Source organism: Acartia tonsa, chromosome 9 (assembly GCF_053477335.1).
Source record: "Acartia tonsa isolate MP-2025a chromosome 9, ASM5347733v1, whole genome shotgun sequence".
Lineage (NCBI taxonomy): Eukaryota > Metazoa > Arthropoda > Copepoda > Calanoida > Acartiidae > Acartia > Acartia tonsa.
This window is the reverse complement of record NC_137268.1, coordinates 6947921-7020009: the sequence shown is the minus strand read 5'-3', so window position 1 is coordinate 7020009 and position 72089 is coordinate 6947921. Positions and strand designations below refer to the sequence as shown.

General features: G+C 31.6%; 4 protein-coding genes and 2 long non-coding RNA genes across 8 annotated transcripts; 3 read left to right on the top strand and 3 right to left on the bottom strand.

Moving 5' to 3' along the window:
- The first annotated feature begins 7491 nt into the window (after positions 1-7491).
- Positions 7492-14335, top strand: LOC145328100 (ral GTPase-activating protein subunit alpha-1-like). Of its 2 annotated transcripts, XM_080171671.1 has the most exons (8): positions 9798-9880; positions 10791-10847; positions 11185-11369; positions 11617-11736; positions 12184-12444; positions 12822-12932; positions 13494-13608; positions 14193-14335. In XM_080171671.1, exons 3-7 carry the CDS (start codon positions 11188-11190, stop codon positions 13549-13551), a joined length of 732 nt encoding a protein of 243 aa, XP_080027797.1. In that variant the 5' UTR covers positions 9798-9880; positions 10791-10847; positions 11185-11187; the 3' UTR covers positions 13552-13608; positions 14193-14335. The 2 variants fall into 2 exon arrangements, with proteins under 2 accessions (XP_080027798.1, XP_080027797.1); XM_080171672.1 differs by lacking the exons at positions 11617-11736; positions 12184-12444; positions 12822-12932; positions 13494-13608; positions 14193-14335 and adding exons at positions 7492-7769; positions 8411-8518; positions 9063-9180 and having other exon boundaries at positions 9794-9880.
- Positions 14336-30828: 16493 nt separating this feature from the next.
- LOC145327710 (uncharacterized) lies at positions 30829-32110 on the bottom strand. Its single transcript, XR_013882229.1, has 4 exons — positions 32009-32110; positions 31535-31607; positions 31223-31359; positions 30829-31011 (listed from the first exon to the last, which is right to left on the bottom strand). It is a non-coding gene; the product is annotated as an uncharacterized LOC145327710 (long non-coding RNA).
- A 1232-nt stretch (positions 32111-33342) lies between these two features.
- On the top strand, positions 33343-43404 carry LOC145328482 (cytochrome P450 6B4-like). The gene is made up of 11 exons (XM_080172185.1): positions 33343-33496; positions 34583-34644; positions 36093-36202; positions 36892-36993; positions 37303-37432; positions 37658-37729; positions 38940-38956; positions 40460-40583; positions 40984-41083; positions 41277-41413; positions 42714-43404. The coding sequence occupies exons 1-11, from the start codon at positions 33361-33363 to the stop codon at positions 43122-43124; spliced, it is 1401 nt and encodes a 466-aa protein (XP_080028311.1). The 5' UTR covers positions 33343-33360; the 3' UTR covers positions 43125-43404.
- A 1909-nt stretch (positions 43405-45313) lies between these two features.
- LOC145327709 (uncharacterized) lies at positions 45314-50871 on the top strand. 2 transcript variants are annotated; one of them, XM_080171264.1, is made up of 5 exons: positions 45353-45480; positions 46164-46211; positions 46552-46637; positions 49020-49244; positions 50725-50871. In XM_080171264.1, the coding sequence occupies exons 3-5, from the start codon at positions 46594-46596 to the stop codon at positions 50774-50776; spliced, it is 321 nt and encodes a 106-aa protein (XP_080027390.1). In that variant the 5' UTR covers positions 45353-45480; positions 46164-46211; positions 46552-46593; the 3' UTR covers positions 50777-50871. The 2 variants fall into 2 exon arrangements, with proteins under 2 accessions (XP_080027389.1, XP_080027390.1); XM_080171263.1 differs by lacking the exon at positions 46164-46211 and having other exon boundaries at positions 45314-45480.
- Positions 50872-53608: 2737 nt separating this feature from the next.
- Positions 53609-55596, bottom strand: LOC145327707 (uncharacterized). Its single transcript, XR_013882228.1, has 2 exons — positions 55460-55596; positions 53609-54701 (listed from the first exon to the last, which is right to left on the bottom strand). It is a non-coding gene; the product is annotated as an uncharacterized LOC145327707 (long non-coding RNA).
- Positions 55597-56894: 1298 nt separating this feature from the next.
- LOC145328099 (innexin inx2-like) lies at positions 56895-70750 on the bottom strand. Its single transcript, XM_080171670.1, has 15 exons — positions 70638-70750; positions 70076-70177; positions 68623-68703; positions 68259-68351; positions 67620-67673; positions 67451-67550; positions 67189-67262; positions 67054-67124; positions 66924-66969; positions 66653-66700; positions 65582-65720; positions 65104-65173; positions 59969-60033; positions 57732-57798; positions 56895-57122 (listed from the first exon to the last, which is right to left on the bottom strand). The coding sequence occupies exons 1-15, from the start codon at positions 70743-70745 to the stop codon at positions 57050-57052; spliced, it is 1191 nt and encodes a 396-aa protein (XP_080027796.1). The 5' UTR covers positions 70746-70750; the 3' UTR covers positions 56895-57049.
- Positions 70751-72089: the final 1339 nt, after the last annotated feature.

Genomic DNA, 72089 nt, shown 5'->3' with positions numbered 1-72089 from the left:
AAGCAAACTATAAGCTTATTTTTGGCAGAAACTTAGGATACCAGTAACTGATAACGTTTATCCAATAAAAACACTCTTCTTTATAGTCAAAATCATTCAAAAAAATTCAGTTTATATTGCATTGTATTGAGAGTACTGTAGCGTGAGAATGCCAGCCTCTGGGATTTCCAGCCAATCAGAAGCCTGAGTGTACGCTAACTCTGCTGAACAACCAATCACAGCTGAGCATCTGTATTACTTACATTAGTTTAATTTTTTCCCGCTATGATTTTACGCTTTCAAACGCAATTCAAACCAAATTTTTAAAAGACATTTTGACTATAAAATGGGGCGTTTTATTGCAATAATGTTATCAGTTACTGGCAGTCTAAAATTATGACAAAGATAAGTTTTTAATTTTGCTTCCAGACGGCGTAATTTAATATTGAAATTTTCTTTTAGTACATTGAAAATCTTTCAAAATTTCCATTGTACTAAAAGAATCATTTTGAAATGTCTGTAACTTTTTTGTTATTGAAGCTGGAGGCTTCAAATTTTGGGTATTGGGTCTACTCGTGGCAGGCTTTAAGCAGTTAAAGCGCGGTATTTCTTGCAGGGTTCCTTTAACATGAAAAAGTTTCATGTCTGTTACACATTAAAACACATAAAAGTCGGCTGTAGAGGGCTAAATCTTTAAAAACACAAATTAATGTTTATGCAATACAACAAATTTATCTTTATCACATTTATAAATATGGTTATTCAAATTTATTTTTTAAACTATTTTTAAAGAGTATGTATCTTTAATGTGTATAGTTTTCATTCTTTTCATTTTAATTAAATAAAAGTTATTCTATTATATTGGAAATAAGTCACTTTGTGATAACACTATATTTAAAATCTAAAAATTACTAGCTTTGTCATTGGTTAATGCTGATTCCTCATAGTTTTTATGTTAATTCAAAGATATAATCCTAATAAAAATTGATGTGGGCTATTATTCTCATTTTAAGCTCTGCAGTTTGATTCTACAGGTGTCGGAGTATATTTTTGATATACCTTTCAACAGTTGAGGTTTGATTTAAAAAATTTATTTTCTTGAAAATAACAACTTAAAATGGCTATTAAAATATTCTACCAATTACACTAAAAATTTCATTTAAAATTCCTTCATTTAAAACAAATAACCAATTTTTTACCTTAAAAATTGCTCATGTTTTCAATTCTCACCCCTCATTTATTTCTATGGACAGATGGACAGATTAAGATATAAACTCATAATCTTTCTATAATTTGTAGGTAATTAAATGTTTTTATAAATAAAATTCAAATTTATTTGTCTTTATAGTTTTTGTTGTCAAATAAAAAGGTTTTTTTTTTCTTTGTACTTTAAGCTACATCATTAAAAAATATTCTTTTACTGCAAAAGCATTTTAATCATGAACTGTGAAAAAATGACAAATTGCAGCATCTTAAAAATGCTTTTGTGGGGAGCTAAAAAGCATTTCACCTTTAAAACTCATTAAAGTACTTTTCTTAGACCTTTTTCTAAATTAACCCATTCATGACGAGCGCCACATTTATGGTCGTATTGAGCTGAAAATTTTAGGGAAGCTTTATTATGGTAAAAACAGAATTCCATTTTTTTTTTGCTCTAGTGGCGTCCACAGGAAAGTTACAAATAAACCTGGTTCAGCGCGAGTAAAGAAACCTGCCAGGCATAGGTACTCATTTTTGGCGGTTTCCCCTGGTATTAAAACCCGGTTTCTTGGCCAAAAAAAAATAAAAATGTAATTTTTGAACGTCCAAAGTGAGTTGTAGAGTAGCTAATACTTTGATACGATCCGTAATTAAAAAATACATAACCTCATGTAATGTATAGAGCTACAAGTAAGATATGAAACAATTTATATCACATTTAGTGTTTTGGCTATAAGTGCCACCCTTTTCGGTTAAAAAAGCCCATTTGCTAGGAGTATTAAAACGTTGATATCTATATGTTGACGGGTATCTTTACTTGCGCTGACCTGAACGATAAAACTTGCATGTATCTTTACTCGCACTTAGGCGGACCTATATAGCACGTAAAAAGATGATACAAAAATCATACAGTATGACCCACAAAAAAGTATTTTTTTAGGGTGTATAGCCCTTATTTTTTTATGTATCATTAAAAGTAGCATATGTCTGTGTTCTCTGTACATTTCCACACAAGCATATATAAAAATTTTAATTTTTTGCTTCATAAACACGGGAGATTTTTAGAGCTAAAGTTTTTAAAAATGACTTAGCAAAAAGTAACTTTTAACATTAAACAACTTTTTTACCAAAATTAAGGTAGAAATCCTTTTATTTTTGTTACTAGCAGAAACTTTGTACAAAAATGAAATAAAAAATTTAGGGTTTAAGTTATAAGCATTTTTTAATACATATTTTTTGAGTCTTTTTGGCTTAATGATATTTTGAATAACAAACCTATATGGAAAAATTGTTTTAGATTGAAAAACCAAATAAATCTTTATGAATTTAACAGGAAAATTGTTTTTGTTTCATAATCCTAACTTTAATAACAAAAAAGTTATAAAGAAAATAAAATTACAACATAATGATTTTTTAGTCTAAAAAGCTTAATTAAACCCCTATTAAGGGATTGAGATGTCAGAAAAGGGGGTGGAGCAACTGTCATAATTAATCCTTTTCATAAATAAGGGTAAGTAAATAGCTTGAAATTTGCAAATAATCAATTCATTTACTAGTATTTTTTGTCATTAAAAATTGATATTTTTTCATGGAATAAAAAAGAAATAATTAGTTAACTTGTTTTTCTTTGTATATCATTCTTCAGTTACAAGAAAGACATAATATAACCATTCCAAAATTCTAAGAAACTAAAACAAATATTTTTCTCAATCACTTTTTCAAAACTTTAGCACTAAAAATCTCTGGTGTAAATGAAGATAAAATAAAATATTTTTATATATGCTTGTGTGAAAATTTACAGAGAACAAGGACAATTGCTACTTTTAATGATACATTAAGAAATAAGGGCTCTACACCCTAAAAAATACTTTTTCATGAGTCATACTGTATAAAAAATAATGATTTGAATAAAAACAATTCACAAATGGATGTAGTTGCCAATAAACTTTAAATTTCACGAAAAAAATCAGCAACTTTACTACATAAACAAAAAAGTTAGGAGGGGTATTTTGAAATCATCTTGTTTTTCTTGGTTTTCAAATTTTGTTGAGCTATACCGGCAAACGGAAGTAAGCAAAATTGCCTGCTCCAGGGGGAAATGAAATCAGGGTAGTAGAGGGGGGATTCATACTGAGAATGATGCAATTAAGAAACTGGGAACTGGATTTTTTTGGTTTTTGGTAACCGGGCGATAAAAACTGGTTTGTCAATTATGGGTTAATATTGAAATTTTAAGATTTTTTTATACAATATGAAATAGTTATCTTGATTTTTCACATTTTTCACATAAAGCATTTTTTAAAACTATTTAAACTACTAACTCTACTCTAAAATTTTGTTTTTTGGTATAAAAGCAGAAAATCATAACTTTATTGTTTTATTTTAAGCCACAATAATGGCAAACCTATCATAATGCTTGTAAATTTAACCACAAATGTGAATATCTAGAAAAATACTAAATCTAAAACGATACATTGCAACATTTTTTTTCTTTAACTATATAGATTTTTGTTTTTCTTTTAAAACTTAAACTTTACTATCTAACAATTTAAGTTACCGCAATTGTGGCTCAACACACAGCAAATCTGCTTGTCGCCAAGGAGGTGCAAGGTTCAAATTTCACGCCGATCCAGCAGCATAACTATAGACATTAAAAATGGTTCCTAATTCTGCTCTGTCAGGTGCTTTACATGAATAGTAAGAGCAGGGGGAATGCCTTGGCCCATAAACAGGTGCTACAACTTACTATCATGCACAGATAGGACTTCTCATACAAAGGTCATACAATTAAAGGGTTGGTTGTCTGATGGATATTACTTAACCTAATATCCTTGGTTGTTAGAGTATTGCATCCCATTATACATGGATGATGCTCTATATTCTCTAAAGGATCCCTTAAATCGAAGAGGAATCCCCCCTTACGAGGTAATGGTAATGGTAATCTATCTATATATTGTAGTAACAATTCATATATTTGTTTCTTCGTATATAAAAGTAACAGGATGTCTATATGAGAGTGTCAGTTTGTCTTTCAACACAATAGGATCTCTCTAACCTCTTATCCAGTATGGTTCTCCTATACAATGTAGCATCTCATAGGTCCCGGGAAGATGCTTTTTACCTTTTCTTTTAAGACCAAAAATTGAAAGTTAAAGTTGATTCACCCTTCCCCCCTCCCCTATGAGAGGCTTCTAGTAGAGTAACCTCTAGCAAAAAACAAAATACGGGAGGGAAAGGAACCATGGGCTTTTTAATACACTACTCCCGAAAGTTTTATAATAACATTTTCTTGTTCGTTAGCTTGCCAACTTTGGAAACATTTATTGTGTTATTATTGGTTGATTCATAAAGTTAAGTGTTCAAACATTTTAACCACTTATTATTCTACAGATGCATTAATTTTGTGCATCATCATTAGGGATATACAACAACAATTTATCGGCCCTTGTCTTATCCCTTTAGATTCCTGAACAAAATAGCATTAAATGAAATGATGAAGGGATACAAAAGGGATAAGACAATGAATGATGAATATATGTACATAACCAATGATGGCACAAAAAATTACTCCTTCTGTAGATTAAATTTAGTGGTTAAAATGTTTGAACACTCAACTAATCATACTTTAATTAAAAGTCCCAAAAGTTAATTGTTAAACCAACGAATGAGAAAATGTCATTATAAAACTTTGGGGACCAGTGTAATTAACAGCCAAATGTCTGCTCCCTCCCTGATAAAATTAAATGATACTGTCCTGCAAGATTCTTGGTTGAGTCATTTGCTGTCAGGGTTATCATTGTTTTAGCCTTCGATGCCAGCCTCGCTAATTAGATGAGGATAAGTACCCAAAGTAGGGAATGAGTACCTAAAGTCTATAACTACACTGTCCTAAGATAGAGGAGACAATGGGCTAATTATTACACTGGTCCTCAAAGTTTTATAATATCATTATCTCATTCGTTGGTTTAATGACTTTGGGGACTTTTTATAGGAATATTACTTATAAGCAATCTTTATAAATTATTGCTTGTTTGGCTTATATATCAAATGATACTTTTTCTTCAATTCTTCTGAAATGAGCAACTTTTACTATAAATGTCTGAGGATAGGTCAGACAATATTGTTGTAGAATGCTGACACAAGTAAGCATTTTATATTTATATGGCTGATCAGTAATTTACCTAAAAATGGCACAATTGGGTGAACAATTTACTTTTTCATGTGTAAAATGGGGGGGAGAGATTACTAGGGAAAGATTTTACATAGATCAATTAAAGCGCAAAAATAATTTGGTTGCCTTTTTTTGCAATATCTGATCATACATGTATATATAAATATTTGTAAACGTTTAATGGTATGAGAGGGTGTGCAGCAAATAGATTAGAGGCGGGACAGTACGTTTCGGTCAGATTATAGTCAGCCAGCGCTGTTTAGTTTGGTTTTCGGTCAGCGCGGTACAGTACATTATGGACAGCCAGCGCTTGGTTTAGTTTGGTTTTGTTTGTGGAGGTAGAAAGTTTGTTGAAAGTGTGAATTGAATACAATGTTAATTAATTAATGTGAGATATCAAATAATAATCAATATATATAATCCCAGGTTCTACGAAATACCAGAAAAAAAAATCGTTTTACCAGAAAAGTGGTAAAGCTGGTCAACCTGGTAAAATATACCAGTTTCGTGGTAAATTTTACCAGCAAAAATTTTAGCCAAAAAATTAGTCAAATTTTACCATTTTTTTTGTAAAATTTGACGAAACAAAAAAACCCGTTTTTTGTGTTTTAAATTAAAAACAGCTCTTCATAATCAGTTGTAGTACTTTAAAATAATGACTTCTATACAATGAAGCCTAAATTTAAATTTTTTTTTTTTTTTTTAATTTTACCACTTTTGGAAGTTTTACCAAAAATGTGGTCAATTTTACAACTCTATTTTTCAGGTTAAGTCCGAATTTTCGGACTTAGACAAAAAAACGCAATTTGGTCAATTTTTACCAAAAAGTTAGTAAAATTTGACAAGGTATTTTTTTAGGCTAAGTCCAGATTTTTGGACTCTGACAAAAAAAATGAACTTGGTAAAATTTGACCAACTTTTTGGTAAAAATTGACAAGGTAAATTTTTAGGCTAAGTCCAGATTTTTGGACTTTGCCAAAAAAAAAAAATTGGTAAAATTTGACCAACTTTTTGGTAAAAATTGACAAGGTAAATTTTTAGGCTAAGTCCAGATTTTTGGACTTTAACAAAAAAAAAAACTTGGTAAAATTTGACCAACTTTTTGGTAAAAATTTTTACTTTTTATTGAATTTTTTCGCATAAAAGAAGCTAACTTTTTTTTAAAACCTTGAAAATTATTTCATCATTTCTTTTAAAACATCCTCCCGCATCGTCAAAAATATATCAAATTTAATATTTACTTATTTGAGCTAGCTTCATACGAATTAAAATTAAAAGAAAAAAAATCCAGGGTGTGTTTACGCAGATGTGCCGTGTGCATTTGAATTTATCGATTTTTCATCTTTAATATAAATATAAGCTTTCGTATATTCCTCTGAATGTTTCTAAAAGAAAGACAGAGATTTCGAATTATAGAGTAATTTCGCTACAAAACTTATATTTTTAAGTTTTGAAATTTATGGCACCTCTGTGCGCGCATGCGCACTATTGATAAGCTTATGATTATTTGAATATAGAGTGCCAAAAATAATTATTAGTTTTGATTCAATTTAATCAAATTTTTTGAATCAAGAAGTAAATTACTCCTCAATTTTCTCTAAATATTTAAATTTGTAGAATTTACAAGGAAGATTTTTTTTAAGCAAGATGTTTAAAAATGTGGCAAAATTGTGGAACAACAATGTTTCATGATTTCTATATTTATGTTGTCTTTGCCAACCGGAAATACCACCGAGATGGGTTTTTAAAAGATGAATGCCACATTTTTTCGGCGTTTTTTAGACATTGATTGATTGAACGTTGACGATAGAATTTCAAACAGAGTATATAACATAAAAATACTGAATTTTAAATTATTTTTTTAGCAATTTTTCTAATGTCTAACACAGCTCTAAAAAGATGCATTAATTAATATGCAGCAAAAATGGATTGAAGATAATCTTTTTTTTTCTATGAAGGCCGTACCATCAAAAGCGAAATAATTAAATAAATCATTGTATACTCTTTTAGATTTCGCGAATGTCGCGCTTGTTATTCATAGCGTAAAAAATGTCGAAAAAACGCGGCAATATCTTTTAAGAACCCGGCCGGAAATAGATTCATTATATGTTCATATATGGTTAACAACTATATATATATTTAAATATTTTTTTTTAATATTGAATGCACTATATTTTTTTATATTCTATCGAATATATATTTTATATGTCATTACAAAACTATATTACATTTAATATTAACATTAAAAAAAAACATCAATTTAAACTTTCGTAACCCTGTATTGGCTTCAGAAGTACAGTTCTACAGAAACCACGGTACACGCTTGAGCTAGCATCACCAGCATGGCTCTGCCTAGGCTTATAATTAGAAAGGCCAGGGTATTATTAGTGGTTGAAAAGTTTGTACATTATTATTACAGGTATTGTGTCTTTAAAGGGACTGTGAACGCAAATTTTTCTCATCTTAATATCAAATCTTAACATTATCTTATTCATAATATCTCACAGATAGAGCAAAACGCGCTTTTGTTTGCTTAAAAAACGGCTTTTTCCGACGATTTTTATAAGGTACAGGGAAAGGAAGAAATTTTCCGTATTATATAAAATGTCCATTAAATTGATTTTTTGGTATTATCCTCTTAGAAATTTTTTTTTCAATATTGAAAATTTGAGTACCCCCCCCCCCCCCCCCCTGACAGCGAACTATGAACTCTGGCCGCAGCGCTCGGCTCCCTAGCCTGCCTAGCCGCAGCGCTCTGCCCCCTTGCCTGCCTAGCCGCAGCGCTCGGCCCACTTGCCTGCCTAGCCGCAGCGCTCGGCTCCCTAGCCTAAAACCTAACCTAACCTAAAATAGTTGTTCGTCGGTAGTCGGGGGGGGGGGGGGGGGGGGGGGGGTACAAAATTGAAAAAAATTGAAAAAAAAATTTCTAAGAGGATAACGCCGATTTTTTCTCCCATTATAGCTAAAATTAAACTTTTTCACATGGTACAGAAAGACATCCTGTTAATTTTATTTAAGAAATAGATATTCCTAATCTAACAATAATTTTATTTTGGTCAGGTTTATGGTAATGAATGTAAAGATGGACGGGCGAACATGGGAGCAGTTACTCTTTATCTTGCTGCAGATAACTCAACTCACCCTCACAGAAACACCACCAAGACGCAGGCACATAGATAATTATTATAGAGAAGTTACGATTTTCTTTAAGTATTTAAGAACAAATTCACTAGCATTTTGCTTGTAAAGAAGAAGTAATGAAATTAGTTTGTTTAGTCAGCACACTAAATCTAAAATAAAGAAAAATTGATATTAATGTAGTTTTGACCTAAACAAAGAGTTTCCAGTATGGCTTTGAAACCGATAAATATCCCCTGGATTAAAAATGGTTCTGGGCCATACTGAAAAATTACGTATTACAGGCAATTTTCTATGAACAATAGTCTAGAAATTATATTATCAATACCAGCTTTGTTAGGCCAGTCCTTTGGCCCCTCGGGGCTAACAAAATTGCTATTGATCTGAAAATTTCTCATTTTACCAGTCGCGGAAAGCTGTCTATAATACGACGCGATAAATAAAATCAGAGACAAAAATACCATTTTTAGATAAAAAGTATACTTTATACCTACCTACACACTTAAATAAAAATAGCCTATTTATATTTAATTTGTTCTTGGATCTTTAGTTAATAGTTATCTATGCTTATCAGGGAGGACACCCTTGGAGGAAGGTTGACCCAGGCCATCTTCCAGACCCTCATTGTCACATGGATCAAGGCTAATCTCTATGTTGTTGTGTCCTGTGAACTTTGGGATCAGTTTCTAGAGGTAATGTTAGCTATACTATAATTAAGATAACCTGCAGAAATAGATATTTTATTACTTGGATGTTACACTAGATTTTTATTTTCTCTAATAAAGTAAAACTCCCAGTGGGCTAAAATGACGATAACCCTAATTCGCCCCCTTTACTCCATTCCGTCCCGTCCTACTGGATAAACAAACTGACCATTGAATGAGTTTCATGTTAGCAACCTAAATTGACTTCAATTTTTCCACTGTCATCAATATCCACGTATATTCTATATCCATTCCATAATGTTTTATTTGTTCTACAGTACAGGAATCAGATCTATTTGCCAATCGTCCTAAAGACAACCAATGGTTGATTGTACGTCAAGCTTTTAATTTTAAGAGGGATAAAATGAGGGATTTCAAAGGTTTGAGGTTGGTAATCTAATATATTTTTTTTTTAATTTTGAAGGGAAACAAATAAGGGGTTTTACGGGTTGAGTGGAGTTAACACCCTTTAAGCCCCACCCTTTAAAATCTGTATCAAGAATTAAAAATGAAGTTTGGGACGAATTTTTGCTTCATTAATTTAGATGAATTATTTTTCCACCAACTTTTCTACTTGTCAAAATAAGTTCGTTTGTTTTAGGTTTTGAGTGGACTAACTTTATGGGAAGAATTAATCCGGGAGTGGTTTAAGACTATGGAAACCCTTACCAGAGTGTTAGCTAGACAGGTATATTATTTTTTTAATGTTTTTTCCATTAAAGTTTATAAAAATAATCTATATATTATTACTGGGATGTTGTACCACATTTTCATTTACTCTGATAAGGAGATGCTCACAGCTGGCTAAAATAAAGATACCCCCCTTCTTTAAGCCCAATCCTTACCCTACTACTGGTTGAACAAACTGACCAATAAACGAATTTCATGTTAGCAAGCTAAAATGACGACAATTTTTTCCCCCTGTCGTAATATCCACGTATATTCTACATTCATTAGAGTAGGTGGTATTATCCTTTTAGAAATGTAGCGCTCGGCTCCCTAGCCTGCCTAGCCGCAGCGCTCGGCCCCCTTGCCTGCCTAGCCGCAGCGCTCGGCCCACTTGCCTGCCTAGCCGCAGCGCTCGGCTCCCTAGCCTAAAACCTAACCTAACCTAAAATAGTTGTTCGTCGGTAGTCGGGGGGGGGGGGGGGGGGGTACAAAATTGAAAAAAATTGAAAAAAAAATTATAATTATAAAGATGTAATTTTGTTAATAATCATTAATGATGTGGATCAATTTATCGGGGATTGCCTTATTTCTTTAAATCCTTGAAGTTTTACCAACAAAATTCCGTTTGTCCCACTGTCTTATTTGAGAGCTTTACTCTCATAAACGTTATCATTGTTATTTTGTGGAAGGGAATTATGTTTTTTGTAAACGCGAAGCTTTTCTATAATTAGTGTTGGATGGCCGGTCTGTATGGACGAAACTCATAGCTATTATCATTAATTCAAGCATGTAGGAATTGTCCTATCTATTTCAAACTTGTTACCTACTGATTATTTTGGTCTAGCTAAAAAGTATAAGGTTTCTACTTTTGTCGTATTTTTTTAGTTTCATACCTATAGTTTTTGATTATAACAAATTCTTTTATTTAGATTGTAAAGAAACAAGACCTCAGATCAGCATTTGAAACATAGGGGGCAGTTGAAGAAGTAAGTTACAGAAAAGTTTCGCAGCTTATATTTATCTTTGTAGATCTGTATAATAATACAAACAATATTTTGGTTTCTTTACAACAAAATGGCTGGGTGTTGCCACCCCCTTAAAAGTCAAGGCTTGCCTTCACCTTTTCATTACTTGAATTTTTTGTTTGAAACTTTCACTACTGCTTTTAGTTAGGTTTAGGGAGATCAAGAAGGGTTTAGAATATTCCACAAGGGTAGGAGGTATTTTTAAGTTATAGGGAATTGTTTTGATTTATTTTTACCTTATTGTTATTAAACAAACTTCAGGTCTTGAAGTTATTTTTACTTCACTTTATTTTTTAAGGAAATGAACGGTACATTATATGCCGGTGAACGGCTGAGAGTGGAAATATCCCGGGGACGAGGCAGGGGACGTGGAGGCGGTGATAGAGGACGCGGAGGTGATAGGGGGCGCAGTTCTTACAGAGGTAGAGGCCGGGGTGGGGGCGGGGATAGGTATGAAAGACGCAGCCCCCCACATTACTCTAGGAAAGTTTTTGTTTTAAAAAGTAAAAGTTAGAAAATCTTTAGGTAGGCTTATTTATTAAATGTAACGTTTAAAAGCAATGCATTTTTTGTAATTTCGCCATGGACTGACGTACAGTTTTGTTATAAAGTTGCTGCGCTAATAAAACAGCAGTACCTAAGATAAAAAAATTTAAAATTAATCTTCCAAAATACTTACTAAAAATCATCGAATTTTTTTTTTCAAAATGAAAACATTTAAAAATAACAGAGGTGGCTCTAGAGGAAGGGGAGGTGATAAGGGTGGCTTTAGAGGCAGAGGCCGTGGAGGGGACAGGGGTGGTTTCAGAGGACGTGGTGGCAGAGGGGGTGGTAGATCCCCTCCACCAAGGTAAAATTTTAAATTTTAAGATTAGTTTAGATATTGCTAGCGGCTGCGGCCCTAGCATTTAGGGGCTCTGTATTAAAAAGGATAGATAGGGGACAGAAATATAGTCTAAAACCATTCCGTGTCATATGAGAAGCTTTCCTACCTATAAAGGAGAACTCAATCGGTTTAGTAGTTATCGAAATCTTAAGCTAAAGACAAAGAACCTTTTTACTTTAAACAATTTAGTATATAAACAAAATATATTAGTGTAATTTCCAAATTTGCTAACTTTAAATGCCTACCATCTCTTTTATTGCTTTATTAAAGATTTTCTAAAATTACAATAACTTTCCTACCTAGATATGCTCTTTTTTATTAGTTCTTCCCTTTTCTACCAATCAAAAAATTTTAAAAACCTTTTTTTTAATGAATTTTAACTTTTTAAGTAAATTATTTTTATTTTTTCAGGTATGAGAGGAGAGATGGCTACGGACCCCCCTCACATTACTTCACAAGGGAGGCACACCCCAGGGGCGACTACTCCCCTCCACAACAACGTTACAGAGGCCCCCCACCGCCAATGAGGGATATGTCGCCACGAGGACCCCCCCGCGGACCTCCTCCCCCCCACCACAGAGAATATTCCCCGTCACCCAGGAGGGGACCTCCCGGTAGGGGCCCACCACCCAGGGATTACTCACCTAAACTAAGAGGTCGGCCACCCCCAAGGTAAAATCAAATTTATATCAGGGATGTAAAGGGATAAGTCAATGGCCGATAAACTGATGAACATCAACATCGATGATACATAAAATTAGTGGTTAAAAAACGTTTGAACACTCAACTTATTGAAACAATAAATCAAAATTTAATTAACTCCCCAAAGTAGTTACCTAAGCCAATGAATAAGAAAACGTTATAATAAAACTTTTGGGACTGATGAAATTAACAGTTCATTGTCTCCTCTCAATAATGACATAAAGTACCTAGTTTTTTTACCTAATTTGATTTTTAATAGGTATTTTTTAGAATTTTGATGATATATGTTATTTTTAATAGATAACGACATAACATTTACTTATTATAAACTAATCTGAATATTCAAGGTACATGTCACCACCCCCATCCAAAGGGCCACCAGGTGACTATTCTCCAGGACGCAGGGGACCTCCACCCTCCCCGGGTAGACGTGGACCAGGGACCAAGGCTATTCAGGAATGGGTTATTAAATGATTTAAGACGAAGTAAAATATTGTTTAAGTTTAAAAAAAGATTGTACTAAAATAATTTACGTTTCTGTAGACACAACGGGAAACATGGTTCTTATGGGATAGGACAAAAGACGAAGTATTGAAATTAAATCAAGATTTACCTAATAAAAATTAGGTACTCAAAGTTTTTGAGTTGACGAATAAGTAAACTTGTTTCTGAAACTTTGGATACCATTATGATATTTACACCATATTTTACCCTCCCTGCCTGGGGTTTAGGTCTAAATTTATCTAATATTAGTACTTGTTTGGGACAGGGATCTAAAGGGACAAGACAATGGCGGATAAATTGATGTACATCAGCAATGATGATACACAAAATTACCCCTTCTGTGGAGTATAATTAGTTGTTGAAAGCTTTAGACACTTAACTTGATTAATCAACCATTCAAAATTCAATAAAAGTCCCTAGAGTTGTTAAAGCAACGAAGAAGAAAATAAAGCTTTGGGGACTAGTGTAATAAACAGTCCACTTCCTTCCTTCATTTAATCCTCCATAACTTAGGACCCCGCGTTCCACGACTCCATACGCCACGTGAAGCATATAATCAGTAATGCCGAGTAGTATGGACACAGCATGTTCTTGTTAGCCAGGGATGTTGTTACTGCTTATGTTTTCCAGGTAAGCTTTCCCTTTATTTTTTCTCGTTCTGCGTTTTCAAAGATGTTTAGTTAGATAAGTTTGCTGATTTTTTTGCCACGTGTCAAGATGCCTGTAGGAAATGAATGAGGGGGGAGAGGGGGAGTCGAACCTACACACTTTTATTTTTGCTTTCAAAAGAAAAAATTTAGGTGTGAGAGTAAGGGGGGGGGGGAAGTTCTGACACATTTGCGTAAACAGCGAGTATAGGCTTTATCTTTGGGACGGACGGACGGACGGACGGACAGACATCGTTCTACTTTGTATTATAGATTAGATATTTAGTAGGGAGGGATGGGACATTGGGCTGTAAATTACACTAGCCCCCAAAGTTTTCAAATAACATTTTCTTATTCTTTGGCCTAACAACCTTGGGTACTTTTATTGATTTTTTATTGGTTGGTTCATTAAGTTGAGTGTCCTAACATTTCAATCACTTATTGTAATCTACAGAAGGGGTAACGATGTGTATCATCATTAGAGATGAACATCAATTTATCAGCCATTGTCTTATCCCTTTATATCCCTGTAATTATCTAATTAACTAATGAGCAATTTTATTCCAGGTTGAATATCAGTGATACGAGGTCGAATGGGGCCGGTGCCCAGCAAATCCAGGAGGTTGCGCAACAGTTTTCGCGGCCAGAGCAGTAGAATCAAGAAAAATATGTTTAAGTGTTGTTTCAATCAATAAAGATAAAAATGAAAACAATTTTTTTTTATTTTTGCGATTTATACCTACAAGCGATATTTTTCTATAATTAAGGTCGTTTTTTACCACTTTCTCGTGATTTTTACCACCCGTTTTTACCACAATTTTTGGTAAATTTTTACCATATTTACCCTATTTCTGGTAAAATTTTACCAATTTAGGGCAAAAATATTACCAGGTGTTGAACAGTTTTACCACTTTTTCGGTAAAATCTTACAGAAATTTGCGGTAAGATTTTACCAAAAAAGTGGTAAAAATTGGTCAAAATCTGGTATAAATTTGCGTCCTAAAATGGTAATATTTTACCGGAAATCTGGTAAAATTTTACCGATAATTGTGGTAAAAATCGCTGGTAAAAAGCGTTAGAGAGTACCACAAAAAGTGTTTTTACCACGGTTACGGTAAAATTTTACCACCTTTTAAATCGTATAGGCTGGTAAAATTTTACCATAAAAGTGGTAAAACCTAGGTGTTTTTATGGTATTAATTAGAACCTGGGATCTTTATGTAAACTGTGCATTATATTAAAGATAAATAATCAATGAAATAAAAATTATTTATTTATCTTTTTTTATGTAAAGTTTATAAATGCGCACTTATTTCAAACAAAAGTAAATTCTTAGTGAGATACAAAATAGAATCCAGAAATTTCGGCCCTCTCTGGGAATTGTCTTTCATCATAGCTGAAATAAATTTTTGTAAAGGTAATTCTTATATTATGTATCATGTATTTACAGCTATTATCTATATATATTGTTTATCTAAAGGAAAAATTGTCTGTAATGCGATTCTATACATAATTCAGTATGACTAAAAACCGGTTCTAATCCAGCGGACATTAATCGGTTTCAAAGCGTCTCTAGTCCTAAAAGTGTAGTTATGTCTTTAAACAGTATCATGCTTATTTAGTTCTGACACTCTACGCGTTGATTTTATGAATGTTTTCATCCTTGTTTTTCTGATATTTATCATTGATAATACACCAAATTAAAACTTACAACTAGATTATAATTAGAGGTTAACACGTTTGGACACTTAACTTAATCAACCAACTAATCAAAATTCATTAAAGTCCCCAAAGTTGTTAAGCCAATGAATAAGATAACTTTATTATAAAACTTTGGGGACAAGTGAAATAAACAGCCCAATGACCCCTCCCTCCTTGGATATTTCTACTCTCATTTTCTTTCTGTTCAATTTTATTATTGGCAGAATTAAGTTCATAACATTTTTCGTCAATTGTTCCATCCCTGTTTGTTTATATATACCAAGGGAGGGAGGGAACATTGCAATATGTATCCTTATACTAAAGTAACAGGATGTCTGTGTGTCTGTCTGTGTGTCTGTACCGAAAGGATCTCGCTAACCGCTGAACCGATCGGGTTCTCCTTAACAGGGTAGCTTCTCATAAGTCCCGGGAAGGTTTATAACTATTTTGGGGGAGGGTACCACCACCCTCCCAAGAGAAATGACAAAAAAATCAAAAAAATTTCAAATTTAGAGGAGACTTCAACGTCAAATAAGGTGGTATCGTACATAAAAAATTAACTTTAACAAACAACAACATTTAAAGTGCCTAAAGAGGCCTCTAGGGGCGTAGCCGCTAGTAAATAAGATAGGGGTATAGTATGACTAGTAAAATACTGTTCAGTATGGCTTCGAAACCGATTAATATTCGCTGGATTTAAACCAGTTCTAAGTCATACTGAAAAATCATTTATTGTATCGCATATTTTAATTTTTTCCATGCATTATTTTTAAAATATTTTTACTCTTACAATTGTACATTTTTAATTCCACGGGAAGCTGTTTAGTGTTTATAATACGATACTTTAAATAACTATTTCAGTGTGTCGACGTATCAAATTTTTTTCTTGATTTAATAGGTTTTGAGTCATACTGAAAAGAAAAATTATTATATTGTAGACATTTATCAAAAACAGAAATTTACTTGGGCGATAATTGTTTACAATATGAGATATTAATAGAACAATGAAAGATTGATTATACTGCCCCTAGATTGGATTAATTATTTATTGAATCCTATTATAGACAGCTTTCCACGGAAATTTAAAAAAAATATAAGAATAAAAATAATACTGGTAGTAATACGATGAAATACACGGTTCAGTATGGCTGAGAAACGGTTCTAATCCAGCGGATATTAATAGGTTTCCATTCTGTAATAGTAATTTATCCCATCGTATTAGAGTCAGCTTTCCGCGGAAATCAAAATGAAAAATGAAAGGATTAAAACCAGTTTTTTAGTCCTAATTGGACCCAAAGATCCAGGCTAAGAAAATTTGTTTTAATTTAATGATTTTTATTTTAATATTTGAGGAAAATTGTCTGTAATACGATGCTTTACATAATTTTTCAGTATGGCAGAAAACCGGTTCTAATCCAGAGGATGTTAATCGGTTTCAAAGCCATACTGAGAAATGGATTATCAATTGACAAAAGCATAGCTTTTATAGGTCGGTCCGTCCGTTCGTGGAAAATTGTCTCTAATACGATGCTTAACATAATACTTTAGTATGGCGGAGAACCAGTTTTAATCCAGCGGATATTAATCGGTTTGGAAGCCATACTGGAAAATGGATTATCAATTGATAAAAGCAAAGCTTTTATAATTGGGATCGGTCCGTCCGTTCGTACGTCCATTGGTTAATATTTCAGTATGGCAGAAACGGGTTCTAATCTAGCGGATTGTCTGTAATACAATTCTTTAATATTTTTTCAGTATGACGGAGAACCGGTTCTAATCCAGCGGATATTAATCGGTTTCAAAGCCATACTGAAAAATGGATTATTCATTGATAAAAAAATAGCTTTTATAATTGAGGTCGGTCCGTCCGTTCGTGGAAAATTGTCTCTAATACGATGCTTTACATAATTTTTCAGCATGGAGGAGAACCAGTTTTAATCCAGCGGATATTAATCGTCATTAAGCGCTATCCTATAAATTCTCACCAAGTTAAACTGGTTATAAAACTTTGAATTAAAGTGTGATTTACCCTCCAATGGCACCTCCCTCCTTTGCTCAAATATATGCATCATGAAACGTTTTAAGTAATAAAGCCAATAATCGACCCATTTAAATATAATCCAACTATGTAATCCCCAAAGTTTTATTATAATGTTTTCTTATTCTTTGGGTGAACAACTTCAGGAGAGGTAATTTTGTATACATCAATTTATTGGTCATTGTCTTATCCCATTAAATCAATTCTGAATTAACCAACTCTAATGCATACTGAAAACTAATGTATTATAATTATGTAGACAATTTCCTGGGTATAGTCCCTTTCGTGGCAACGATCTTTAAGGGTCGTATTTTTAAAATGGCTTTTGATAGGTTATTTTAGGTTAGGTTAGGTTATATTGGGTTAGGTGATTGCCCCGTAGGGTTAGACAATTGGTCCCGCAGGGTTAGAGCCCCTCACAGGGGATAGCAGTAGGAGAATAGCTAATGTGAAAATACGAAGAAACGCCCCTTAAGGGGCGTTGCTATGAGAGGGACTATACCCAATTTCCGAGTTAAAACGAAATTTCCAGTATGGCTTCAAAACCGATTAATATTCGCTGGATTAGAACCAGTTCTAAGCCATACTGAAAAATTATGTATAGCATCGTATTACAGAGAGTTTTCCACTTTTATTGAAATAATACTCATAAACCTAAAACCAATTTTCTTAGCCCGGGCCATGCGGGGTTAAGAAATCCGCGGAAAGCTGACTATAATACGATGCAATAAATAATTACATTCTTTTTTTTTCACATATAAATTTCCTGTATGGCAACAAAACCGATTAACATCCGCTGGATTAGAACTGGTTTTAAGCCATACTGAAAAAGCAAGTATCATTTCGTATTATACCCAGTTTTCTACTATTATAAAATGCAAAATCATAATTTAAAAATAATTTTGTTTTTATTTCCGTTGTGTTAGAATAGTATTTCAACCTTACATGTTGAATTATAGACAATTTTACACAAAAAAATCATCAAGGAATTAAATCCATTAAACTTTAATTATAAACTTAGTGTATAGTTTTTTTTTATCCGTGGAAATCTATCTATAATACTGAAATAATGTATCATTTAAAATAACCTTTTTTAGTAGCGAAGCTACTCTATAATTCACTTTGTCCGTCAGTCTGTCAGTCAGTCCGTAACGGGGGAAATGGGATTTACTCAGCTCCTATAAAAGATAGAAAGCTGAAACGTTTTTGACAACATTCCCATCATTAAGGAGCACAAATAACTATCAAACATACAAGGCGATCGGACCGTTATTTAGTTGTAGATATCAAAATTAAATTAAACAGTGTCTATTAAAAAATCTAAAAGATTATTACATTTCTTTTTTACCTCATTTGAGCATTTACTTTATTTCATTATAAATACATGCATGTATACATAACAGTGCGTCTGTTATATATTTATTTTTAAAAACTATTTTGACGCAAACCTTTTCACATTTTTTGAGCTATGCATTTTGTTATTTACATTTACTTGTTTTAACTTAACAAATATAAGAAATGCGCGGGGTTTTCACTAAAAATATTTGGATTGCAAACTTGGTTAATAAAAGAAATAGGTTAATGTTAGGTATTATCACGTTTTGATGTATATTTATGAGCAAACAAAGAAGGGAGGTGTCATTGGACTGTAAACTGTACACTGGTACCCTAAGTTTTATTACAACTTTATCTCATTCTTTTACTCAAAACTCTAGCAGGTTCCAAACTATTAGTTATTTTGTGGTTCGTTTTTTTTAGGGGGGGGGGGGGCGATTTTTCTTGGGAGGGTGGTGGTATCCTCCCTTAAACAGACAGAGACACACATAGATCCTGTTACTTTTTAAAAACAGTTTATTATTCAAATAATAATAATTATTTATCGCCTCGTATTATAGTTAGCTTTCCGCGGATATTAGATTGAAAAAAATAAAATATTAAAACCAGTTTTGTTAGCTCTGAATGGTTGAAGGACCTGGCTAAGTAAACGGATTTTAATTTCATGATTTTATGTTTTAATACTCGTGGAAAATTGTCTGTAATAAGTTGCTATACATGATTTTTTTCAGTATGGATTAGAACTGGTTATAATTTAGCGGATTTTAATTGGTTTTGAAGCCATACTGGAAAAAATATTTTCGGTACTAGGCCATACTGAAAAATGTACAATCATAAGGTTATAACCAGTTTTATTAGCCTTAGGCAGGGTTCGGAAGCCGCGCCTCAGCCGCGCATAAGCCTCAGTTTTAAACCTGCTTGTGAGCAGAAAATGAAATTTCAGAAAGAAGGATTGTCTGCTAAAGAGCAGTTTTATACATCCAGCTGAATTTTATAGTGATAAATTGAAGATTTCAATGAGGCTTACACGCGGCTTACGCGCGGCTTCCGATCCCTGGCCTTAGGAATCTCGCGGCTTACAAAACTTATTATTGTACATTTTTAAATTCGGGAAAATTGTTTATAATACGATACAACAAATAACTATTCCAGTATGGCACAGAATTTAATTCATTTCCGCGGTTTAAAACAGTTTCTGAGCAACTCTGAATAAAACAACAAATCTGGAATTAATTTTGTAATAAAATTTTGTATCTTTGAAAATGCTTTTAAAACGATGTGATATATAATCCTTCACCAGGGAGGTGGGGGGCATTGGACTGTTAATTACAATGGTGAGTTTTATAAACACATTATTTTATTTGTTGTATGAGTAAATTTTCAACCAATAACTTAAATCTTGAAGGAGTAATCTTGTTTATTATCATAATTTATCATGCATTGTCATATCCATTAAGATCCCTGTCCCTTACAGCTTAAAAATTATTATCTTTACGCTGCGATGGATACAAGTTGTTGGTGAAATTCGTAAAATCTTAGTTATATGAAAATGAATAAAATTAAACTCCCTTCCAATAATTAATCATAAAAATTTTGACCAAGGGCTGTATATTTACTAACCTCTAAGTGTCCTATTCCTCCTCGTAACATTGTAGCATGGTTAATAAAATTATCACGATTGAAATTATATTTTAACTAATGTTAATGCATTATTTATCTGCTATTGACCTCTCCCTCTACATTATATTTTATTGTTATCCAATACTATCAGATATCTGAAGGGATACAACAATGGACTAAAAATGCAGTTAGGTCTCGAGACAAAATTCGTGCAATCAAAGATTTGGTTGTCTATTGGGTGTTACCTTACTTAATACACTGGGCGATTGAGCGCTTTACACTGCAATTTAAAACACAGAGTAGGTTCAAGGTGGCGTGGATAGGAATTGCACCCGAAGTGTCACCGAGCCCCTAGAGGTAATACTGGTATAAGGACAAGTATGTTCATAAGAAGAACAGCATTATTTTACTATACTGATTTTAACATGGACAAGTATAAATATAAGTAGAGCAGCAATGTTATACAATACTGATGTTTAAGTAATGTTGAAGTATATTTATAAATAGCGCAGCAAAATTATATTATGCTGTCCCTAGTAATCCCTCCTCGTGGAGTAAGCATGAAAAAAAAGTAAATTGCTTACTTAATTGTGCCATTTTTGTGGTAAATTACTGATTTTAACATGTGCTTTATTTCCACAAGTTTGTCAGCAACATTATAATAATCTAGATTTAACAAGGACATAAGTAACGCAGCAACATTATTCCTTCTAATGTTAACAAGGACAGTAATATACATATTTAGCACAGCAACATTATACTATACTAATTTGAAACAAGGATAAGTATTAAGTGCAGTCAATATTGTCTAAAATGACTATAACATTTGGAAAAATAGTGCAGCTATTACCTTTTATGATACAAATAAGGATTTTAATTGCCAATTATCTGAAAAGTTTATATCCTTGATATGAATTTTTTTTGAAATTTTATAACCCTGCAAACTCAAAATCTTCATGCAGTTTTTAATATCTTTGGTATGATTCAATCTACGCATATAAGGATTGCTTTAATCGTTTTCCAGGTCCCATAACTGTGCTGCTAGAACTTTATTTTTTTAAAATTGGTTAAGAAATAAGGATTTTAGAAGCTATAATATTAGAATACTAGTTGTTTGATCCTTATCCTATTGGGGAGTCTGATGGAGGTCAGGAACAAAGCCTAAAACAAACCCTAAGACATGTATAAACCTTTCCTTAAAAGTGTAACCAAATTGGAACAGTATTAGCAAGCTGTTTTTGTTATCGGCCAGCCGGAAATCGTCCGATTTCGGCTGGATTTGGCCGTTTAAAATACTCAGCCCATATTTTTTTCATGTTAAGTTTATAAATATCGTAGTCGGCTATTCTTTGGCCGATTTAGTCGTCCAAGGTGGCAAAAAAATACTCCTGGTCGTAATAAATTCAAATCCGTTGACCAATCAAAAATCAGTCTGGTGGTTGTCGCGCAACGATGATTTTAAAGTTGTAGACATGATAATAATTGCATAAAATAGAAGTACAGTTTAAAAATACTGTATTTGGCTATTCCTTAGCCGATTTAGTCGTCCAAGGTGGCCAAAAAAATAGTCCTGGTTGTAATAAATTCAAATCCGTTAACCAATCTAAAATCTGTCCAGTGGTTGTCACGTAACAATGATTTTAAAGTTGTAGACATGATAATAATTGCATAAAATGGAAGTAAAGTTTAATAATACCGTATTCGGCTATTCCTTGGCCAATTTAGTCGTCCAAGGTGGCAAAAAAATAGTCCTGGTTGTAATAAATTCAAATCCGTTGACCAATCTAAAATCGGTCCAGTGGTTGTCTCATAACAATGATTTTAAAGTTGTTTTAAATGCTGCGCATATTATAAATATAATAATGTCGTCTTCGAAACGAAAATTTTACGCTAGCAAATTTTTGAACTTCTTTTGTGATTAATATGGATCTTTTACCATAAAATTACTTTTTTATAAACTAATTATTATTTAACTACCTTTTTTAAAGTAGCTGCACTAATTTTCCACCAAAAAAAAATTATTGACTGCACTTAATAAGTATATTCATAAGTAGGGCAGCAACATTAAACTATTTAACAAAGTATCCTTATTCCTCTCCCCTTCTATGGCATTGGGGTACCCAAAAATGTAGGTACCCAAAAGTTTTTCTATGTGTGTGTGTTTTAGTTATGCAGCAAATGATACAAGAATATTTATAATTCAGTACCAAATTTTGCCCTGGATAGTTGGGCTTGTTTTTATAGCTTGTAAGCTCATTTATATGATTGGATCTACCTGTAAAATATAAAAATTGAATTTTGGGACTTTACTTATAGGGGCTAGGGGAACAAAAGAACCCCCAAAACGCTAAAAATATAAGTTCTGAGCTTATTTTTAAAGATATCAATCTGATTTTTTTAAAGAAAACTTTTTTAACATAACTTAACCAAGTAACTATTACAGATTTCATTTCAGGACTTCCTTTCTAGAGGCTAGTGGAGCAAAAGACCCCCCTTAAACTATAAATATGAGTTCTGAGCTTATTTTTAGTAGCAAAGCGCTACTCTATAATTAGTAGTGAAGCTACTCTATTATTTGAAATGTCTATCTGTCTGTCCGTCCATCTGAGACAGAAAGGGGGAAACATGATTTTTTCAACTCCTAAACCCTGAACCACTTCATTATGCATTTTACATTTTCTGTATATTTTGTCTATGGTAGTCCATAAGTGTACAGATTTACTGTACATTGTTTCTATTTGTTAAAGCAACACATATGACAAAAGAAAAAGATTCTGTTTAAAGTAAAATGCTTATGTGTCAATGAAAAACTTTATTTTTTTTAAATTTTTTTACTGGTCTACTTCATTATGCAAATCTAAAGAAAATCAATGGAGAAACATTTATTATGCACTTTTCTCCTCTTTTAATGATTGAATCTGATAAAAAAAATTTTTTAAAGGGATTTGTGCATTGATTATTATGAAAAACAGTATAAGGTAGAAATTAATGAATTTTCTAAATAAGAAATATTAGAAAAAAAATTCAACCTTTTATCACTTTAGAGGACAACTGCTGACCTTCAGTCTAATGGATGTAGCTTAATACATGTTAAAGATAAAAATTACCCTTAAAAGTATACTAAAATGTTTTTTAATGTATTAAAAAAATCAACTTTAAAATTTTGATTTTAAGGATGATGTCCTTTGAGATACTCCAGGTGATGGTGATGGTGAGCCAAATGTTTTCTAAGTACATGCCCATTACAACAACTTGTCTATTAACCTATGTACCATTTATTGTAGTCATAGCAGCCTCCAATGGAGCCTCCCAACACAAAATATAACCATTATCTAAAAACTACAATATTTACCTTATGAATTAGAGTAATTTAAATTGCAATTTTTTTCTATTTTAATACTGCATGGCTTGAGGCTGCTATGACTACAAAAGTTGGACCATAGTGCAATGTATAAGTTGTCATCATGGCCATGCACTCTGATAACTTTGGCTCACCATCACCACTAGTAAGAGCACCTTAAAGGCCACCATCCTCAAAATCAAGATTTTAAAATGGATTTTTTAAACACATGAAAAAACATTTTTGTATACTTTTGAGGGTAATTTATATCTTTAACAAGTATTTAGCTTCATCCATAAAACTGGGGTTCAGCAGCTGTCCTCTAAAGTGATAAGGGTCGAATTTCTTCTTTTCAAATATTTCTTATTTATAAAAATCATTAATTTCTACCTTATACTGTTTTTCATAATAATTAATGCATAAATTCCTTTAAAAAATGTTATTTTATGAGTTTCAATCTTGAAAAGAGGAGAAAATTGCAAAATAAACCTTTTCCCATTGATTTTCTTTGGATTTGCATAATGAAGTGGATCAGTAAAAAATCAAAAAAATTATTTTTTGATCAATACATAAGCATTTTACTTTAAACAGAATCTTTTTCTTTTATGTTGTATTAACAAATAGAAACAATATACAGTAAATCTGTACACTTATGGACTATACTAAATATCCAGAAAAATGTAAATTGCATAATGAAGTGGTTAAGGGTTTATAAAAGATAAAGAGCTGAAATTTTTAGGGATAATTATGCTAACAATCTTCATATTTTCACCAAGTTTCATTAAGTTTTGCCAATTGTTTGGGGTGCTAGATCGATTCTTACATTTTTAAGGACTTTCAAGGACTTCCAAGTTTTTTTTTTGAAAGGAATGGTAATTTCCATTTCAGGTTGTAAATCTTTTTTATTCCCAAAACTTTTAACCTTGGAACTAAAATTTGTGGGTATAAATAATCCCAATAATAGAAAAATGCTTTTAACTTTAAAAACTTAATTTTTTCATCACAATGTGTATAATAAAGGATGAATTCGGATATTTATTTGGCCACCTTTTCGACATATCTCTTTAGATCTCTGGTAAATTATGCTTTTGAAAATCAAAACTCATTTTGATGAAATTTTATTTTGTTGATATCTTTTTTGTTAATAAAGTTAGGATCATGAAAATATCATGCTGTATTACATAGAAGCTCCACAATGATGTCTTAGTTCCTAAATGCCAAATTTCATTGGGGGTGGGGGTTATCATACCTGTACATCCCTCCCCCCTTAGACATCAGTGCACTTCATTGCTTGTTTTTATATATAATAGCTTTAAATTTTTTTTTGAATAAAAGTCTAATCCCAAATGACAAATACTATATTAGATATTTTACTATTATTTATTTATTCTAAATGTTAATAATAATTCATGAATATTTTTTGTAAATATTAAAGAAACATATGATAGAAAGAGTAGTTTTGTGTATTTCATATCAATATTAAATATATTTTATTTTTAGTAATTTTTTCTCAGGAGTTTACTTCATTGGAGAACAGAGTTGATAAATCAATCAAAATATCATTAGAGTACATTAGAATCACTTCAAAGACAGATTGTCTCAGTCTGTGGTTAGAGTGGTTTTGCTGGAACTTTATAAGACAACTTTAAATCAGAAACAGAAGATTGATTTATGCAGAAAACTAGTGAATTTGATTTAAACATCTAATTTGTATAAATTTAAAACAAACTTTCATCAGTCATTTTTTAAACATGAAAAAGATATAAAATTTTTGAATGTATTGTAATACTGTATAATATCATGTAGTTTAATATAATTTGACTTATAAAGGTTTTTTTTACATTAATTATAGGTTCAATTTTGCCAATTTTCATCATGAAAGTAGGAAATAAATCACAAAAAATGGCTTGTTTAAGTAAGGATTTTGTAGCAAAAATGGAAGATTTAAGTAAGAAATTAATCTCAAAAATGGCTTGTTTAAGTAAGAATTTTGTAACAAAAATGGAATATATAAGTGGGAGATTAGTCACAAAAATGGCTTCTTTGAGTAAGAATTTTGTAGCCAAAATGGAAGATATAAGTAAGAATTTAATCACAAAAATGGCTTGTTTAGGTAAGGATTTTAAAACAAAAATGGATGATATAAGTAGGAAGTTAATCACAAAAATAGCTTATTTAAGTAAGGATTTTGCAACCAAAATGGATGATTTAAGTAAGTAATCAACCTCAAAAATGGCTTATTTAAGTAAGGGTTTTGCAACAAAAATGGATGATTTAAGTAAGCAATCAACTCCAAAAATGGCTTAATTAAGTAAGGATTTTGCAACAAAAATGGATGATTTAAGTAAGTACTCAACCCCAAAAATGGCTTATATAAGTAAGGATTTTGTAGCAAAAATGGATGATTTAAGTAAGCAATCAACCACAAAAATGGCTTATTTAAGTAAGGATTTTGCAACAAAAATGGATGATTTAAGTAAGTAATCAACCCCAAAAATGGCTTATTTAAGTAAGGGTTTTGCAACAACAATGGATGATTTAAGTAAGCAATCAACCCCAAAAATGGCTTAATTAAGTAAGGATTTTGCAACAAAAATGGATGATTTAAGTAAGTACTCAACCCCAAAAATGGCTTATTTAAGTAAGGGTTTTGTAGCAAAAATGGATGATTTAAGTAAGCAATCAACCCCAAAAATGGCTTTTTTAAGTAAGGATTTTGCAACAAAAATGGATGATTTAAGTAAGTAATCAACCCCAAAAATGGCTTATTTAAGTAAGGGTTTTGCAACAAAAATGGATGATTTAAGTAAGTAATCAACCCCAAAAATGGCTTATTTAAGTAAGGATTTTGTAGCAAAAATGGATGATTTAAGTAAGCAATCAACCCCAAAAATGGCTTATTTAAGTAAGGATTTTGCAACAAAAATGGATGGTTTAAGTAAGTAATCAACCCCAAAAATGGCTTATTTAAGTAAGGGTTTTGCAGCAAAAATGGAGGATTTAAGTAAGCAATCAACCCCAAAAATGGCTTGTTTAAGTAAGGATTTTGTAGCAAAAATGGAAGATATAAGTAGGACATTTATCACAAAAATGGCTTGTTTAAGTAAGGATTTTGTAGCAAAAATGGAAGATATAAGTAGGACATTAATCACAAAAATGGCTTGTTTAAGTAAGGATTTTGTAGCAAAAATGGAAGATGTAAGTAAGCAATCAACTACAAATATAGCCTAAATGGCTGAGAAGGGATTAAATTTTGAGGAAAAATAATCCGGATTAAAATCTTAATCTGTAAGACATTTACGTCAAAAGCGTCCGATTTGGCTGATTCTTGTCAGCCACCCTTATTTTTGGGGATTTTTAGGGGTTTATAGGGCAATAATAGTTCTTCAAGTAAGCAATTAACCTACGAAAATGGCTCGTTAGTCCGACATGTCCGATTTAAGTAAGCCACTTTTGTTGTAAAGTGCGGACTTTCCCGATGTGAGCACGTCCTACTTAAATCTGACAAAAATGCTTATATAAGCACAAAAAAAGGTAAATTGCTGAGATAGAGATTACTAGGGTAATATTAATATAAAAAGCACTGCATAAAAATTTCAATCAATTATTTTAATTAAATCAATCACAAATTTCATTGTAACCTGGCTAGAAAATAAAAGATAATAAAATTGTCAATTCAAAATATATGCAGACTATTTAGACAACGCACTCTTTAAATTTTCTGTGAAGGGGGAAGAGAGAGGGATCTAAAAACCCTAATCCAAGAAACTGTGAAACAAAAAATCCAATACCTGTCCGTCCTTTGATCTTTGATATCTTTATTCAAAGTGATATCACTTCCGAATATGTTTCTCATTATCACGACCCGCGACATTATAGAGTAAAACACTAGAGGGGGAAAGGGTTAAATAACCGTATTTCCCCATCACAATAACCTGGTGCTGATTTTCAATTGGATCTTTGAAATTCAACCAATGCAATGGTGATGGGAATATTAACACAGTCAAGTACCAGAAAACAATTTGATTGCAGCCGAAAAGGCTTTATATTATAGATCTGTTCCCGCAACTTTCAATAGCTAGTTTAACCATACATCCAAATTATATACAACACACAAAAATAAAAATAAAATATTTTATGATGTTGAATTATTTAAATTTTTTGTTGAAAATTTGAAAGTAGTAAAAATGTAAAAATACTTTTCTATTTTCCATAAAATGCGTATAAAACCAACTAGTTCTCTATAAAAAAAGTGAATAGTTGCTTTAGTAATATTCCATAAAATTGTCGGCAAGCTTCAAGTCAAATAAGCTGTTCTAACTGTTCTTAATGTTGACCAAATGCTTAGTAAAATTAAACACATATTTAAAAACAGTTTGAACTAATAAGCACATTTGACTGGAATCTTACTCACAAGTTTACGGAATTTTGCGAAAGCTAATGAAAAAATGAAATACAAGGTGATGAAATGCAGAAATTAATGTACACCCTTTTTTCTCATACCCGGGGGGGATTTGATCATTCCACAAATTTACATAATATTCACAATCACGTGGATAGATAAATAGATAGATAGATACAGAGGGGTGCAGAAGGGGGTGTGGATAGTGGATACAACCCCCATAGGGTCTACCCCTACACCGATCTAACCTAGGAAAAACCATACCCTTCTTTAAATAACGGTATTAGTGTCTGAGTAAATCAATCACATGTATTTTAGAAATTTACATCCTAAGTCTCACACCCCCCTAAACCTCCCTAACTATAAAATAACATCTCTTTTGTTGTCTCTAATACACCCTTTTTGTTTTGGGTTTACGGATGGTGTGTGTAATTTTTTGGGTCTGCTTCGCGCCCTCTCCTGCAAAACTCTGGATAGATAGATAAATACTTTTTCAGGCATTATTTACATGCCATAACCGTTGTAAGTGTATTTAACTTCGCTCCGTAGGGATGTTGATAATTTTGTTTAAATAACAAATGACATTTAATTGAACAAGAATGGCAATATCCATAAAAGCGAAGCTCTGAAATTATAGGACAAATGAGCATTTATACTTTCAGAACTGAATAATCAGGATGTAAAACAGTCGAAACAAAATTGTAAATATAGTTGTTAAGAAAATGCTGAAATACAGGATAATATATACTTACATGTTTAGTATTTGATTATAGAGATGCTTCTCTTATAACAACGTACTGTGTTGTCCTTGGAATTAGTATTCCAAAAATCTGATTAATCGGATCGTTATATCACATAAAAATTTGTTGTTGTAAAAGTTAAAAATCAACATGTTTAAAATGGACGTTTGGACATTCTGGTAACGATTATAGAGTTGCTACGCTTTCCTAACTACCACAGGAATCACCATGCAAAGTTTGAAATCGATAGGAGAATTCTAACATGTCTGAATTAACAAAAAAAAGCTCTCCGTTCCGGACGGACGGACTGACCGACCCTAATTATAGAAACGCTTCGGTTTTAAAAAGAGAGTAGCCACAATGTCTAAAAGAAAAGAAATAAATATATCAAAACAAGGATATTTTTATTACATTTTAGTTTGAAATTACTAAATTTGAGGATAACTTTTGAAATAAGTTATTTTTTTATCATGAACACGTAGAGCCAACAAATCGCTGAATAAGCCAATTTCTTTGAAACCTTATCAAAATTCTACTAAAAGACCATTAATGAAAAAAAGAATCTTAAGATTATAAATTGACGGATACAGGTAGGCGTGAGATTCTTCCCTAATTATAGAGAAGCCAAGCTGTTGTGATTTTTGAATGACATTAAAATATTCTCATAATATTGTGCAATAATACTTGTAGTTTTTTGTAGCAAAGCTGCTCTATAATTCACTATGGCTGTCCGTCCGTCAGCCTGTAACGCTTTAGGGGAGAATGATATTTACTTAGATGCTTCTTAAGCTAGACCTCCAATTATTTTACCATATTATTATTCCTATCATTATGGGGCTTATTTGAGAAAATAACATCGATAGCTGTTTAGCCTTTTTACATATTTTTGATTTCCCATTGTTCTAAGAGATTTTTGTATTTCAGATGAAACGACAAGTAGCTTTGTGATATTTTTTTTTACATATTTATGATTTTCTCTTATGCTAAACTCTGTGAAGATACCTCGTTCCCAAGAGAATCAAGTACACAACTTACTTTGTCTGTCGGGCCGGCAGGCATGATACAAAATACTGAAGTAAAAACGGAAATAAATGACCACTAAACATTCAATTGATAATTCACTTGATTTTTTGATGGTTTTTGAAGCTCGATACTTATGGATGTTGTCATCCTTGTTTGTTTCTTTTTTAAAAGCGTTGCTTTTCTTTAAATATGGTAGGTCCTCCATAACGGTTAGCTCTTTTCGTTATTTTATACATGTTAGAATTTTCCTATCAATTACAAACCTTGCATGATGATTCTTATAACAGTAAGGTACGATTTAAAAACCGTATCAACTCTATAACCGTTACCAGAATTTCCGTACGTCCATTTAAATCATGTTGATTTTTAACCTTTTTGACAACAGTTTTTTTTATGTGATGTAATAATTATATACATCTTATTTTATAATAGTGTTTCCTATTACAACAAGAAACAATGTTATAAGCGAAGCATCTCCATAACCAAGTCCTAAAAACGTGAGTATGCCCTTAAAAAGTATCCTTTATTTCAGCAGATTTGCAAAAAAATCACGCATAATTTTGTTTAGATTTATACTTTCAAATTCTGCTTATTCAGTTCTGACACTACACTCTTCAAGTGTTAATAATCGTTTGTCCTATTGTTCCAGAGCTTCGATTTTATGGATGTTGTCATCCTTGTTTTTAAAGATAAGCAAATTCATAACATTGTGCAATAATATTTGTAGTGTTAAATTTATTTTTGTGGGACAAGCAGTTATAATATTGTAATAGTTATCATAAGTTATCAAAATTATATGTTGATTATTGGCAGGGATAAGGGATGGGAAACGTAGGAAAATATTATTTCAGGCCTATTTCAAGCCAAGGCCTAAAAAAACAGTTATGGGATGGTGCATTAGTGTAATTTCTAGGCGCTTTTACGTGGTATCAATCAACCAATAGCGTCCGAAATCATTTCTTTAATGGCAAAATCTCATCGAAAATAAATAAAACACAGTTAGCAATTCTTAAAACTTTATTTACATATAAAATTTAAATAGATAAAATTACTACTGTGGCTCTTATAGCCTAAAACTGATAAAACACTTCAAAAAGGTACTATTTTAATCTTGATAGGGCTTGGTCTTGCTTTTTATTGTCCTTGACTTGAAATACTCATTCTTGATAGTTCAGAACGGTTAAAACCTAAATAAATAAAATTAGAACTTTTGCATGTTTAGATCATTCAACTTCAAGGTACAGAAATATTTAAACAAATCTTTTAAAGAATATAAAATACTACAACAAGGATGACAACATCCATAAGAGCAAAGTACAAATAACATTGTAAAAAGCTATAAAATAAGTCAAGTATCAAGATTACCCTTGCCCTCCCCATTTATTGATAAGTATTCACTTTGTCAGGTATTACTCTTGTGAAGAATAGTTGGACAGACAGGGATTCTCTTGGATAATTTGTTGAGGTAAGGCATCACATCCTGCAGCTAATAGGCAGGCGGAAATCTGGCAGAGTTTATGAGACCAACAGGCTTCCTGTAATGGCAACATCGGGTTATATGTAGTCCACTACATCCTACAGGTAAGTCTTTCCGTCGGTTTGTCTCTCATCAAGGCTACAGTACTCCTCTCTCTTTAACATCAATTGGTATAGTCCAGATCTCTTTATCCCTCAAGTCTGTCTGTCAGTATATTATTCCTATCATTATACCTGAAAGTTCCATTTTCTTTTAGGCTTGTTAGAACCAATCGAATGATGTACAGGGAAGGGAAAGATCTTGACACTAAATATATTACAATTTTAATTATACATAAAGATACATATTTAAGTCCCAACAGCAGGGATTACAAGGGATAAGGCACGTGTATTTTAAGCGTGCTTATATACAGGGATTGCATAGGTTAAGACAATTGCAATCAAATAATTATGAAACCTTGTGTCCATAGCAGGGATCACAAGGGATAAGACAATCGAATAATTATAACATTTACCTTGTGTCCATAGCAGGGATCACAAGGGATAAGACAACAAATAATCGAATATTTTATAAAGAAGGCAAGTAATTCAATATACTGAATTACTTCCTTATATTTAAATCAATCTTAGCTAAAACATGAGACGGTTTTAAGCTATTCTTTAATCATAAAATGCACAATATTACAAATAAGAATTAAATAAACTTACATAATAAATAACTACTATGTTCACTAAAACTCTTGTTTGGAGCAAAGCAAGGACAACACAAACAGAAGCACCTTCTTGTACGACTACTAATATAAAACTGATAGATTCTATCAAGTTCTTATCCCTTTTATAACATTTTATTTTAGAGGGAATTTTATTTTGTACAGCAAACAGGTTTTTTCATCCCTTCCAAATGTTCAACAGGGAACAAAGGAAAGGTAAATTTATGCTTATTTGTATACATACATTTTTATATGAACATAATGAACATATAGATTTTACAATTAGTTCGTTATCAACGCTAATTGAAATAGCTGTGTGTGTGTGTAGATAAAGTATAGAAAAAAATCCAGGTAGCTAGTCTAAAGTAAAAATTGAACTTTTTATAACCAATATATTAATGGCTTTTGTTAAATTCACGTTATGATGTTTTTTTTTATTACAAAATTATTTTTATCTTTTACTTTGGTAATTTGAATTTTCATTGGGTTTCCCTCAGACAGATTTTAGGTTGTATTATTTGAATTTTATTAATGAGTAAAAATTTTATTTGAAAATATCATTGCTAATTAAAATTCAAAATAAATAAATTAATATGCACCTGGGTAACATTCTATCAAGTTCTTTGGATACTATTATGTAATAATAGATTTGTACTGTATATAGTTAAGTACAAATATTAAGGTTAAGGTGTTGTATCAATTCCGTATAAATTTTTTAAAATTCAAAATACAACATTTAATTTTTAAACTACCAAATGAAAATTTGTAGCTACCCACTTTCCAAAAAATAATTCCTCTATTTTTGTTTTTCCTATATGGTCCTTTTTTAATGTTTAACTCTAAGCAGATTTAATAATTAAGCTAATGTGATCAAACACCATTTCTATTTATTTTTTAGTAGCAGACAAATCATTATTTTTTCTAGAATTGTCTGCTTCCAAAATTGCCGCGGTTTTTATATAGTCTGCCTCCAGTTGTCTATTGGTTGATACAAAACAAGCTGATCCTTATTGGTTTAGAGCAATAGCTAATTTGGAGCTGCCTCCAGTAACATTATTTACTTAGGAAATGGTAAAAGTTTCAATATCCCATTCAAAACTAGGCCGGGACCTAATTTATGGCCAGATTTCCTATCCCTTATCCCTGATCCCTTGAGGCTACGCCAAATAGAGGCCTTGTTTGGGAGTATAAAGGCACCCTTCCCACAATAATTTTAAAGCTAAAAAAGCTTCACTGAAAAGAAAACCCATTCCTGTTCAGCAATTAGCAAGATTCTTTGTTACAGAGATTTTTCATGTATCTCAAAAAATTCTTACGACATTTACAAATAGATTTCAGATATTTATAAGTATGTTGATAGAAATATTGTTAATTATCGTAGCCTTATTTCTTTGGTTGTATTGGTATATTTCCAAGAATTTTGGAAAATGGGAGAGCCTTGGTATTCCTTGCGTCAGCGGAACTTTTCCTTGGGGGTCGCACAAAGGTAACTATTATTCAGGGATCTAAGGGCATGAGACAATTGCCGATAAATTAGTTTACATCCCCAATTATTATATACAAAACAACCCCTTGTGTAGATTACAATTAGTAGTTGAAACGTTTAGACACTCAAACTAATGAACCAACCAATCAAAAATTTATTAAAAGTCCCCAAAGTTGTTAAGACCACAAATAAGAAAACGTTTTTTATAAAACTTTGGGGACTAGAGCAAAAAAACAGCCCAATGTTATCTCCCTCACTGAGGCTCTGGCCCTGAATCTTGCAGCATTAGCATTATTCGTCAGAATGGTTTCAGGTTTGAGTTTAAAGGTACCTATTGCTGCTCTGTCAGTCGCGTTATATCAATATTATGAGTGTAAAGAGCACCTTAGCCCATAAAACTACACAACTTATTACCATGAATCTAAGGGTTGATTGTCTGTTAGGTGTTACTTTACCCTGTAACCTGAATATTATTACTGAAAAGGATATTCTGCTCCCTTTAATTATTTTTGGTTACCAGACCTGACGTTAAAGTGTCACATGAGTTTGTTCCTTAGCCCTGTGGGGACCTTATTTATGATGACTCTTTGCTTGAAAAAAATGTGTAAAATTTTATTAAAAAAATAAATTGGAGGTTGGAAAACAGAAGGATAGATTGTTCTGTTTAATGATATTACATAAAAAAAGTGTTGAATGTATTGGGCCTACTATAAATAATACATAATTACATAATAAAACCTAGCCCTTAAATTTCCTCGTATGGGCCTGGTCCAACAAATAAGGGGAGCCAATCTTTTTCTGTCCAAATATACAGAGTATTTTTGTTAAGTAACACCCATCCGACTATTTGATTGCAATCCCTTTTACTGGAACTCCTTTTTGTAGTATTCCTGCGCGCGTTTCAAATCTTTAATGTCAGCAGTAGAAATCATTATAATGTCTTTAGTTATGACACTGTGAAAAGGAGATTCAAACCCATTTCCTTAAGCATATGCACAATGTGTTAAGCCATTGTCGCAGTTTTTATGTAAGGGCATAAAATTAAGAAATTAAGAATTATTTTAACCAAAAAATATTTATTTTTAGAATTGTTAACACAGGAAAAACACATAAATGAATTAGTATTGGGGGATTATCAAAAGTTTAAGGTAATTATATTGTTTATGACTATTTTGACTTTTATTCTTACTCTAATCTGTGCCAAAATTAAAGGCCTGTATGAAAACAATGTGCGAATACACTTTACTGTATTCTTCCTGCATTTAGGAAATTGCTATTTTGGGAAAAAAAACTTCCATATCAATAATATTTGACTGTCTATATAATATCCATTTAATTAAATTATTATTGTTGTTCTATTTATGTATGTATACCCAAGAATAAAACATTATAATCTAAAAAAAGCCATTTATCTTTTGACAAGGATGACAACATCCATAAGCAGCGAAGCACAAAAAATCGTAGATGGGAATACGTACAGGTAGATTTAAAAGGTTCTTACTAAAATCAAGAATAGATTTATTGGATAAAATAAATATGAAACCTTGTTTTATTTTGTATGATGACGATGGTCAAAGTAAATTATATTAAAGATGCTCATAACAATGGGAAAAATTATTTTGATACTGATATCCCATAAAAGTTTGAAAATTGGATCAAAATAAACAAAGATCTTGGGAAATATGTAAAACATATAAAAATAGCCAAAAACCTGATAAAAGGCAGTCTGGCCGCCATGGTTGTTTACTTAAAACGACAAAAAATTTAATTTTTAAATCCTTAAAAACTTTAAAAAATTGGAAAATCGGACCATATACACTGAAGATATGGAAAAAAGTGTTAAATATATTTATAAATAGCCTAAAACCTGCCAAAAACGCAGTCTTGCCATCATGGTTATTTCCTTTAAAGCCGGGAAATTTAATTTGGTAACCTACAACTGAAAAAAATTTTGAAAATCGGACTATAAACACTGAAGTTATGGAGAAAAATGTTAAAAATATAAAAAAAAACAGCCTAAAACCTGCTGAAAAGGCAGTCTGGCCATCATGGTTGTCTTCTTTAAAAGACGGGAAATTTAATTTTGATATCTATAACTGAAAAAATTTTGAAAATCGGACCATACACTGAAGATATGGAGAAAAATGTGAAAAATATAAAATAGCCTAAAACCTGCTAAAAAGGCAGTCTGGCCTTCATGATTGTTTCTTTTAACGACAGGAAATTTAATTTTGATATCTGTAACTGAAAAAATTTTTAAAATCGAACCATAAACACTGAAGATATGGAGAAAAATGTGAAAAATATAAAAATAGCCTAAAACCTGCTAAAAATCGGTCCGACTGCAAATGATGTTTTATAGTCAATTGTGCTCCTTAATAATGGGAATGTTGTCAAAAAATTTCAGCATTCTATCTTTTATAGGAGCTGACTAAATCCCATTTCCCCCATAGCATTACGGGCGGACTGACTGACTGACTGACGGACGGACAAAGTGAATTATAGAGTAGCTATGTTTTATAACACTGTTATAACACTGAATCAACCATTGCCAACTATAGATGCAAGTATAAAAATCATCATCTTTTATTTTTAGGACAAAGACTTCTATGGAGTTTACCTGTTTGGCAAACCTGTGTTGGCCATCAACTCTCTTGATCTCATCAGGGATATCACTGTCAAGCATTTCAACAACTTTGTCAACAGGTTTTTAGTCTATATAGTAAAAAAGCTAGTCAATAATTCACTTTGTCTGTATGTTCGTCTGTGAGTCTGATACAATTCATCTGTATTTTCATCCGATTTATTTTTTACCTCATGCAATGGATTTTCTCATCCTTGTTAGCAGGTTTAAATAGTGAAACTCCAACAGACTACAAAAAGATCACCAGTAACTTAATTGTCATTGTTGTTATGCCAAACTGTTTCAAAAATCAATCAACTACTCTATAGCTTGTTCTTTTTTAAAAGAATGCAGTTATAAAAGTCTGTATAAATTTTATGTCACTAAAATGATTCATTCATGAAATATTAGTGACAATTTGACATATATGTTTATTGTGTACGGTGTTCTACTTTAAAATGGGCTTAGTCAGGGCATTAACCTAATTTTAACAATCTTTCCAGTATGACTTCAAAACCAATTAATATCGACTGAATTATAATAGGTTCCCAGCTATATTGAAAAACATGTATAACATTGTATTACAGACAATTTTACAGGATTATTAAAACAAACATCATAAAATCAATACCAGTTTTGTTATCCCTGGCCTTCGGCCTCTGAAGCTAAGTGTTTTTTATCTTATAATTTTCATTTTAATATCTGTGATAGACTGTCTTTAAAGTTGAACATTCTTCTACCTAGATCCATATAAAATCAATTGTTGATATAGGAATGATTCAAATGTAAGCAGTCTTATGGAGGGTGGAGACCTGGATAAGTTATGGAAGAATCAGCTTGGCAGCCTGGCTGATGATGAGTGGAAGGATGTCAGGTAAAAATTTATAATATGATTATTACAGCAGGGCATCCACTATTTACTGAATTGTGATGAAAGATAAAATCTACTGCTACATTTTTAGATAAATGATATTGATTTAAGAATAAGGGAAATATTTTCCCCCAAAACGGGTGAAGCCCAAACATTTAAGACAACTTATGCTTCAAAATCTTCAGAATGTTACCATTAATAAAAGTTTTAAGGAAAACAATTATATGATATTTTTTTTAAAAAGTATTTAATGTTTTATATTACATATATTTTTTTATTAATTATTTAATAAAGGATATTTATATTTAATAGGTCAACTTTCAGCCCCATATTTACAAGTGGTAAGATGAGAGTGATGTTCAAGTTTATCAAGGAGATAGGATTCAAACTTACTACAGAACTTGAAGCAAAAGCCCAATCTAAAACTGACTTTGAATTGAAGGTTTTGCTTTTGATAAAAAAAACTCTCTAGAATTGAAAGTCTGAAATAATTGCTGCCTATGTTCTTGATGTCTGGAATTGATAAAGGAATATTTTCCCATTGCAGATTATTGAATTTTAGAATTTCTAATTAAATTAAGCATTTGACCTAATTGAGTTTGAATTATCAAGGAATATAGATGCTAATGCTATTGGCAATATGAAAACTAATGATTCATATTTGTAGGTAGTGTTTGGAAAATTTAGTCTGGACACTTTGGCTACCTGTGCATTTGGAATTGATCCTGACAGCTTCAAAGTAAGTTTTAGATATCTAAACCTTACATAATAAATGGTTTTTAAAGTAGCATTTAGTTAGAAAGAGAACTTGTCTACAATTGATTTATAAATTAAAAATTGTTAATACACAATAAACATTCAATATTTGACTGTCTATATAATATCCATTTAATTAAATTATTATTGTTGTTCTATTTATGTATGTATACCCAAGAATAACTAGGACTGTGAACGTAAATTTTTCTCATCTTTATATCAAATCTTAACATTATCTCATTCATAATATCTCACAGATAGAGCAAAAGGCGCTTTTGTTTGCTTACAAAACGGCTTTTTCCGACGATTTTTATAAGGTAAAGGAAAAGGAAGAAATTTTCCGTATTATATAAAAATGTGCTTTAAATTGCTTTTTCCTTCCATTATAGCTAAAATTAAACTTTTTCACATAGTTCATGATTTTTCCTATTGGTTAAGCTGACTTTTAACATAATCCTTGCTTTAAACCAATGCAATGTATAGTTACTTAGAAATTGATAAAATAAGCAATATTTTTTATTGAAAACCAAATACAATAACAAAGCTGGAAACAGGTTTTTTTATTAGTATCCAATTAACTTAAGATGGCCCATCTCTCGGCCACCTTTAATTACAAATTTGTAAATAATAAAGACGCAATATTTCTTTATAAACAGTCTAATAAAAGTGTAAACTAATTCTCCAAAGTGGGTTATTTATTGTCCAACACAATAAAAAAGGATATTATTATTTTAAATAACCTATGAGATTCAACCCTTTGTAGACAGTGAGGTATTTTTTTGTCAATAATACGAATTTAAAATAGGTGTTTATTACCTAATTACTACGTTATAAAAAAAATAATTGGCAATTTTATATCATAAAATAAATCCTTAACAGTAAGTAAATTGTTTCAACTATATATGACAAGTTCAATATCCCTACAAACATTATAAGAAACAAAAACGTTCAGATTTTCCCTTTTTTTTCCTTTTTCCCTCCCAAAATACCATAAAATCAAGGCATTATTCCTGGATATTTTTGTTAATAGGACGTTTTTGGTTGATCAGTGTAGTGAAATGTGCTTAGAAAATGTTAAGATTTGATAATCAGATTAGAAATTTTTACTTTCACACTCCCTTTAACATAAGATTCACTAACCTAGTAACCATTAAAAAGAGACAATTTATACTGTTTTTTTTTTTTAAATATAGAACATGGAGAGCACATTTCATTAATACATTTACAGATAATATAAAAACATACTCCAGGTAAATCAAGACATCTATTCTTTATGTTCATAAGACCTGCAGATGTGGCTCGGTGGTTTAACGTCCGCTTATTTGTTGGGGAGGTGTCGGGTTCGAGTCCCCAGACCGCATCAATACTAAAGATGTAAAAATTAGTACCTACTGCTGCTCTTTCAGGCGTTAGAGATTTGGAGTAAGAGTAGGGGGGGAAGCCTTAGCCCTAAATTAGGTATGCATGGGTGGTCCTTGGCAGTGTACACTAGTGATCAAAAAACTTTGCTCAGTCATAGGTTGACTGAAAAGTCCCTGTAGACTAGCATTGTGTAGTAGCTAGCTAGTGTTTTAGTGGCGTTTGTTAGTTCATCTACTGGGAGTCAACCTTGAATACTAGGTTGACTGAAAAGTCCCTAGGATTTGATGTGACTTCATTGTGTCGTTGTCAAAACAGCGCCACATCCTGTGCCTTGGTTGCATTAAATCATCGCAATAATATCATGACAAAAATCATGAAACATCAACTCACCATCCATAAGGTTGAAGTGTAAATTACCCACAAGCCCTAATTAAAATGTCAAGGGAAATGGTGGGAAGGATGCAAACTCGAATCCGCGTCATACCAAAAGATGTTAAAAATGGTACCTACCTGCTCTGTTCGGCACAGGACATCAAAGAGTTTGAGTAGGGGGAATGCCTTGGCCCCAAACAGGCGCAACTCACTACCATGCACAGTTAGAATCTCCAGACAAAGATCGTGCAATCAAAGGGTTGTTTGTCTGTAATGTACTGTACCACGGGTATGAGGTGAAGGACCAAGAGTCTGGCCTTGAGTTGACAAGTTGACTGTTCAGTCCAGGTGCAACTCACCCACACGACATTAACATTATGTTCATAAACTTTCATCACTAGCAAATATATTAAAGTATTTAAATTCTTTGAGAAGTAGGGTTAAAGTTTACAACATGTTACTCCTTACAAGAATTATATGAAACAGATAAATGTCATGTAAGTTACATGAACCAAATGCTAAGATTGGCTTTACTCATAATCAAGTGCATCACTTTAGTGTAGTGTTAGAACAGGACATCCATAAATAAAAATGTACAGTCAATATGATCAAGACCATAATCCATTAACAATATTTTAGGTTAATTCCAGGAGTAAAACAATTACATAAACTTTTCAACTACAGTGTTTTCAAACCAAAAGACACTAAATTCTTGACTCAAATCATAAAACAGACAATTAAACACAGGGAGGCAATTTAGATTTAAATATTTAGCTTAGTTTTACATCTTTAATTATTATTTAGTCTTTTTAAACCAAAATGTTTTGATTGGAAGTATCAGTTTTTGTACCTCTTCAGAAAAAAAAAAAATATGGAAATAGTCAAACTTTGAAAGTTAATTATGTCCTTATATCTTTAGAATCAGCTACTTTGTTTTGAGCTTTGAAGAGTCATATCTCTAATCTAAATCCTATTAAAGGCGTAAAACTGGTATAAGAAAGAATGATCTTATTGATATGATGATTGATTGTATCAAGGATGAAGGAGCTAGTTCAAATCTAGATGCAAATGTTAGTGATGATATGCATGATCAATATGATAAGGTAAAGAGTGGCATATAATTGCAAAGATTCTTACTAACTGTATCAATTAACCCGCAACCCTGGCTCAATACGTAGCACATCTGAAGAGGTGATATGTTTGAAAGTTTAAAAATGATTCTGACTGCTGCTATGTCAGATGCACAACATAAATAGTTAGAGTAGGGGAAATGTCTTAGACCAAAACAGGCGCCCTTCATTAACGTGCACAGTTAGGACTTCTCAGACAAAGGTAATGCAATCAAAGGGTGGGTCTGATGGGTGTTTGTTACCCTGGGCAGTTGAGCGAGATACACTGAAGTTCAAAATTCAGAGTATTTTTAAAGGTTAAGTGGAGAGGCCCAAGATTGTTTATAATTAATTTGAATTTATACAATCACAACAAAATACTTAATTATTTTAGGATATGCAGTTTAGTCATCATGTTCAACAGAAGCAGTTTGATGAGGATATCATTTTGGCAACATCACTAGGTTTCCTTATAGCTGGGTATGATACTACAGGTAAAATCTTTATAATTAGAAAAATTTCCATAAACCATTACAGCTGAAAAACACAATTGTGGATTAGATAATAGTTATTTCTTGCATTGTATTATAAACAGCTTTCCACAGATATAAAAATGTACATGGCCCTGAGAGGCACAGGCTAAAAAAACTAGTTTTAATCTTATGATTGTACATTTTTATAATTTAGGCATGACCTTATCATTTCTGGCTTATGATCTTGGTAAAAATCCAGAAATACAACAAAGATTGCAAGATGAGATTGACCAAGCTTTTGATGAAAATGGAGGAGAAATGCCTGATTATAACTCTATTCAAGGAAGGGTTGCCAAATAACTATAAAGATCTTACCAAACATTCTTTAAAGAAACAAATCCTAAACTTCTAAAGGAACTAACTGTTACTAGATTTTTTTTAAATTTGGCAATCCTAAAATACAAGGTCTACCCTATCTCGACAGCTGTATTCATGAAACATTAAGACTGCATTCACCCACTGGAAATCTATTTAGGAACGTGCAATATTATTTTATTACTTAAGATTTGACTCGGTATATTAGGAAATTTGTCTTACAAGAAAGAAGAAGCTCATAGTACTTACCTATGAAAAAAAACGTCTTGCATCTAAATTGACCAATATTAAAATGTTTACTGGCCTATTATTGGTCATTTGTATTGTTTGACATTATTTATTACATGCACTATAAATTGATTCCACAAGAAAAAATATTTTTTGAATAAAAAAATCATTGATATGGTTGAAGTTTAAAACTTATTACCATTAATAAACCATCTTTGCTTTATATTATTGAAAAAAATGTGGCTTATATGGTGTTAGCAAATTATTTTGAAAACTGTTTTGTGTAAAGGGAATCAAAATATATAGTCATAAGTTGATCCTACTGCTTATATGTGAGATGGGCAGCATAAGAGTAGGGGATATGCTTTGTACTAAAACAGGCACTATCAATACAGTACATAAGGGGGGGGGGGAAGGGGGTTTAATGCAACAATCTCGTAATCAGTGAGCAAATTGCACTTAGAATTTGAATTTTGATCTGGAATTTTGCATGAGTAATCCTTGGTAGGTCTATTTTCCCTAAATTGAACAAAAAGTTGGAAAAGTAACGGCTAACGGCTGGCGGCTCATCAGTTTAGCCATTTTTAAAACTATTTTCAAGGGAAGTCATCACGAAACCTATCTTCACATAATACTCTATGCTGCTCCAAAACGTTTTCAAACGGTTCTAGCCGCTAGTTGCTGGTACTAGAAATCTAAAAAAAGTTTTTTTTTTGTATCATTTAACATGATTTAAAGCAAAAATATGTTTCAAAAAGTTGATTCCTACATAATTTATAGCAGATTTGCCCTAAAAATTGTCAAAAAACGGCTAAATGGCTGAGCCGTTAGCCGTTACTTTTTCAACTTTTTGTTCGATTTAGGGAAAATAGACCTACCAAAGATTACTCATGCAAAATTTCATATCTAAATTCGAATTGTAAGTGCCATTTGCTCACTGATTACGAGATGGTTGCATTAAACCCCCCCCCCCCTTATAGAAATATTTAGTTGTTTGTTGGGTGTTAAAATAATTGCTACCTTACACTTGCAAAGTTAGACAACTTAGCCAAATTGTAGCATATTGCATTACTTCTCCAGAGCCTGTACATCTGACTTCAAGTTGCCAGGAACTGAATACTGGGTCAGAAAAAATGATTTCCTTATGATGTCATCCCTTGGAATTCACCAAGATGAGAGGTACTATCCCAACCCTCACCAGTTTAACCCAGACAATTTCTCGAAGGAAGCACGTCAATCTAGAAGCCCATATACATTTTTGGGCTTTGGTCAGGGTCCAAGAGCTTGTATAGGCATGAGATTTGCCTTGCTTGAGGCAAAGGTGGCCATTGCAATGGTCATGCACAAGTTCAACTTTTTGCCTAGTAGAAAGAATCCAGAAAAGCTGAAATTAGATCCGACATATTTCTTTGGTTATATCAAGAATGGTTTATATGCAAATATTGAATTGAGAAATTAATGTCACAAAAAAATATAAAATATAAGCATTTTTCTTTTAGTTGTTATTATTTTCATCTCAAAAGTTTCTTATGGTGATTAATGTTATGCTTTTAAAGTAAATGTTAATCTAATATGTTATATTTGTTATTTTTATATAAAAAAAAGAAAATATGATTTAGCGGTTCCTATCTTTTAGTAAGTACATAAATCTATAATTTTGTTTTTCCCAAATGTCTTGATATTTGGTAAACCTAATCATTTACTGGAAATGTTTTCATATCTTGTTATTTTCTATCTAAAAGTGAGTATTATTAAAATATTAAACTATCTTATTTTTACCATATTTTATTATAATTGTATTAGGATTAAATCCTTATTAAATTGTACTTTATTTTTTTATTTAGTAGAAATATTTTTATCCTTGCTTATTATAAAAGAAAGAGTCTACTAAAAATGAAAAAAAAATATAAAAGAAACAAAAATACATTATTAAGCAAAAAGCGTTTATAATCATAGTATAAAGTATATACAGGAATAATTCAAATTAACAGTTAGGACTTCAAGACAAGTGTGGTTCAATGTCATTTCTTTATAGGTTAGATGACTTTAAGATTAGTAATTATACGTCGGCAAGAGTTGATTTTATCTGGTCTGTGTTGGTCGTGGTGTCTGGTCAAAGTCGGTTAGGTGGCATGAAAATTAGGACAAATTCTAAATTATGACTTTTGTGTATGATAGAAACCTAAATTTTTTTGGTGAATACTTAGATATCAATGAACATCTGAAAAAAGTGGTTTTATGACCGTTTGACGGCTCCGTGGCCGATTTTTTGTCCAGCTTTTACTATAGACATATATCATGAATACCGTGGCTTCTATTACAGCCAGATACATAATTTTTTTGGTGAATCCTTGAGCAATAAGGAACTTCCGTGATTAGAAGGGTTTGAATGACCGTTTGAATGCTCCTTGACCGGTTTTCTATTTCATACCTGAAGTTCTATCTATAATACAAAGTAGCTTGATGTCTGTCTGTCCGTCTGTCCCTTAAGATCTCGGTAACCACTGAACCGATCGGATTTTTCTCTTCAGGGTATATACTTATTGGTCCTGTGGTGGTTTTAAGCTATTTTCCTGGGGAGGTATTATCTTTAATTTGCTGAAGATTTTCCTGGTCCTTTTACGAATTTCGACATGATTTTTTTAAAACCACGTTTTGGGGCAAAGCCCCTAGAATCTAGGTGCGAAGCCGCTACTATTTACATATAAGACTATAGACACATATCATGAATATCGTGGATTCTATTGTCCGCTAAAAACGGCTAGGTAGCAGTTTGACATCCACGACTTGAAAAAGTAATTTTCTCTAAAAATGCACATGAACCACCAGAATTTTTTTTTTTATGTAATAAGTAACATTAGATAGGTTTTTAAGCAAATCATTTGTCTTATTATTCCTTTTTTCTTCATTTCATAACTGTTTAAGTAACAGAGGCTCTATATGTTCTTTATAATAACTTCTATTTGTCTATGTTGTTGCAAAATATAATTATTTATTACTATGCTTTTTTATTACTATGTAACTATTTCAAGTATATTTGTTTATTAAGTGAGGTTAGGCTAGGTTATATTGGGTACTGGCTAGGTCACGCAGGATTAGGGCCACCGCAGGGATTTGGCATAGAGAAATTCGACGTAAAATTATATGGATTCATTAGTTCTAAATCTGTACTAATTCTGTTTTACATTTTAATTTTCTTTTCTTATCAAAATATTATATTCTTTTTTTGATGTGCTAACTATGTATATAATTAGCCTTGTTTTATACAAGCTGCGCAACAAAATAGGGAAAAAATATTGATAATGAATATTTATTTTTATAGACAAAACAGTTTTTAATGTGTATATACGTAACTTCTTTTAGCAGGGATCTAAAGGGATAAGTAATGGCTATTAAATTGTTTATATTCCAAATAATGATACACAAAATTACCCCTTCTGTAGATTATCATTGGTGGTTGAAACGTTTGGACACTCAACCTAATTAACCAAGAAATCAAAATTCAACAAAAGTTGTGAAGCCAACGAATAAGAAAACATTATTTTAAGTCTTCGAGGACAGCCAAATATCCCCTCCCTTCCTGATTTTTTAGAGTTACAAAGACAAGAAATTCACAAGAATAGAATTTTAATATTTAATGTTCAATTGAAAATTGTCAGTGAAAGCAAGCACATGTGTTTCTCTTAATATATTCTTTATTCTCATAAAGATTTCAATTATTCATTTATTCATATTACACTGAACTGATTTAACTACTGATTCAATTAATGAGTTATCAAATTGAGAGTTTAAGTGTATTTTTCAATTAAAGCAAGGTAAATTTGTCAGTAGCGAACCTACTCTAGCATTTACGTCTGTATGTCTAAAAGATTTGGGGATTTTCTTGAATTCCATTTAAGATAGAAGGTTTAAATTTTTGTGGAGATTTCTTAGAGCAATGATCATCCTTTCAGTATATGATTTACTTGGTCCGTTGGTATGCCGGTAATGCTGTCAAAGACATAATTATACATTTAGGTATAAAAGTTTCATGACTTTCTTTTTGTATAATGTACTTTACTCTTTTTCTTCCTCTCTTTATTTACGGCAAATGAACATTTACTCAATAATTAACTTTATTCGATTGTCCAGCATATTTAAAATCCACCCTTATACAAAAATCTGCAGATTTCGATAAATACTGAATCGATTGAATTCTCTATTCTATAGAAGTTTCACATGTATATGTCACTGTATGGTTTTATGCTATTTAATGTTGTATTCAAGTCTTGGAATGTACTAAAGCAATTTTTCTGCTTTCCCCAATGCTTCAAAAACAGAACTCCTTGTTTATTACACTAGTCCCCAAAGTTTTATTAAAACGTTTTCTTATTCGTTGGCTAACAACTTTGAATTATGATTTGTTGGTTCAATAATTTAAGTGTCCAAACGTTACAACTAATAAGTGCAATCTACACTACAATAACCACTTAAAGCCTATATTTTTATTTTTTTTTAGAAAAACTAGCAGCTTCGCCCCTAGCCTCTAGGGGCTTTGCCCCAAAAGGTAATTTAAAAAGATTAATTACTAATGGTGCTGCCGCCAGTAGTTTTATGTGAACTAAATTCCCCATAAGAAAAAAAATTGGGGAAAAATAGGTACCTACGCAAGAAAAAAAAAATGGAGGAGGGTATTTTTTTGCGGGGGAATGAGGGTGTCCCACCCCCCAAGAAAATAGCCTAAAACCACCACAGGACCAGTAGATATATTCCCTGAATAGTAGATTCTGATCGGTTCAGTGGTTACCAAGATCTTAAGGGACGGATAGACAGACGGACGGACAGACTTTGTATTTTAGATAAGTAACCAGTTCACCTTTAAAATAAATAATATGTAATTGTTTCAGAAAATGGGTTGGTATTGTTAGGGACAATAATAGTCAAAAGAGATGGTTTCAGTTATCTCCATATGTTTCCTCATTTTTATACCAAGGTAAAACAATTTTTGAAAGATAAGCTTTTCTTTAGTTCATGTCTTCCTGTCCGTATGTCCACCTCATAAACTCATATTGTTAATTTACGCATGTTAGAGTTGTCCTATCTATTTTAAACTTTGCATGATGGTTCATGTAAAAGTTAGGTAAATTTAGAAAATGTAGGAACTCTATAATAGTTAACAGAATAAATCTAAATTTAGGTAGTTGCAGTTTTTTAACATCAGCTACCGGAAAATTGTTATTAACTGTCGCAGCTACCCTGAGCCGTAGATTCTAGTTCTACAGTTAACCACTGTTACAAGAAACATACATAAATTATTTGTTTTCCCTATACTATAAAGAAGTGACGTATTTTATCTGAAGCTTAATATCTTGGAAATTGATTGTCCTAATAGATTGTACTGTTCAATGAAGCTTTGTGAATGTATTAGAATGGTTTTAGGCTATTTTTCTGACTTTCTTCCTTAGAGGCTAGGGGCGAAGGAGATAGTACTTGATAAAAATGAATATGCTTATTAATGTTATTGCTACGCTACTTATGGATATAACTATCCTTTTTCTTGTTTGTTCAATATTTTAATTTATGCATGTTTTTTTATGTTCTGTTAAAATTTGAATACTGCTAGCATTTACTAAAATTTACCAGAAATAACTGTTCTGTTTTGTTTACTAACAAAATAAAATTTTTTACTGAATCAATTTCTCATCCAATTAGAATCACTGCTAAATTTAAATTCTGTGACTTAATCAGAGGGTAGATGCGGCCTGAGAATTGCTGCTGCTAATGTTAGTTATGGCTGCGGCCTAGGCTGTTTGGAAGACTGCCATTTGTACATAAAGCAAAAGTACAGTAGATTTTACAATGTTTTTGCCAGTAAAATTCATAATGCAAATTAGGAAAAGATATCTTTTTGCATATTTTAAATACATATTTACACTTAAAGAATGCTTAAATAATTGTGCTTATTTGCAAACATTAATTGATTTTGCGTAGCAAAAAAAAATACTTATGTGTTTATATTGGAAATGTATTTAATTTAAGTAAAACCTACTGTTGACATACTTTTACCCTTAAGTATGCCGACGGTTTTATCCCAGTTTTTTAGCACCTATATATTTTGTTTTTAAAGTCTTGATTTTTCATCTTAAATTCTTTTCAAAAAAAAATTTTTTCGTTTTCTAAACATGTTTATAAATCATGCATTTATCATGTTTTAAGATAATGTTTTTTTACACAACTATTTGTGGGGGTAATGGATAAAAAATATGTGGACATATGAACAGGGTAAATTTTGTCTTCAATTTTGTTAAAATTGGTCGCATTTATTGGTAAGTTCGTGCATCCAGTAGGAGTAGAGGGGATGGAGTAAATTGTGTTAATGGGGGTATTGTTATTTTAGCCAGCTGGAATTATCACTTAAAGTACATAAAAATCTGGTGCAACATCCAAGAGATTATAAATCGATTGTGGGGCTTAACACAGTTTTACAATCAAGTTATTTTTAGTTCTCTAAACAACTTACCAGACATTGCTAGATTTGGAGAAACAAAGCTTTGTCAAAGCCAGAACTGTATTTTTTTTCTAGGGTCGATTTCTCATAGGTACCCTCCCCAAAAATAGTCACAAACAAAATAGATCCTGACATTTTTATGTACGGATAGCCAATTTCAAATTGGAGAAGATCCAATCAATATGTAACATGTGACATAGAAGAAAAACTAACCTACCTGACTGTCAGAAGAACGGACTCTAGTTATAGGAAATATTTAGCAACTCAAGCAGAGACTGCTAAATTTGACACGTACTTTTGCACACGTTATTTGTTTTTGGCGTCAAAATGTGTTGAAAAGTACTGTTCAATAAAGTAAATATTTTAAGTAAATTAACAGTGGTGGCAAAAATCAACAAAAAATACTTATTTTTAAAAATTAGCAAGGCTAACAAGATCCTATAAAGCGAAGCTCTAAAATCAGAAGTTGGGACAAACGAACAATAACTTCAGAACTTAATAAGCATAACATTAATTTGTAAGTCTAAAGAAGATTTTACATAAATTTGTTGCAAAATTGCTTATATCCAGACATTCTTTAATAACATTATAGAGATGCTTTGCTTAAAATATTGTACCTTGTTGTCTGAGGAATCATTAATCTAAAAATCATATGAATTAAATATGGACAATTAAATCAGGCAAAAAGTTAAAAATCAAGTTAAAAATCAAAATGTTTTAAATGGACCTACGGACTTTCTAGTAACGCATATGGAGTTGCTACGCTTCCTGAACTGTTATAGGAATCATAATGTACAGTTTGAAGTCTAAAGGACAAATCAAATTGTTAATATAGTCATCCAAATGAAATACCATCTTATTTTTTAGACTAGTTGTGATGTTTCCTTTCTATGAAAGCCACGCTGTGGACAACCAAATGATCTCATCACTAAATTCTGGCTACGTGTCAGCACCATCTAGCGGCTCTGAAGTCAACTATAAACACGTAAACAAACAGTTAGAGCCATCTGGCGGCAATAAACGCAACTTAAATGGTCTCTCTGTTTTGAGGAATTTAGATCTTCTAAGAATAAAGTACTTCCAAGCAATTAGGTGAGAATACAGAATTTCATATCCAATGATATGATGTAGTAAGGTTTTTTTGTCTTTAACTTTAGATTTTGATTGAACCTGTTTAGTTATCTAGTTTAGGGAAGCTTCACATAGGTTTCAGGGCTGGTTTTAGACTATTATTTTCCAAACCATACATTTCTGAATGAGGATATATTAAAATTTTAAAACATTAAGATTTTTGAAAGAAATGCACTTAACGTTATTTTATTTGTCATTTAATTGACCGATGAATTGTTGTTAAGCCAAAGAATAACAAAATGTTATTATAAAACTTTGGGGACTAATTGTCCCCTTTCTTCCTGATTAATTGTAGTAATTATGAAAGAGTTTTATAGAAAATAAATAGATTAATCAAAAATATCTTATGTACACATATTAACATGGAAACAAATGTCTGAAAAAAACTACCTTGCATGCAATACAAAAGAATGCAAAACAAAATTATATAACATTGTAGCATTGCTGCACATTGTTTCATTTATTGTTATTTGGCTTCTATAATATCATTTATTCCTACAAGAATAGTTATATTTTTTTATTGTATTATAGACAGCTTTCCGCGGATAATAAAATAAAAATACCAGTATTGTTAGACCCGGGCTAACAAAACTGGTATTAATTTTATGATTTGTATATTCGTGGAAAATTGTTTTTGCTACGATGCTATATGTGATTTTTCAGTTTGGCTAAGATCCGGTTCTAATCCAGCGGATATTTTTCGATTTAAAGCTGTATTGGAAAAATGATTACCAAAATATTTTATTCCTAAATACATTATTCATTTGGATGTTTTTCTAATTGTGTATCTCAGTAACCACTTGACCAATACGGCTGTCCTATAATTATACAGTAAATGATAAAATGAATATCTATCTTATAAACATAATTTTGGATGATTTTTTTTCCTTGTTTAAAATATAAACATAATACAGTTGCATCATATTTTTTTCTTCTTTTTTTTCTCTTGAAAAACAAAAATAATTTTTCCTTCATTCAAATTGTATTCTAGACAAAAAGTACAAATCTATAAAAATTTATTTAAAAATGCTTTTGCTTAGCAGTGCTATCCTTATAACAAAGTAAAAGGATCACTGTTTATGCGTGTGTACCGTAGGATCTCGCTAACTACTGAACCAATATGGTTCTCCTTTATAGCTTTTCACAGGTCCTGGGAAGGTTTATAACTATTTGGGGGAGTGTACCACCATCCTTCCAAAAGAAAGGCGCCCCTAAAAGTAATGCCCCCTGTTCCCCCCCAAAAATTAAACTTTTTTTATAAACTACAATTAAAAGTAACCTTGTCAAGGGCCCCTAGAGGCTTCTAGGGGCCTAGCCGCAAGTAACAGAATAAATTATAGGAAGACAAAATAATGTAAAACTATTTTAAATTTAACAATAAATATTCAAACTTAATTAACAAATGCCCGGTCAGTAATTAATAACAAATCTCATTTTTCAGAGATAGAGAAAAACGAGAAAGAAACGAACAATTTTTACAAGAACTGGGATAAAAATATCCAAAGAAACAATTTTTTATTGCAACATTTTAAAATAGTGTAAAAACTTAATGATTAAATATATTGAACCATCCGATTTTTGTAATTATTTCTTATTAGGGTTAGGCCGGATAGTTTTTAGGCCGGATACCGGATATCTGGCCGATTTCAAATGCCGGATATCCGGCCAAATTGCCGGATAACCAGCCAAATTACTGGCATCTTATTATATAAAACTGGCGGCTACGCCCTTAGAGGCCTCTAGGGGCATTTGAGGGGGGGAGTTGAATTTGATAACCATTTTTTTTTTCAGATTTAATAAAGAAAAAAAATTAGGGGGGGGGGGGGAGCTGACGCCCCTTATTTTTATATGTAGTTGAAAAATTAAATAAATTTTTTTTTGGGTGGGTTATTTTTTTCTAGGAGCGATTTCTCTTGGGAGAGTGGTGGTACCCTCACCCAAAATAGATATAAACCTTCCCAGGGCCTATGAGAAACTACCCTGTAAAGGAGAACCCGATCGGTTCAGTGGTTAGCGAGATCCTTCAGTACAGACAAACAGATAGACATCCTGTTACTTTATTATAAGGATTCAGGTTAAAACTTAAAAATTATGTAACTATTAAATGATCTTTCTTCTAAGCCTAGCAATTAATCTAATAAACTATTACTACCCTCAATCTGTAATATTAACCCCTGTTGGAGGATGGGCATTTTCTCTGTATAAAAGGCTATAACTAAATGACTTTCAAAATATGGGTTTGACACATAACTGTGAGTTGGAATTTTTTTAGTACATTCTTCCTGGCGGGCACAGGATGCCAGCAAACCTGGCAAGGTCATTCAGGTAAAAAGTAAAAACATATTTTTTTACTTAAAAAAAGCATTTTATGTTATCAAATACTTAAATATTCTATAGTCGTACATCTTTATATGAAATATAGGTGTTCAAGTCGATTTCAGGTTCCAGGAAAGCAATTTTTGACTTAGACAATTCAAACTTTAAATTTAGGCTTTTTATATGTCTTCATTACATATTACAAATTCATAAAATTTGTTGCTGTTTACCTGCCGAACGCCAGTTTTAGGCTGGCAGCTGCCAAGAACTGCTGCCCCCGCCAAAATTTATGTTTTGAGATTTCTAATATAAAATTTACATAAAGATAAACATATTCAGAAAAAATTGTTCTTATAGCTTCAATAATCTTACAGTCATTTACTATTAAAAATGCAGAAATTTTTGTTGTAAAATATAAAATACTAGCGGTTACACCCCCTAGAGGCCTCTAGGGGCACTTAAGGTTGGAGGGGAAAAGTCGAACTCTCCCCTTTTTCAATTTAATTTTTAAAGTAATGTAGAGTAAATATTTTATGGGGAGGGGTGTCATTTTTTTATTTGGAGATTGTAGATACCCTCCCCAAAAAAATAGTTAAAAACCTTCCCTGGGCTTATAAGAAGCTTTACTGAAAAGGAGGACAATATCGGTTTATTGGTTAGCTAGATCCTTCGCTACAGACAAAAAAGCTTGCTACTTTATATAATAGGATTATATTGCCGGATATCCGACCGGATAGTTTCAATATCCGGTATCCGGCCGGATATTGAAAATGGCCGGATATCCGGCCTCACCGGATATCTGACCCAACCCTATTTCTTATATAATATTTCTAAAAGGGAAGCTAGTTTTTCATTGTTGTGCTGTTAAAGGGTTCTTTAAAAGGACCAAACTAAATAAAAACTATGTCTGGTGATCCATAGGATCGAAACATCTGTTTAACTTCAAAATAAATCTAGTTATGAATTAATCTCTTAAAGCATGAATAGCTGTGTTTTATCACTAAAAGACAATAAAATGTCGTTTTAAATGGGTCTTAATTAAGTATTTAAAGATTCTAGGAAATATAAAAGGTAATCCTTGGAGTTAAAGGATTGCCATTTAGCATTACACAGCTCTTTTGAACATTTGCAACAAAAAACTGGCTTTTATTATTCTTTTAAGAGGATAAATTTAGATTTCTTTTATTATGTTTTTGTTAAATCAATTATACAAAACAATTTTTTAAAAGGACCAAACAATAAATGTCGTCTTACATGGGTCTTAATTAAGTATTTATAGATTCTAAAAAATATTAAAGGTAATCCTTAGAGTTCAAGGATTAACATTTAGCATTACCCAGCCCTCTTGAACATTTGCAACAAATAACTGGCTTTTTATTATTCTTTCAAGAGTATAAATTTAGATTTCTTTTATTATGTTTTTTTTAATTCAATTATACAAAAAAAAATTTCAAATATCATAATTATGTCTTCTTTCTTTTAAACCTTTCATGGTCGGGCATTTCCAGACCTTAATCAGTTGAGGGGGGGGGGGGGGGGGCGTCCTATTAACTCAGAACCTATTAGAGCTAAGTCAAAAAATTTGGTCACAGGAACCTTTTCAAGATTTTAGGAGACCTAGATGATCATACCTGGAACCTGTAATTTACTTAACACATATATTTCATATGAGAATGTACCACTATAGGATAATTTAGTATTTTGGTAACACAAAATGCTTTGTTTGATTCCAAAAAATATATTTTTCCTTTTTACCTGGATAACCCTACCAGCTTTGATGGCATCCATTGCCTGCCAGGACCGTCGGACTGTTAAAGATGGAACATTCATAAATAATACTAGGTTACTTACGTTAGGCTGAAACTTTATAGAAAATCTACCTTAAACGCTTTATAAATCAAAACTAGTCTTAAAGTATAATTTTCCAATGTTGTCATGAAGGTAGATTAAACATAGATATTGTCTTTCAATAATTAAGAATATCATTACCAAATGTACAAATCAGATGGAATGCAAAAGTTGAATAAAAATGTATTTTTTAAAAAAGATTTCAAAATAAAGCACAAAATACAAATATTTGTAAGAATTTTAAAGGATTACATCAATCAAAAATTTTATAATTATCAGGACACTGCTCATTGATGGCTTCAGGATCCACATTTTCAAGAGGTATGCATCCCTCACAATAAGCACCGCTAAACACATGAGCTGCATCTAGTTCCACCACTTACCATTTCAGGTCACAAGAACACTTTAACCAATTCCAGTGGCAGCTACCATACATTCCAATATAACCTCTTGCTCCTGGAGTGTTGATTACATTTTCCACAAATGGTCTGAAGTTGGCCTCTGTGAGCTCAGTTATGTAGTTATTTGTCAAACCCACATATGCATATGGACTCAGTAAGATCGATGCTTGTGATTTTATTCCAATCTAGATATACACTCTTCAAATTTGATGTGTTGTAAAAAAAAACAGCATCAATAGTTTCAATTTTACCTTCACAGCTAAAAAAACTTTCTAAAATTGGAAAACTTTGGAAAAATCCGGAATTTTTAAGGTGGGATATGTTTTCAAGTCTCCACAATTCTAAATTCTTTAATTTGGGCATTGTTGGAAAAGTGGTTGATGTCAAATCAGTAATTACAGAGCTCTCCAGGTAAAGATGTTCAAGGTTATTCAAGTTGTATCCATGGAATGGTTGTAATTCATAGATATACCAGGTGAGTCTAAGTTCCTTCAGGTTTTCTAGGCCAGCCAAAAAGTTAGGAGCCCAGGTAAAAAATTCGTAGTAAAAAGGAACTATTTCAAGACTTTCCAATGATAATCTGGATTTAACAAGGCCTAAATCAGTAAATACTTCTGGTCCTCTCAGCTCATTAAAGCGGAAATTTTTAATTGTAATTTTTTTCATTTGGAGTCTTCCAGTTGTTTTATGGTTGAAGGCAAAATTTGCAAGATTACCACCAAAGTCAATGTTGAATTCATCAATCATTGTTTCTTCAAATTGAGCAAAAACATTTTCTGTCATCTCCATCACATCTTGATCTACTTCAAATCGAAAGGCACAGTCAACCACCAGGTTTCCAAATTCATTAATTCTGTACAAAATAGTAACTATTAACAGTTTATATACTTCAAAAGTAATAACATATTTCTCTAATTGCCTAGTTTTAGAAGTAAATTCTTTAAGTTAAGAACGACAATAAAATGACATTAAATTAAAAAACTCAGAATCCTGTTTTTATTTTTTTTATGTTTTAAGAGATTGTGTAATGTCAAAATGAATGTGTTGAACCAATTCTAATGCAATCTGTTTGAATTTTTGGTCCAATGTACAAGGAGAAGAGATTTGCATGATCCATAAAATTTTAGAAAATAGCTTTTTTTGAATGCACTCCATAATAGCAGATTTATGTACTCAATTATAAACAACTCTCCATAAACTATTATATCTGTAGCTTGAGATGCTTAAACCCATCTTAACTGCCTCTCAACTTCCTATTGCCAAATATTTTTTATTGATGCTAAAAGTGACTCAAAATAGTCTCTATCAATTCTTATGCTAAAGGCTTGCAAAGACGTGGACAGGTCAACAATGCAACATTGAGTTGGTTTCGGTTGCTATTGGCAGGAACAATTAAAAAATGTTGATGAGAGTAATTTTTTAGCCAATTAATTCTAATTTTTGTTGTCAAAATTTAAATATTTTGTTGGCGTAGAGTTGGCGTAAAACTTGTTTTTTGATGAAACTGAAAGGAAGTGGGTAAGAAGGAGAGAAAAAAGGGATTGTGGTTATGGGTAAATTTTCACTTAGAATTGTTTGTCAGAATCACATTCCCTTTTCCCAGAATTTTACCTGCAATAGCATGGTTTAGTCAATTCTTGGGGTGGGCAGATACTGGTAGGACTCTTCTGTTCTCCAGAAACATGATTGCCTTGTATTAAGCCAAACAGTAAGCCTAGAAAAACTAGGACTAGCATTTTTGTATGCCTAAATTCAAATCTGAAAATAATAGTTTATACATTAAGAAAGGTTATTACTTTTATTAACAAAACTATGTCACAATAAAAAAAAATATATATGAAATGTTTCACATGGAGTCTCCCAATGCTTATCATTCCAATGCTGAAGATAAATAATATAATGTAAATAACAAATATAGATTTAAATGCTAATAAACAACTTTGGATTGACAGCTGCTCTATCACCTTAATAACTAAGTGTAAGTTGGCGATTATCAAGAATTTATATTGTCTTATTGAAAATTAGCCCTAAAATGAGTCGTTGTTTGTAGCATTGCCAAAGGCAGTTTTTTTTTTATTCACACCAATATTTTTTAAAGACATTTTTATTATAAAAGCTATGTTGAATGGTAATTTTTCTTTTTAACTTTTGAGTTGTTACACTAAATTGGATAAAAACTGAACTGCTTGTTAAAAGAATTTCCTTGTTTAAAAGATAAGAAAAAAACAAATAAATACCTGACTTATTTTAAAAACACTAAACACAAACTTATTTTTATTGAAACTGAATTTTAATCATAAATATTTGCTTTATGTATTCTGCTCCAATCAGCTTAAACCTAAATTTTATTGCAAATTAAAGTGACATACTTAAACATTCATCCAAATGGACCCTTTGAATATTGAATAAACAAAATCAAAATTTAAAATTTCTATATAATTTTATGTTAGTTGTTATCCTTATTTTTAACTCTATAGTATAATACAGAAGTATTTGAGTTTAATACAAAAAAAAATTTGAATAATTGAAAGAAAATGAAGTTTTTTTTCGTTTTGTAATTTTTCTCGTATTTTTAGCCACTGAGGGGCCAATTTTCTAACCCTGCGGGGCAATTATTCACATGATCCCTGACTTTTTATATTTCTTTTCATTTAGAAAGATTTTTTGAGTACCCTCAGCCACCTTAGCCGCAGTCGCAAGTTGGATTTCAGCTGCAGCTTAGCGGATTAAGGTGTGGCTGCGAAGATCTGTTTTTAACACTAAAGTTTTAGCCACTATAATTCATTATTGTTCATATTATTATGTAGATGGATAAAGTGACTCAAAAATAATTCGCGTGACCTCATAAAAATGAGGGAGATGAGAGGAGAAGTGGGAACGAATATTCCAAAAAAAGAGATGAATAATCCCTCATTTTTATAACGTCACATGGTTGATTTTTTTAGTCACTTAGTCTCCCTACATTAATATTCTTAGAACCAATTGAACAACTTATGGTTTAGAGTAAATTTGAATTTGTTAAAGTATGAAAAAGAATGACAGAATATAGAATTCTAAATTTATTTTTCAAATAAAAAAACACATAATTGAATGATATAAGAGGTTAACTCACAGACAAAATATGAATTTTAAATATTTATTCAGACATTACAATTTCGAGCATTGATGTCAATGTAAAACTCAATTGAATGATATAAAAGTTTAAACAGAAGTAGAAACTGAATTTCCAACTGATTCTTGAGGATAGATCTTCCTGAAGGATTTGGCTAGTTCACTGAAAATATAGATAAAAATTTATGACCACGAAAAGTACGTACATTTGTAGCAGGTGTAGTGTCTAAAACTAAAAATTTCGAAAACTAATGGTCCTAATAGATTGTGCTTTTCACGGAAGCTTTATAATTGTCTTTGGTTGGTTTTCGGCTATTTCCCTTACTTCCTTCGCCCTTTCCTGGATGACAGAAGCAACTAGTACTATTTCCAGAGAGAAATTTTATGATTGTGTAGAATTGTTTAGTAAAATTAGAAATGTTTTTAAACAAAAATATAAAACTATTTTGTTAATGAAACTATTTTAGGATAAACATATAAGTTTATATTAATTACATTAGAATACTTAATTTTAATTCAAAAATTGGTATTTTTTCATGAAAACTCTGAATTTAACAGATTAAATTTCATGGGTGTGAAATGACAGAAACTGTTTTTATGACAGTGCAGTGTAATAGGTATATTTTTTGACAGTGTGTGTAACAAAATTAACATTGCCAATTATAGACTTAATAATGAAATTTCAAAAAAGCCCAATTCGATGTCAAAATACACTGACTATACTATTGCTAGTTGTAGAAATAACAGCATCCCTAAAAGGTTTGTAGCTAACCTGATAAGTTTAGTGAACATTCTATCATCAATATTTTCAGAAATATTAGTCAGGGTAAACCAATCACCTAAATAATACAAAAATGCTGTATTTATAGACAAGAATAATGAATATGTATATATTATATAATTATACATATATAACATCTCAATCTTGCAAACAGCCAACCCTTTGATTGCATGACCTTTGTCTAGGAGTCCTTGTAAAGAGTTGTTTTTGTTTTTGGCCTTATATACTATTTATGTCGCACTGTACTGATATATATAATACAAAGTAGAACGATGTCTGTCTGTCTGTCTGTCCGTCTGTCTGTCTGTCCGTCTGTTTGTCCGTCCGTCTGTCTGTCTGTCCGTCTGTCTGTCTGTCCGTCTGTCTGTCCGTATGTCTGTCCGTCTGTCCGTCCCTTAAGATCTCGGTAACCACTGAACCGATCGGATTCTACTCTTCAGGGAATATACCTACCTGTCCTGTGTTGATTTTTTTATTTTATTCTTTTTTTTACTTTGGTGGTGGGACACCCACCAGACCCCCAAAAATGAAAAAAATCCCCCCCCCCTTTTTTTAATTATTTAAAATAAAGTGGTGGAGTGGGGGCTTCTCATCAGGTACTTAATTTTCTGTTTTAATTATTTAAAATCTGTGGGGGCATCTCCAGAGGTAATTTTTTTTCTTTAATTACCTTAGAGGCTAGGGGCGAAGCCGCTAGTTACAGTATATAGTAGGAAAAACTTTTAACATCTTTAGTTATGACACGGAGAACAGATGCTAAGAGGGTTAGATAGGCAAGGTTGACAACAGTTATGTTGATGAAATAACAGCATAACCAAGTTTAGACAATTTGTCCACAATAGTTCATTGATGAATAACGTTCACGACATATCAAATTATATATATTTTAAATCAAACTCAAGTATAATTTATTTAAACCTTTATCAAAATCATCACACAACCTTATGATGTTAAAATAATTTTATTGTAAACTTGAATCTTGATATTATTACACAGCTGGGAAAGGACGTTTTTAAAAGCGAAGCATTTCTATAATTAGGATCGGTCCGTCCGTTACAGTTAGCTCTTTTCGTTAATTAACACAAGTTAGAATTGTCCTATCGATTTCAAATTTTGTATGATGATTCCTGTAACAATTAGGTGCGATTTAGAAAGCGCAGCAGCTCTATAATTGCTACCAGAAAGTCCATACGTCCATTTAAAACAAGCTGACTTTTTTACTTTTTTGACAGCAAATTTTGAACGTTAAAATTGTCCTATTCATCTAATTCTTTGAATACTGATTCCTATTACAACAAGGTACAATGTGATAAGCGAAGCATTTCTATAATCAAGTCTTAAGAACGTTAGTATGTCCTTAAACAGTATCATGTATTTAATCAGTTTTGCAACAAATTTACTTACAATTTTGTACATATAAACTTATCCATTAGTATTCATTTTATTCAGTTCTGAAACTCTACAACTGTTAATGTTCATTTGTTCTTCCATTTCAGAGCTTCACTTTTATGGAGATTGTTATCCTTGTTAATTTTAAAATTCTTCTTTTATTTGATAATGTGAGTGAACACAAAATTTGTATCTCTTCAAATGGACGATACATTGAATTATTAGGAATAATCAGAGTTCAAAAGATTTATAGATTGTACCAATTTGCTAAGGGATTCCTCATGCAACGTTTGTAATTATATAATGATATTAAGATTATAATTTTAAACACAATTTTTAAAAGCGAAGCTTTTCTATAATTAGGGTCGGTCCGTCCGTCCGTCCGAGATAGTTAGCTTTTATTCGTTAATTTAGGCATGTTAGAATTGGCCTATCGATTATTTCAAACTTTGCATGGTGATTCCTGTAGTAGTTAGGTACGATTTAGAAAGCGTTGCAACTCTATAATCGTTTTCAGAATGTCCGTGCGTCCATTTTAAACATGTTGATTTTTTTACTTTTTTAATAACAATTTTTTATGTGATAAAATCATCCGATTGATCTGTTTTTTTTATTACTGATTCACATTACAATAAGGTACAATATTATGAGCGAAGCATCTCTAAAATCAAGTATTGAAATGTCAGTATATCCTTAAACAGAATTCTGTATTTAAGAAGTTTTGCAACAAATTTTCGTATAATTTTGTCAAACCTTATATTTTCATATTCGTCTGTGATATCGTTTCAGAGCTTCGCTTTTATGGATGTTGTCATCCTTTTTTTATAATTGACTCTTACCAAAAGAAAGTTTAGCCACGATGATTTCTATTTCAGCATTCCCTGCATTCCAAGAGGTCTTGCTCCTATATATATATATAGATAGATAGATTTATTGGAATATTGCCAAGCCAATATTGTTGAATAATAGTTTCATTGTCTACTAGCGGCTGAACCCTTAGCACCATAGGCAGGGCAGTTGATTAGCCTAAAACCATCACAGGAGTTAGATAAAAAAAAACTATTCCGAGACCTATGTAAAGCTTCACTAAATTGACTACCTATTTATTAGTTAGCAAGATCTTAACGGACAAAAAAACACAACAATATATAATAGGTTTGTGATTTTTGCAAATTTGCAGAAATAATTGTACACTAAAAGTGATTGACCTTTAAATGTCATAATAAAATATTAATGAGAGAAAATGGCAAACAATGATTCAACGATTTTTCATCTTGGCTACTATACTTTTGACCACCAACCAATACTCGCCAAAAACAAGGTGCTTTTCCTTAACGTAGTTAGCGAGCACATTAATACTCCCTCCTCTTCCTCAATAATACAAAGTAGTACGATGTCTGTCTGTCTGTCTGTCCGTCCGTCCGTCCGTCTGAAGCTTAAGATCTCGGTAACCACTGAGCCGATCGGATTCTACTCTTGAGGGTATATACCTATTGGTCCTGTGGTGGTTTTAAGCTATTTTCTTTGGGGGTGGGACACCCCCAACCCCCCAAAAAACAAAAAAATTCCCCCCATTTTTATTTTTATTTTTTTTTATTTTTTTTTTGTAAAAAATATCCTTGGTCCTTTGTAGAAGATTTCCTTTGTGGAATATTTCCTTTGTAGAAGATTTCCTTTGTAGAAGATTTCCTTGGTCCTTCTTATTATTTTTTTTTTACAAATTTCACCTTACACTTTTTTTACCATCTCTTGGGGCAAAGCCCCTAGAGGCTAGGGGCGAAGCCGCTAGTATTAATAAAAAGAATAAGAATAAGGGGTGTTTTATGCTTAATCCCAATAGGACCTATACTGCGATACCCTAAACCTGTGGGGCTATCTTCTACTAAATGTAACATAATCTAACCTAAAGAATAACACTGATACATAATCCTTATAATAAAGACGTAAAAGGACGTGTGTCTGTCTGTGTGTATGTGTGTCTGTGTGTCTGTTTGTACCAAGGGATCTCGCTAACCGCTGAACCGATCGGGTTCTCCTTAACAGGATAGGTTCTCAGAGGTCCCGGAAAGGTTTATAACTATTTTGGGGGAGGGTACTACCACCCACCTAAGATAAATCGCCCCTAGAAAAATTTCCCCCCTCCCCTTACCTTCACACTGTCAAGAGAAATTACCCCTGTAACCACCCCCCCCCCCCTTCCACCACTTCACCCCACCAATTAAAACATAGTGCTCAAATAGATGTAAAACGTGGATTAAAAACGACAAAAATTATCCACATATTTTATTTGAGCTCTGATGCATTCTGTCAAATTAGGTTATAATTTCTATAAAAATGTTATTTTTGCCTGTAAGGGAAAATCTAAATGCAAACTCAAAACTGCACAAAAATAATATAGTTGTTGTACTGACCTTTTCCTTAATTTGTCTGTTACTGGCGGCTACGCCCCAACAGACCTAGCTTCAGGGGCACTTGCGGAAAAGGGGGGAAGAGGGGAAGTCGAAATGAATTTTAGTTTAAAAAAAAAAAAATTTCTCTAAAACCGATTTCTCTTGGGAGGGTAGTGGTACTCTCCACCAAAATAGTTATAAACCTGCCCAGGACCTTCTGTCTATCTTCACTGTAAAGGAATATCATATCAGTCCAAAGCTTAGCAAGACTATTTGATACAGACAAACGGACACACATACAAAGACAGGAAAATAAAACCATCTCCAAGAAATTGCTAAAGCTTCCCTGAAAAATGCAACCAGTAAAAAATCTTATTTTTTATATAATAGGATGATATTTTACTTTTATAAATAATTTTAAGTTCATGGCTTATGCTATCTGTGCTTCAAAATCCCCAACACCCCTCTAAAACAAAGATCTTTCTTTCCTTTTAATTTTCCGTGAAATTTTAGAATTCCTGAATTTATTAACACGTAGGTTTATGTTCAATCAGGATTATTTTTTAGTGCTTTACTCAAAATTGGCGTCAAAAAAGGGCGCTACATTGATCAAGCTCTGAAAATTATTACTTTGACTTCATTTTGTTACTCTAGAAATTTAGCATACTGGTATAATGATTGGCTAACAAAATCAGCCCTAATACCCATATTCCACTTTATTAATTTGTATTGGGGGAGGCATGTGGAGTTATGACCCTGAAGGGCTCTTTAATGGATAAAGGGAGAGAGTAGTCTTAAGCCCCTTATTTACTCAACATATATTGCTCGATAGAACGCTATCCAGGGATATTAAAATAAAAATATATGATTAAAACCAGTTTTGTTATACCCTACAGGCGAAAGTTCCGGCCTAACAAAACTGGTATTAAGTTTTTAATTTTATTTTAATTGTCTAACCAGTTCTAATTTAGCGGATATTAATCAGTTTCAAAATGGAAAAACTTTTCCTTGAATCTGACGCCACTGTGACTTATGAAATGCGGTAGCCATATTGAGTGTTGCATTTTTTTGAGTAAAAACTGCAATGAATTTTGTGCATAATGCTCGGGGCTACTTTTCACATTTCCAGAAATTCTCCGCAATTTTTAACATCTTTAATTTTTATCTATCTATAAATCAATACGTGTATCTATCAATCAATCTATTTTTTTTCTTTACACAATTTATCTATTTTGTTTATTTCTATCTGTCTATCTATTTCTACTTGCTAAATAATATTTAACAAAACAAATCTTTCTATACGTTTTATATCCTATAATATAAAGTATTAATTTTTTTTTTGTTTTAATCTTGATATTTCAACAACAACTAAACTGGTTAAGTTCTCATTTTTAGGGAATCTTCACATTGGTCCCGGTTTTGTTTAAGGCTAATTTACTTATAGATTTAAGAATCGAGATGATTTAGGCTTTTTTGTGCCGCTTTACCCAACTGAATGCAGAGCGCCTCTAGATGCTAGGGGAATAGTTAGACAGTCCTAGCTATGCCTATAAAGGCTGTGTAGTAAACCTTTATTTTCTTATCTCCCGCATTAATGCTTGACTACTTACAGACATAGTTGTTATCATTAAAAATCATGGATCTAAAGAGATAACACAATGGCCGATAAATTGATGTAAATACCAAATTATAATTCACAAAATTACCCCTTCTCTAGATTACAATTATAGTTTCGCAATAATTCGCTCAACTGAATGAACTAACCAAACAAAATTCAATAACAGTTTCCAAAGCCAATGAGAAAGAAACGGTAATATAAAACTTTGGGGACTGCTCTTATTTGCTCAATGTCCCCTCCCTTCCTGATTAAAACCACATTTACACAAAAAAATGTAAAATAATGAAATTACATGGCTCTAACTGCAATCAAATAATTTCCAGAAGTTAAATGAATTTGTATTTTTCCAAGAAAAAAAGTGGTCTAATTTTTGGCCAGAATTGCACTTAATCTTGTTCAAGATTTAAAGAGACTCTAATAGTACATTATTTGAAATTTTAAAAATTTCATATGACAATGTGTAGAATTTTCCTCAAACTTAGAAATCAAATATAATATTATAAATTTAATTTATGATAAAAACGGAGGAAAAAAAGTAGTTTATATAATACTAGCGGCCACGCCCTAGAGGCCTCTAGGGGCACTTGAGGAGTGGGGAGTCGAATTTGATAACCCAATTTCTTATTTTAGATTTTAAAAGTGTGTGTGTTGAAATGATTTATTCGTTTTACAGAAATAATCATACATCATATAATAAGTAAAATAAGAAAATAATGATAAATTAGATATGTGTTAGTAAGTTAAGGGTTAGCAGTTATACATATGAAATATTTATAACTAACATAAAAAAAACTAACTACACAATTAAAATGATAATGTTTGAATTGGTTTGGTGTTCGTGTTTCAGTTTGTTAAGAGTTGATTGGTTTAATTGATAGCAAGCATTTTGGGCAGGAGTAGACTGTGGAGTTGGAGGTTTCCAGTTTAAGCTTACTGGGCATTTTTCGGGACTTACAAAATTGAGGAAAGGTCAAAATTGTAAGTAAAAAAAATGGGGGGGGGGTATTTTTCAGTTTTTTGGGGGGTTGGGGGTGTCCCACATCCCCCCCCCCCCCAAGAAAATAGTTATAAACCTTCCCAACCTATAAGAAGCTACCCTGTTAAGGAGAACCCGATCGGTTCAGTTGTTAGCGAGATCCTTCGGTACAAACACACAGACACACAAACACACAGACAAAAAAAGAGACAAACAGACATCCTGTTACTTTAGTATAAGGATGACCTTTCAACCTGTCAGCCGAGACTATAAGCCTATTTAAATTCGTTTGTAGGCTTTACAAAATTTAAAAAGAGGGATTGCCAATTTTGGGTCAATTTAGACTATAAAATTAGACTGTAAAAGGTTTATTTCCTCCTGAGGTTTACAGGCGGCTGACGAGCCCTGCATTTTAAGTAAGATACAAAAAAATAATTAATTAAAAACCAAAATATTTAATTTGGCCTTAAAGTTTTTAGTATCTGTATATTTTTCATGGTTACAAACTTACACTTAAAAAGGAATGTCCTTTAATTTTATCAATGCATAAAATAACTCAGAAACTATTAGATAACAATTATACCTATCCATCTATCTTACACAGAAGACCCTTTGATTAAAATAAATTAGAACAACAAAATTCTTAGAAATTATAATGTTTCAGTATTGTATACCCAATTTTAACTTGTTTATTTTTCATTTCAAAATTAAGTTTTAAAAAGAACTTTTTAGTTTATGACTAAAGAAATAACTATTCCAGTATGGATTCGAAACCGATTGATATCCGGTGGATCAGAACTGTTTCTCGACCATACTGAAAAATCACGTATAGCATATATTACATACAATTTTCCCTGAATATAAATATAAAAAAGTTTTTTTAGACCGTGCCATCGGTCCCTCGGGTATAACAAAACTCACTTTTAATTCTTTAATTATAATACCAGAGGAAAGCTGTCTATATTACGATGCGATAAATATGATACTTACCTAAGATAGTGCTGTCTAACTTGTGGAAAGAAGAATGTTGAAAATCTCCACAATAATTGAATTCCAGAAACTAAAATAATGTGTTTTCTTAATCTTTAGATATGTGTTCAATCCTATTATATAAAGTAGTAAGGATTTTTGTCTGTTGCTTTAGCTTGCAAAAAATACTGAACTGTTTGAGTTCTCCATATCAGAGAAGAATCACATAGGGGAGGTTTTAGGCTATTTTACTGTTCTTTCATGTCCCTTATAATAAAGTACCCCTATATGCCAGCTATCTATAAAGAGAAGGGTAATCTATCTATGTTTTCAATAAATTTTACCAATAGATGAGAAGCTTAGAAATAACACTAGAATGAAAATCAGTCATAGACTAAAAAATTAGTAATACATGGAAAGATTAACAAATAAATATGTATAAACATAACTCAAAGACTTATTTGTATGAATTAAATTTTCATGAAAATGTAGATCTTACCAACAGCTAGAAACATGAACCAGAACCAGACGACAACATAAATCTTTTCATTGATAATATTCAATGGAAGAATACACAAAGCATCTGAAGTCATAATAGATCCACTAGGTCCATACTTGTGGAAGGTACACTTTCCAACCTAAATTTTATGATTCCCTTTAATAAAAAATGATTTTTATAAGATTTAGTTATTGTCAATATATCCAATGTTTAATGTGTAAGGATGTATATTCAAAAATTCAGTTTTACTTTTCTTGATTTCTATCTGGCTTCATTTGCCTAATAATTTCTAATTTGTCTTTAAAAATTTGTAACCTTTCAAAAATAAAAGAATTAGCATGAAGTATATTATTAGATTTTTTTTTTATAAATAAGCTGTCTTAACTTTTTTGCTTTTTATTTAAGATAGCTAGTCGGTGCTTTTAGTAAGTAGTAGATGTAAAAATTTTCATAGAATTCAGATATGCAATCGGTTTTTTTGTAGACCTCTTATTTTTAAAGTAATTTAAGTTTTTTTTTTAAAAATTAAGTCGATTTTAAGGTACTAAAATGCAACAAAAAAAAGAAAGAAAATGGCCATTATGAACAAAAATAGTGATGATAAAATTTAGTTCAAAGTTTTTATTCTCGTGGGTTTAAAAAAATCGTTTTTTTTCAATAATTACCTGACAAAATTCAAAAAGTAAGGTTTCAAATTAAAGATCTTACTATTTTTGTTCATAATGGCCTTTTTTTCCTTTTTTGTTGCATTTTAGTACCTTAAAATCGACTTAATTAAAAAAAAAACTTAAATTACTTTAAAAATAAGAGGTCTACAAAAAAACCAATTGCATATCTGAATTCTATGAAAATTTTTACATCTACTACTTACTAAAAGCACCGACTAGCTATCTTAAGTAAAAAAAAAAAAGTTAAGACAGCTTCTTTTGAATTCTTAATTAAACATTAAACTGAACATTTTTGAAAGTAGTGCATAAATAACCAGTATTTTCTTTTTTTTCAATGACTTCTTTTATGCTTTTGATATTAAGATAAGAAGAAGTGCTCTATACCAAGGTTATAAATTTTTACCTTAGGAAACACTCTGTCCATGGGATCATTCCTTTCTTCTGGATCCATCTAGAAAATAATTTATTAAATATATTTGCCCTATCTCATTAAAAAGATATAATTTAAATAGAATATTTGTTTGATTCTCTTCCAAATCTAAAAACAATAGGAGCCATACTTTTTTATATACCTAACAAAGATTTGAATGTTAAAAGACTGAGAAACAAGTATGGACTGATTGAATCATCTTATAACATTAATGACTTTCTTAGCCAATATTTGTATTACTAACCTGGCTAATTCTAAACACATCTGATCCATATGTGCTAAACATTCCTCTAAAAAAAATTTGTAAAGAAATACATATTTATTACTTTAGTATTAGTGTATACATCTTTTCTATAATAAAACAAATGACTTACCCAAGAAAGTAATCCAGCAGTGTTATTTGAAAAACAACATTAAAAAAGTTCAATAATTCACAGAATGCATACTGAAATAAAAATTTAATTTTAAAATTGAGGTTTAAAAGTGTAACAAATGATAGAAAATATTACCTTATGAAGATAAAGCCTGTTTTCAATTCTATTGCTTCTTGTAATGAAATGGTCTTTCATCTTGGCAATGGCCACTAAGGATGAAATTAAATTAGTATTACTTCTTAAAAATTTCTTTAAAAAAAAAGTAAATGTATAGGAATAAAAGATGATCAAATTCTTTCTGAAATTTGACTTTCATACATTGCTGCCTATAGATGACTCTAGAGTTTTTCTTCAAAAGTAGCAGCTGAACTTGTCTGCAGCTATAAAATAAACTTACATTCTTTTTCAATCCCTTTGAGCAAACTTGGAGGTTTGAAACACACACCAGCACTGTGATAATCTTTTAACAACAGATTTTCTGGTATAATTCTTTTCATCTAAATAAAAAATTCAAAAATTCTTAAGGAAATAATTCATTAAAGTTTCAAAACTTAAGAAATACTTACCCTTCCCATCTCCAAGTATCTCCAAAGATAGATTGGAGCAGCAAAGCAGCAACCCTATAAAACATAGATAATAATATTATGAAGATATAATTCGAGTAATCTTATGTTAATTTAATCTACATCTTCTATATCAGACACTTGACATCTATAGAAAATTGGCAGAATTGCTAATAAACTTAGCAGAATGCAAGCTTACAGACGACAGTTATTCAATCAAGGTGATTGTTTTCAAGAAATTCTTGATTATTCTCACAAAATCTTACTTTTTCTAACAAAATCTTACTCATCCTCACAAATTCTTCCTGATTCTTACTTACATACTTCCTATTCTCACAAAATCTTTCTTATTCTCACAAAATCTTGCTTATTCCCACAAAATCTTACTTATTCTCACAAAATCTTGCTTATTTGCACAAATTCTTCCTAATTCTTACAAACTCTTCTTATTCTCACAAAATCGTGCTTGTTTTATAAGATCTTGATTATTCTCAAAAATTTTGATCATTCTAACCAAATCTTACTTATCCTCAGAAATTCTTCCTAATTCTTAGACACATTCCCTATCTTGACATAATCATGCTTATTCTAACAAAATCTTGCTCATCTTCACAATTCTGAATGTATGCAAATAAAGTTTACTTGAAAGAAGAGAGTGTAAGCCACCCATTGATAATAGGTAGAATGGACAACTGTATCAGACTCTTGATAGGTACCCACTCCTGGATGTGCTAACTAAAATTGAATAAATGATGATTACACTACAGATAAGATCATCAGGTGTTACTTGATTTAATTACCTAACTTTAGAAGAAATATTATTATAACTTAAAAATCTCACAATTTTAAGGGAAAAAAGAAATTTTCCTATATGAAACCAAGTCTTTATGGAAATATTTTTAAAATGTTCAATTTTTTCTTTGAACGGTGATAACAGAGCTAGATGATCTTAATCTTGATTAACTGGGACTAATCCCAAATTAAGGATGAAATTATTATTTAATACCTGTGTACCTATTCCTCCCATGGTAACATTCTTTGGTAAAGTAAATGTAGAGTGGATCCAACAGTAAGTGTTCATAACCTCCTAAACATAAATCAAAGTTAAGCCTATTGTTTTATGTTTAAACTTGTAATTAAAACATAAAAATATTACATAAAAAGTCATGAATCATAGACAGAAAAGCCTTGGAGTCTTGAAATATAGTTAAATTGTCTTTATACTATCCTATTATATAAAGTAGTAAGCGTATTTTGTCTGTCCCGAAGGATATCACTAACCGCTGAACCGATATTGTTCTCCTTTACAGTGAAGCTACTTATAGGTCCTGGGAAGGTTTTAAACTAATTTTAAGGAGGGTGTCTTCACCCCCCCCCCAAAAAAAAATAGTATTTTTTATCTTTAAAAACTCAAATTTAAATGGGATGAGGTCGACTTTTCCCCCTCCCACCTTTAGTGCCCCTAGAGGCTTCTAGGGGGCGTAGCCGCTAGTAGTTAATTTTTAATGAAGGTGTAAACCTATTATAAATATAGATACATGGGACAAATCTAACCAAATATATCAAAGAATTGTTCTATACAGAATAGTTATTTATCTCATCATTTTATATACAGCTTTCAGCAGATATTAAAATGAAAAATCATAAGATTAAAATGTGTTTTGTTAGCCCGGAGAGGCCGATGGCTCAGGCTAACAAAACTGATATTAATCTTATTATTTTTCATTCTACTATTTATAGAAAATTTTCTACATAAAGGGTGAGCAAAAAAAAATGCGTAGATTTTTAAAATTTAAATTGCGCGGCTTGTGTTAATAGTAGAAAAATGTTACGCATACCATTAGAACCGATAAGAAGTTTATTTTTTGGAAATATAAGAACGATTCCTCTGCTACGTATAGTTAGGGAGCTACATGTTAAAATGTCCCAACTGACTTAAAACTTGACTTGTGAGTAAATTTTTGGACATTTTACCACCTAGCTCCTAGATTATTTGTAGCACAGGAACCGTTCTTATATTTCCAAAAAATACAGTTCATAGCGGTTCTAACGGTATGCGTAACATTTTTCTACCATTAACACAAGCCGCGCAACTTGAATTTTAAAAATGTACGCACGTCTTTTTGCAAGAATTATTGTCTAATATTTACTAATATACTCGCAAGTCAAGTTTTAAGTCAGTTGGGACATTTTAACATGTAGCTCCCTAACTATACGTAGCAGAGGAATCATTCTTATATTTCCAAAAAATAGACTTCTTATCGGTTCTAATGGTATGCGTAACATTTTTCTACCATTAACACAAGCCACGCAATTTGAATTTTAAAAATCTACGCATTTTTTTTTGCTCACCCTTTATAATATGATACAATAAATGATTTTTTCAGTATGGCTTAGAACTGGCTCTAATCCTGTGAATATAAATCAGTTTCGAAGCCATACTGGAAATAATAATGTACCTCGGGTATAGTTTTGCCCTTAACCAGACATGATATAGGACTTCCAAAATACTGTCCTGTTGTCACCAACAAACTTCCAAGAAACAGGATGCCCACAGTAAACTAAAAGCATATGATTATTATTTTGTAATCGTGGAAAATTATCTGTAATTTAATGCTATATTTTTTAAAGCTAAGATTTTCTATAATAAAGGTTGGTCCGTCCATCTGTCCCTAACTGTTAGGTCTTTTCGTGTAATGGTTATCGATTTTAAACTTTACATGATTATTCCTATAACAGTCAGGTACAATCTAGAAAGCGTAGCAATTCTATAGTCGTTACCAGAAAGTCTGTATTTTAAAAATATGTGTCTGTTATGACTATCCTATTCATCTTGTTTTTGAATAATGATTCCTATTGCATCACGGTATGTTGTTATAAGCGGAGCGACTGACATTTAAAAAAGAATAAACCACTTTAATGATTTTATAAAAGATATAAAAAAAATTTTAATTCTGTGTCTTAAATTTTCACTTCTTATATTTAAATATATATTTTGCTAATTTTGATAAAAATTCTTACCAGATAATGGAGCCTAAAAACTGCATTATCATTCTGTAGATTAGGTAGTTTGAAATGCTCAACAACTTTGTTTCCAATGTCATACACGGGGAATAGGTTTATCCCCATGTCTGCTTCTAAAAAAAATTATTGATTGATGTTAGCATTGTTGTATCAATTTCAAACTTTGATTGGTGATTTTTATATCAATAATGCAAGATTTAGAAAGCGTTAATCTTAGGACAATAAGGCCAAATAGTATAAGCATTTCTATAATAAATTCCTAAAAATGAAAGCATGTCCTTATACATTATCCTGCAATTTGACAATTTGCAAAAAAAATTATGTACTAGTTCGATTAAACTGACACTCTACAAGCATTAATGTTCGTTTGACCTTCCCTTTGAATTTAGAGCTTCGCTTTTATGGAGTTTGTCATCTTTGTTTTTGTAGGATTATATATAAAACAATAACGAATAAGGATAATGTTAGCTTTAAACAAAGGTTTTCTTATTTAACATGAGAGGAGGTATATTTGCATAAATATCTGGGGAAAAAATTTTTCTTATTAATAATCATGTATAATTGTATAAACTATATTTATCTGCAAAATCCATGGCACTTATTTCAAAACTAGCTGATACGTCTCTAAAGGCCTCTAGGGGCACTTGAGGGGGGAGTGGTGTGGGGGGGATGTTTAATTCAACAGTCCAATTTTCATTTTAGATATCAAAAGAAAAAGTGATTTTTTTTCTTGAGTGGAGGTAATTTTTTTCTAGGGGCGATTTATCTTGAGAGGATGGTGGTGGTACCCTTTCCTATAATAGTTTTAAACCTTCCCAGGACCTATGAGAAGCTACATTGGAAAACCGTATTAGTTCATCAAGATCCTTCGCTACACACCAACAGACAGAGATCCTTTTACTTTATTATATAAGGATTAAATTTGCAAAAAAAATCACAATTGTTTAAATTTTCACGAGAATATTAAAAACACTAAAACTTTGTTTACAATAAGCAAACATTATATTAGTTGACTAATACAAGAATTTGAGATAACATGTTCAAAACTATAAACTGAAGATAAAAAGAGATGAATAAAACATAGAATTCTTATCTTTTTAGGGAGGGAGGGGACATTGGGCCGTTTATTACACTAGTTCCCAATGCTTTATTAACAATATTTCTTATTCATTGTCTTAACAGTTTTTTAAATTTTCATTGGTTTGTCCAGTGTCCAAACGTTTTAACCAATAATTGTAATATACAAAAGAGAAAATTTTGTGTATCATCATTGAAGATGTACATCAGTTTATCGGCCATTGTCTTATCAATTTACATCCCTGTGTATTTTACTTGTGAAAAGTTAAACTTTTCTACAATGTTAGCTTGTTCGTGTAAGTTATTGATAACAAACTTATGGAGAGCAAGCAGGGATATTAAGGAATTGGGAATGGGTAGGACAGTTCACAA

What these genes read in the sequence shown, in the direction of transcription:
- LOC145328099 (XM_080171670.1), bottom strand. Translation starts at nt 70,745, where the DNA reads ATGGGGATAAACCTATTCCCCGTGTATGACATTGGAAACAAAGTTGTT. An exon ending in TGGGAGGAATAGGTACACAG is followed by an intron (nt 68,352 to 68,622) that starts GTATTAAATAAT and finishes ATTCAATTTTAG; the next exon opens with TTAGCACATCCAGGAGTGGG. An exon ending in GATACTTGGAGATGGGAAGG is followed by an intron (nt 67,551 to 67,619) that starts GTAAGTATTTCT and finishes TTTTTTATTTAG; the next exon opens with ATGAAAAGAATTATACCAGA.
- LOC145327709 (XM_080171263.1), top strand. Translation starts at nt 46,594, where the DNA reads ATGGTTTCAGTTATCTCCATATGTTTCCTCATTTTTATACCAAG. An exon ending in TTCCTCATTTTTATACCAAG is followed by an intron (nt 46,638 to 49,019) that starts GTAAAACAATTT and finishes CTTATTTTTTAG; the next exon opens with ACTAGTTGTGATGTTTCCTT. An exon ending in AAGTACTTCCAAGCAATTAG is followed by an intron (nt 49,245 to 50,724) that starts GTGAGAATACAG and finishes CTCATTTTTCAG; the next exon opens with AGATAGAGAAAAACGAGAAA.
- LOC145328100 (XM_080171671.1), top strand. Translation starts at nt 11,188, where the DNA reads ATGAACGGTACATTATATGCCGGTGAACGGCTGAGAGTGGAAATATCC. An exon ending in AGCCCCCCACATTACTCTAG is followed by an intron (nt 11,370 to 11,616) that starts GAAAGTTTTTGT and finishes TAAAAATAACAG; the next exon opens with AGGTGGCTCTAGAGGAAGGG. An exon ending in AGAGGTCGGCCACCCCCAAG is followed by an intron (nt 12,445 to 12,821) that starts GTAAAATCAAAT and finishes TGAATATTCAAG; the next exon opens with GTACATGTCACCACCCCCAT.
- LOC145328482 (XM_080172185.1), top strand. Translation starts at nt 33,361, where the DNA reads ATGTTGATAGAAATATTGTTAATTATCGTAGCCTTATTTCTTTGGTTG. An exon ending in TTCAACAACTTTGTCAACAG is followed by an intron (nt 36,203 to 36,891) that starts GTTTTTAGTCTA and finishes TTGTTGATATAG; the next exon opens with GAATGATTCAAATGTAAGCA. An exon ending in AAACTGACTTTGAATTGAAG is followed by an intron (nt 37,433 to 37,657) that starts GTTTTGCTTTTG and finishes TCATATTTGTAG; the next exon opens with GTAGTGTTTGGAAAATTTAG.